The 72,089-nt window shown below is 38.7% G+C and overlaps 1 long non-coding RNA gene across 1 annotated transcript; it reads left to right on the plus strand.

Moving 5' to 3' along the window:
- The first annotated feature begins 22,627 nt into the window (after nucleotides 1-22,627).
- On the plus strand, nucleotides 22,628-45,401 carry LOC136297570 (uncharacterized). The gene is made up of 4 exons (XR_010723217.1): nucleotides 22,628-22,880; nucleotides 42,502-42,646; nucleotides 43,859-44,038; nucleotides 44,916-45,401. It is a non-coding gene; the product is annotated as an uncharacterized lncRNA (long non-coding RNA).
- Nucleotides 45,402-72,089: the final 26,688 nt, after the last annotated feature.

The following is a 72,089-nucleotide window of genomic DNA, read 5'->3' on the forward strand; positions in this document are numbered from 1 at the left end:
TCCCAGCTGAACTACATTTTAGCAAACTTCATGGTCGTCTTGCCTTGTGCCCCTACCAGCATCTGATTAAACCTGAACTGGCTGCATCTGTGACAAGGCATGTAAAAATGTGACAACGCACTCAGCCCTGGTTGTGGTCAGCTCCACTCAGCTCTGACCTGGCAAAGACAGGCACAACCCAGTGCCCCCACTGGACTGTGCATGAAGCCCCAGCTGAACTGTTACCTCCATTTCAAGTAGTCTCAAACAGCACAGTCTCCTTAAAAAAAATCCAGTCACCACCCCTGGAAGTGTTCAAAAGACAGATGAATGTGGCACTTGGGGTCATCAAAATTGCAGATGACACCAAGCTGAGTGGTGAGGTTGATATATACCTGATGGATGTGATGCCATTCTGGACAAACTCGAGGTGCATGCAGCACCTCTTCTCTAAGGAAAGGCTAAGAGAATTGGGATTTTTCAGCCCACAAAAGGCTTCAGGGTAGCCTAATTGCAACTGTCAGAACCTGAAGAGAGCCTATAACAAAGATGAAAAGAAACTTTTACAAGGGCATGTAGCGATAGGACAAGGAGAATGACTTCAAACTGAAAGAGAGTAGATTTAGATGAGATGTTAGGAAGAAATTCTCTGCTGGGAGAGTGGTGAGACACTGGAACAGAGTGGATGTACCATCATTGAAAGTGTTCAAGGTCAGGTTGGATGGGCTCTGAGAAATCTGATCTAATAAAAGGTGTCCCTGTCTCCACAGCTGTGGGGCTGGAACTGGATGGTTTGTAAGGTCCCTTCCAACCCAAACCATTCTATAATTCTTTAATTTTGTGACATGGTTTAGTGGTGAGCATGGTAGTTCTGGGTCAACAGTTGGACTCAGAGGTCTTTCACAACCATAATGATTCTATGACCCTGTGATTTAATGACTGTACAATATGGCTGTGAGGGCTGAGCTCTGTAACCAAGCTCATGTATACTGGCATAGCTTTTTAAGGCACTATTTTTGTTGGTTTCTTTCGGATACTTTGTTCTGTGTCAGAGATCTGGAGTAGAGAAATTAATGTTGCTGGCAGATAGGTGAAAGAAGTCAGCTGTCTACAGTCTGTATCTTGATTTACTAATACTTAGAAATTAAATGGCATTTTTTTCAAAATAGCCTAAAATGCTATGCTAACACTATTATTGAGAGATGCTGTTTGGAGCTTTTATTGTAGAATGATCTTTTAATTTATTTTTTATTTTTATGAGGGAACTCTGTGAAGCAAGCATTTACACATAAGAGGTGGGACAAAGGAAAACTCTCCTTGTCTGTAATCTGCCCCTATTTGACTATAGGAAAGGTGTTTATTATAGTTACACACCTTAGTCCTTTAGACTGGGTTGATTTTGTTTGCTCACATTTCCATGATTAGTAATGTGTGTTTCAACAACATCTACTGACCTGTAATTACTGTGGGGGAGTTTGGTCTGTTGGAGATCCTGCACAAAAAACCCCAGATATGTCTTCTGAAAACGGTGAAAAGTGGCAAGGATAGAATGATAAACCCAGGAGCCTATCTTATGTGACCAGTCTTTTATCATGACTATTGCACTGAATTACCTATGCCTTATAACGATAACAAAAGGGAAATAAATATATCTGAAAGGGAAAAGAAGTATAAAGATGTTGCAACTGAAAATATTTGTAAATAGACAAATGCTACTGTCTCAGTAATCTTTCCTGTCCTAGCATGGTAGGGTATTTTTTCGTCTGCACATCTGTGGAAATGCAAGCCAATATTTAAAATAAATACTCACAAGAATGTTGGCAAGGAGAATAAACAAATAATATAATCTTTTGATTTAAATCAGGCTTTAATTTTGCACATTTATATAATGATTTGCTATATTTTCCTTTTATACTTAGAACTGGAAATAAACCTAAAAGCCATAGGTTTCTAATAACTACGTGGGATTTCAGACTTGCTAGAATCTAGTCATTCATGAACCTTTCCCTTGCAGGTTTGCTTGTCCCTGTGCCGTGCTACCTCCTCTACTCCAGAGGTGCCTTTCCTCTGATGCAGAGAGTGCTGTTGGAATGGACCTGAACTCATGCCATTTTATTGGAGGATAGAGAGAGCTCCTTCCCAGGCAGCTGGCAGGAGGAGCTCTGTGGCTGTGCCATCTGTTCCAGCACTGCCTGCTAGAATTCTCCCCTCGCTTCATGTGCCATTGCCATCTAATCAAGACAAGGAAGTGGTTAATGTTAAAGGGGATGCCATGGAAAACACTCTCTCCAGTCTGAAGAGCTGTCAGAAGCTGTAGCCATGACTATTCTTCAGCTGCTGGTCTTGGTGTTTTTTTCCACACCTCCTTTTTGAAAGACTTTGCTGTCTGGCTGATCTATGAACCACTGTGTCTAACTACAGATCCATATGCTCAGAGAAACTGTTGTGCAACACTTTAGACAGACACTGAAAGCATAAGATAATCTCCTCTTAATTTTTTTTAAGCCTTGTAACAGCTTCCTGAGGTATACACAGGAACTGATTACCTCATGCAAAGGAAAATGTGAACTCCCTCCCCCATCTCCCATAAATAATCTTCCACACAACTGTAGACACTGACATATTTATCTCTTGGCCCCAAAGGCTGAGGTCTTTGGCAGCAGCTAGGAGTGAAAAAATTGAAAGATGCAGAGTTCCTTTCCACCTCTTCCCCAGTTTACAAGGACTCATTTGGCTGCAGGCCACTGAGTGATGCTGAGCACGCCCTGCTGGCAATTAATTCTTTCATATGAGTGAGCTACAATTATATGGGCACACAGTAAAGTCATTATTTTACTGTCTTCTCCAGGCTGTAGGGGCCCCAGTTTGTGTTTAGTGTAAGTGACAGGATTAGCATTACAGTTACTGTATAATTATTGTTAGTTAGTTTGGTATAGAAATGTACTACCAAAAAGTCAGCTTGTCTGAGACAGTAGAAATATCTCAAACAGGAGACTCCCTTGGTCTCTGCAGTAGGGAAAAGATTACATGGCAAAATAGGGATGCTTGTCTAGACATCCTTATAATAACCTGGATGTGAGGCTGAAAGTCAGCCTTTCCAACAGATCAATTCCTTCAATGTGTGGAGGTGGTACCACCTGCAAAATCATCTACACTGATCAATGCTTTTTTTGCAGCACTGCATGCTAAAGAAATCAGAATATAACCACTACTGGGAGCACAGTGTATGTGAATTATTAAGATGTTAATCACTTGAAGTAAATATGTCTCCAGTTGCACTTTTTGCCAAACAACTTAAGGAAGGTCTGTGTGATGATGCAGCATAACCTGATACAATGATGGCAGTGTGGCTGTCCTTGCCTAGTTACTGTTTTATGATAACCAGGAACAATCAGGCAAAAAATGGAAATTTTAAAAATGTGGCTTCCTTTCTAAGAATTAAAATGAGGGATCTGTCACTGATTAGACTTGCTCTATTTAAGTTTTGAACTATTTTTAAATGTAAGGTACCAGGACTTATCAGAGACTCATCATACCCTTGTCACAACATTAAGCCTTTTCCCAAGATGCCAAATGGGAGAGTGTCTGAGGCAAAATTCACTAGTTTGCTATAGTGAATCTGATTTTCTAGAAAAGTCCCAACAATAAACCAAACAAGCCAAACTCTTTTTTTACTGTCTTGGTGACCTGCCTGCAACTCTTGTTTTCAGCTTTTTGCTGTTGGAACCATAAATGTAGGCTTCCTGCATCCTTTCATGGATCTGGGCAGCAGGTGGACAGGAAGTCATCAGTGAGGAACAGGAAACAGAAGGATTAGGAAACAGCCAAGGTCTATTCAGGGGCAATGTTAGGTGCAGCTAGAAGTGCTCCCCAAAGTGAGAGAAACTTGCCTCTCAGTGGGATGACATGGGCAACGCCATGGCAGTTAATGAGCTCTGAAACTGCTCTGCAATTAGGCCAAGTCTCCAGAAAATTATATGCTGAAACCAGTGAAATTTTCTATAATCATCACATTGTCAATGATTATCTGACAGTGAACCACATACATGTGTGACAGATACATGGCATGTAAGGCAGATTAGATTGGAATGAATGGTACTTTATGGTGGTAGAGAAATCTGAGGATGCAGGATAACAATTTTGAGAGTTGTTGTTACAGATTGCAGGACGTAACAGGGTCTTCCTTATGAAATACGGGAAACCAATGTTAATAATATTTTTATGTTGTGCTTAACATCGATCCACTTGCAGTAGAAACCCTCTACAGAAAAAGGTCTTGGTCCTTCTCTGCTTCTGTTTTTGTAAACAGAGTCACTTCTCTGTTAGTCTAAAGGTGCTGCATCAAATAGTGTGAGTACAGTTCAAAGTTGCTTGCCCGTTACATACTATTAAATGTCAGAGAGTTAAAAGCATTGTAGCATCATCTAGAGGCCAGACATAAATTACAGTGCATTGTTAGTCCTTAAGATGAGTAAAGCACATAGATGAATTTTAAAAAGCTAAGATTCCAAGCAGGATTTTCCAAAGAACATAAATACCAGAAAACAGCTTTTGCAATGAATTCCTTATGAGTAGAGTTACAGTGCATAAATATATGTACTATATATTAGTAATTTTGTGCAGATAAATTTGCTTTTTTCTCCTGCATGTGTAAATAAATAATCGCAAGTGGCATAATAATTTATAACCTAAGTTTCATCTATTTGCATATTTGATGGAGAGCTGACAAGATAAATGAAGAGACAAGTATATAAACCCTGTTGTGCAGCTGCAATATATGACAGATTCAATTTGGGTAACTACATGACCCAAGATTCTCATTTTATTTAATATGTGAAGAACAAACTTGGTTGTTTCCATTTGCCAGTTGTAAACTTTGTCTTTTTCTGAAGGTATTTATTAGCCAGAGCACGAATGGCTTGTTTGAGAGTTTTATAATGAATGTCTTGCCAGCAAAGAGCAGAGGTTTGAGAATTTTATAAGTGTGTGCATATGTGTGGGCAGGAAGAGTGACTTCAATAAATACAGGTAAAGGATTCAATTTCCACTGCTTTGCAGTGGGATTTGAAAGATTTTCCCAAGACTAATTAGAAATTGGTTTAAAAACAAGTTTCCAAAGCTAGCCTCTCTTCATTCAAGTAGCTAAGGGTGCCTTGAAAATGTCAGGAAGCTATGTCATTTTCACATTGTAGAATTGGAAATGGAGCAATTTGCTGATTTATTCAAACTGGTTTGCTCAAATTGATACGATTGAACAGGCAGAGTTGAAAATGAAGCTGGTTCCCGTGTCTTATTCCTGTGTAGGGAGTGAGGCCTTATGGCCTCTCTAAGAGGAAAGGTCATGTGGCTGACCAAATTAATTGTTCACAGATGTATATGAGTCTAGAAATACAGATGCAGGAGTACTGGACTGTTGTACAGATTTACTGCCCTTTAAATCCAGTGTTTCTTTCTGAGATACAACATCTTTCTCAAATCAGAAAAACTTCTGGGAAGTCAGCACTGCTGATTGTTTCACTGCACTGGCAAACTCCTGAGAAGATAGACTTTTCCTTTTACAGTCTGAACAAACAGAACAGGCCATTACTGAGATGGTAACCTATGGGCAGCCCCCAGATACGAGGAAGTAGAGAGAGCACAGCCAGACCAGCTGAAATGCTCTCCCGAGCACTTTTTGCTCTTTGTTCTGTGCAGTTTTGGTGAATATATCTGAAAAGATCAGTGGCAGAGGAGTTTCTTCCAGGCCATTCTCTGAAATATCCCCCTCTCTAAATGCACAGCTTCATCAAAACCAATCTCCTGCATCTCCCCAAAATGTAAGATTTTGGGTTCAGATTTCACATGCAAAAACTTCTGGTTTGGACTTCCTTCCCGCCAGGGATCTGTGATTGTGGCTGTATACATGTTTGTTGAGCAGCAGAAAGTTTGTTTATACCTTTAGTGATCTTAGTTTGCCTAAAACTATCCTGTCTCAAGTGTTCATATAAAGTCTGCAAAAACACTTGAATCTAGGAAACTGAGATAATGAAACAAATAGCTGCAGTTAAACTGTGGAGTTCAGGAGCCTGAGTTTGGGAAAGACAAAGAGCTTGTTACATTTAATTACATCTATTTATACTTTAAATGACACATAGAAGTTTTCAGATATTCATGTTTAATCAGGTGTATAAATACACTGAATTAAATAAAAACTGGCTTAGGGTTCTTCTTCAATGCATGATCTATTGTTTTTGTAAGTGGAATAGGAGAACATTAAAAGTATAGTTTATTTTAGAGATATTCCTCCATATATAGGGTTAATATGAGCACCTTATGAAGAAAAATTAGAAGTAGAAATTAGATTCTAAAATTAGCATTTCACTGATTTTATTCTGTATCTTTTTCTTTCCTTGGGACATTCCCTTGGAAAATTCCATAATTAACCCTTCGCCATTTCAAATTAGATTTTCAACTAAAAATAACAACATTAAATTAAAACAATTAAAATTATAAATCTCATCCAATAATACTTCCTAGACTAAGAATAATAAAAGATAATGCGGAGAAGCTAGGCAATTAAAAATATATGTTCATTGAAAGCAAAATGGTAAGAAGTACAAAGAGAACTGAAATGGCTCTTGCTGTTTCATATATATGTGCATTTAAATTATTGCTTTCAAACTTATGTGAGGTCTATTGGTTTAAATTCTTTAACACACTGTTATGAAACCTCTATGTGGAAAAAAAATATGATGGTTCCATTTAATAACTTATTTTGTACTTCCTCTATCACTTTTCCATTGGAGATGAACTGTGATTAGATCCTAGAGTAAAATTCTGGTATTTTCCTGTGAGGGCAGTTTGAGCCTATTTTTATGATGGCCTTAATCCCACTGTGGTGCAATCAGCTTGGCCTTTGTGGAAATTATTGATTTGTATCTTAAATTTATACTGTCACAGTTTTGAGAAGATGGATGCAAGGTTTTGGTCTCAGTGTTGAGATTTCTGTGAAGAAGGATACTGGAACCCCATTGGCAACTGGTTTTAACCACAAATTTAAAATTACAGCTGAGTATTATTTAGATGAGTTATAGTTTCAGAAGCCTGAAGCACTGCTCAAGGTTTCCTCTAGCTGGTTCCCTTTTGTGGGTTTCCTCATTTGCAGCTCCAAAAATGAGTCATTAGTGGTGTCTAAAACTTTGGTCTTAGCACCAGGCCATTTTGTGACTTTTTCTCAGTGTGCACAGTCCTTTTTGATGGGGCCTAATATGATTTTTTCCTGCCACCCCGATGTATCTTGTATCTAGCATAGTCAGTAACATCATCCTAGTGGGTGGTAGAAGGATTTCTGACTATTTGGATTAAAAGTTTGGACTAATAATGTGTTTATTTGAAAATATTTTCATTGTTTTAAAAATAAATGAGGAAAGGAAAGAAGCATGCACATGCACACAAAAACACATGCACATTCATGCCCACACATGTACAAAGGAAATCACGAGGTTATACATTCTGTACCTCAGAGTGCAGCTTTTTGGAGAGTACACTACTGGGGTACATTCTCAGAAAACAGTTGACTTCAAGTTCAGTGAAAGACAGGGGCACTGGAACTAAATTATCTTTAAGGTGTCTTCTAGCACAAACTATATTATGATTCTGTGAACGTGAAATCACTGGAAAAATGCTTTTCTCTTTTAGAAATGAAACTTCGGTCAGCTGATGACTTTCCTTAGACTTTTCTGATTTTATTTTAAATATAAATGCCAGACATTGTCACTGGGTGTGAGGTAACACACTGTTGATGAGACAAAAGCAAGTACAACCAGAAACAAGGACTGCAGTCTTCTAGAACAGAATTAGTGTAAACTCTCGTTCTCAGTTCCTGCTGGCTTAAATAACTATTACTTTTTTATTTACCTACTTTAATATTTTTGGCCATCTCATTTTTTACGACTATGAAATCTTTCTTTTCTACCATCCCCTAGGGTGTTTCTCTTTGCAGAAATCACATTCCTTGGTTTTACCACTTCAAATCCTACATGAGTATAGCTAGACTGTGACTTCCTGGAGATGTTAATAATACTGGGAGGTCCTCGAATAGGTATGTATTTTGGTGGGCTTTTTCTTTATATTAGTGTAAAAGGTAGTGCTGAAACCTTCTTTAGGACCTCATTACCCAACAGGCTAGAACTTTAGAGCATGTAAATATATATGTTAGTTCAGAACAAACTTTCCAATGTTGTTAAAACAATTAGATTAATGTAGAACAACTGTAACATTGATGTGTAGAATGGCATTGATTCAAAAATGCTGTGCCAGACCTTAGATGGTTATAAATAATATTCCCTTCTATATACACACACACACAAAAAAAAAAAAAAAAAAAAAAAAAAAAAAAAAAAAAAGGAAGAAATATTTGCAATCATTGGAGTATTTGGTTAAACAGCACAGACATATGCTACTGTACTCAGGGTGTTCTGAACTCAAAAGACACATAAAGCATTTTGAGTCTTGGGAAGATTTTTGGGGAAAAAAAATGAATTACTTCATACTGAGAGCCTAGCATTTCTATGTTTTTATCCTATTTTCTAGATATTTTATTTTTAGAAGTCCCTGTTTTCCTCTTAGTATAAATCTGCTGTCTCTATCCAAAAGTACTTATGCAAGAAATGACTGTCCTGCTATCTGAAGTCCCTATGTGACAAGTTCAGTATAAATATTTCTCTTGCTGTGCTTTAAGAGCAGTAAAACTTGGCTGATGAGGTTATAAGCCAACCTTTAACTAGAATACATTTTCCCTTTGGGCATGATTGCTTACTGGTAGCTGCTAACAAATGGCCGAAAGAATACATGCAGCTAAGTCTAAGTGAATCTGAAATTGGAAATATTTTAAATTTTTCCTGGTTCTTCCTGTCTTCTTTTTCCTCCTAGACTTTAAGTCCTTTGAACAACACATGGGATATATATAACACACTTCAGCATTTGTAACACTCCACACTCTGCACCCTTCATGGTGGGAGGGTGGGAGCAAATAGAGAGAAGCAAATACAAAAGAGTGTGTGTATTTGTTGTGGTTTAACCTCAGTCATCAGCGAAGTACCACCACTTGTTCACTCCCCCACCAGGTGGATTGTAGAGAGACTTGGAAGGGTAAAGCTGGAAAACTCATGGGTTGAAATGAAGACAGTTTAACAGGAAAAGCAAAAGCCATGCACACAAGCAAACAAAACAAGGAATTGATTCACTGCTTCCCATGGGCAGGCAGGTATTCAGCCATCCCCAGGAGAGCAGGGCCCCATATCATGAAACAAGTTGGGAATACAAACACCATCACTCCAAATGTGCCCTCCTTCCTCCCACCACTTTATTTACTGATCATGATGTCATGTGATCTGGAATATCCCTCTGGTCAGTTGGGGTCACCTGTCCTGGCTGCGTCTCCTCCCAACTTTCTAAGCACCCCCAAGTTCCCTGCCAGTGTGGCAGTAAGGGAAGCAGAAAAGGCCTTGGTTTGGCATAAGCCCTGCTGAGAAATAACAAAAAAAATCTCTATTAACAAAAACTACTCTATTGTCATCAGTGTGTTCACCACAGATCCAAAACATTTCCCCATACCAGCCACTCTGAAGAAAATTAACTTTGATCCAGCCAAAACCAGCACAGGAGATTACTTGAATGAATGTGATTTTGAATGTAGCCTTGTGCCTGATGGAGGTGTTACTTGTTCTAAAATGTGATTTTTGGTTGTGATCCATATTTGTAGGTATTGCCTTAAATAATGCTGCTTTCATGCTTTAGCAGAACCTGTGTTTGGGACTCTGAAGAAAAAAAAAATTAGGTATTTCAAAGAAAGTTTTAGATATGGGCATGTGTCTTCCATTCCTTAATACCTGTCCTTGTGACTAAAGTAAACAGCTCTCTTATCCATGATAGTAGAAGCAGAAAGTTTTATCATAGTATCACAGTACCATAGAGTAAGACTAATGCTGTGAAGGACCCATCATATTACTCCTAAACAGTACCTGTGAACAGGTGGTCTAACTTTTTAAATGGTACTTATAATTGAGATAAATGGATTAACTCATACCATCTATTAAATATTAGTAGGGTATAACAAAGTAAAAATAATTAAAATCGCAGAATACATCCATTCCTTTATGACCAATGCTGAGTTAATAGAAAGTGAAACAGCACAGGAAAACTAGATTTTGTCATATGGTAGAATAACCTGAAGAATTATACTTAAACTGTGATTTTTATAAGTTGTTAAACCTGACAAATACTATGTCTTGCAATACCTAGAGGCTGAAGTAGAGGGTTGCTAACATTTAAGATAAAATACATCTATTAGAATAACTCTTCAGCTGAAGATCCTAGGAAAAAAATAAAAGTAAAAGAGAATGGAACCAAAACTGTTAAATACATGAGTTGGCTCATGCAGTGGAAAACTACATAAAAACAGGGTCCTATTCTTATTGCTATGTATCATTCCAAACATATGCTTTTTCCATTTCTGAATTTTGAGTAATAAAAAATTAATGGGGCAATGAAGTGACTCCTTGGAAAGGGAGGACATTCCATATGAGAATTATCTTTAAAATGCTGTGAGACCTTGGGGGCAGTTTTGCCCTTGACTTCACATGAGTAGTAGGTCATAGACAAAGTCTTTCCAATAGCTGCTGAGTTCAGGAATCTGTTTCGTGTGTAACAATTTACAAGACCATGAATTTCCTCTAGAAAAATGAGGAACAAGGTCTGCTAAAGCTTATATGTATCAAGAGAGGTGTAAGCTCTTATGCTTCTGGATATTGTGACAATGTACATTATTGTAATTTTCGTCTTAGTACTACTCTTCACCTGGTTTATTCCAGCCATGGATTTGGAAGTAGCTTCCAAATATTGGTGTTCTCCACGTAATTGCTAGAGTTTAATGGAGGTTCACCCTGCAGAATGCCTGCAAGTTTCGGGCTGTATCAGCATTCTTTGACCAAAGCCTGCAGCTCCACATGAATGTGATTTCTGATAAAATAAAAATAGCCTATTCCTCTGGAATGTCATACTTCTACCTGGGGATTAAAGACCTCTCTTTTTGTTTTAGAGTAATTTAAATATCTTTATTGAGATCTGCCTAATCAAAAGACGGTATGAGATGCTCACATTTACTGGTTGCATGCTGCTCTGCCTTGTCTCTACTGCGGAAGAAAAAAAAAAGTCAAATAGTTCCCATGGGAAATAAGATACAAATTAACAGGAGTGAACCATTAGAGCAGATTATATAAATTTACCATCTTTTGGAATTCCTAATATGTTCCTAAAAGATTAAAAGTCTACAGAGATGGCTCTAGTTCTAGTCAGTTGATCATAATTGCCTCGTTATCATAATACTCCCGATAGGGCCCCTACAGTAGTCATAACCTGCACTTTCTCTAACACAAAACCTGCATCCCTACAAGGGTGCTGTCTATGCAGAGCTGTCACTGTATTAATCCTTCATCTCAGTGCATTATGGTGTAGGAGAATGCTCCCAGACCTGCCATATAATGTAAAAAACTTTGGAGTCTGAAAATGCCATTATCAAACTTTTAAATAGGAGAAGACATTCAGTATTCTTAAATACTTGAATTATGTGTTTTCATTATAGAAAGTAGGTATAGGAATTGTACTTAACTGAGTGATTATTGTTTTAAAGAGATTATTCCTTCAGTAATGGCACCTTAAAAGTAATTTCTTAGGCTGGTTTTAACAACACTAGGTATAAATAGTAATCTAATTATACTTAGGAGAGATTTATAGCTCTGATTACTTTCGCTTTAAAATTTCAAAGGGACTGACATGAGTAATCAACATATCCCATACTGTGAATTCATCTTGCTATTGTAAAAAACACCTGCCAATTGCTTGTCAGCAGAATGATATGCGATGCTGTGCATATTATTTCAGGAATTAGTGATACATGTGGATAAGGTATGTGGTTTTTTTTCAATGCAAGGCATAAAATGGAGTGCTCCCTGATAGAAGAGCTTAGATTTCCTGTCCCATGGTTTTTTCTTTAATATTGTTTCTTCTGATATTTATTTTTGTTTCTCTCTGAATTTTCCAGCCAACTTATTATGCAGGACATGGTGTCCCTATATGAATTATGCACCACACAGAAAAATAACACTAAAAGCACATTATTAAAGTTTCAAAGAAAAGTATATTTATTTGGAAGCACCAGATCTAAAGATGCTTCCCTATGTCCATGATGATGGTCTTCATTTATATGGTCCTTATTTACATCTTGCATAGAATTCTAGTCTTACTGGCTACAGTTCTACTAAATAAAACAGGTCAAGTATATGAGTTTAAGTGTGGGATTACAGTTCCCTGTACATGATGGTCTTGGTATGCTTCTTTTATTCAAGCCTGAGAACATCTGCACAGTCAATGCATGAACACAAGCTGGGAACTCAGGTCATTTCCTAATGGATTTTTTTGATGCAGCCAGACTGTTTGTTGGGTGAGAAGCTGAATTTATCTATGCATATCTGGACTGTGCTGTCACTTGCTCTCAGCCAAAGAACAGTCTTATTCGTTCAGTAGCATAGGCACAGGTGTGCACATTGTTTTGGGGGATTAAAGAAGATTGCTATAGGAAAATGTATTTGTTCATGGAATTCTACTCCTCCTCCTCTCAATTTGCTGCAAGAGTAGAAAGTAAATGGGTAAAAATAAACTAAAATAAAGGACAGAACAGTCAACTGCAGGAAATGACAAATCCAGGAACAAAACCCCAACAAAATATTAAAGTGTGTTAGTTCAGAACTGATGTATCCTGTTTCTTGATTAAGGCAATCTGCAAAATTTGTATGCTTATGTCTTAATGCATCTGCATGCAAGGCTTATATTAGACAACTGTAGGCTTGATTCTAGCCTTTCCTTCTTCCTAGGTGTTTGACTTCGCAAATTTAGCAAAAGAATGTATAATGTTTCCTTGTTTTGAATATTGGACCAATTGTCTTCTTAGAGAGGTTAATCACAATGGTTTAGGCAAACTGCTCAGCTTTCTGCTGCTTGAGTTTCAGATTAATTGATTGAAAGTTGTTGTCCTATGTGAATGATCATCACAAGGTGACCATAAGATGGGTCGATAATATCATTTGTAATATTCACACAAACTGGGATGCTGCACCTTACTTCAGGCTCTGCATACGCACATTCTCTGCTGGGCACAAACCTTTCTACCACTCCTTTTGCAGCTTGCTGTCTTTTTCTCTGCTAAACTGTTTCTGTCATGTCTCCATTTCCCCACCAGGCATCTTTCCAATCTCAATCTCTGTTGCCCCATAAGAGTAATTTCCCCCCTGTTTTGATTCCCAGCATTCTCCCAGTTCGTAATATCCTTGCCTAGACATATCTTTATGCCTCTTTTTCTTGTGCCCCACTCCCCTGGTTTTGCTATTCAGTTTTTCCTTTTATCCTTCCCGCATTGAAATGAGATGATTTCCTGCTGCTAGCAGGGGGATTACTGGGAAGGGTGGAGAGACAGGTTCTTGGTCACAGTTTCAGCCATTACAGCAAAATTCTGGCTCTGCCAGGCACAGCAGCCTTCGGCTGGAGCGTATCCGTTCTGGTTGCACACGTGCAGCCCAGCGAGCCTGGGGAGCTCTGAGGGAATGGAATATTCTCACTCATCCTCACGGGCAGCTACATGAGCAGCCCAGGAAGCTACTCAGAACAGTGAGACCCTCAAGTACATTTAATGCAGAGGAGATCTTCGGGGACTTTTAGCTGAGAGATTTTAAATCTTTTCATGACCCTGTGTAAGCTGTATTCTTTTTCTTCTCTCCAGCCCCAGGCTTGTATCTTTGTTGAGGCAACAAAAGTGAGTGCAGACCTTTAAAAAAAAAAGAAACAAAAAACCCACCCCAACACAAATGTACCCCAGGGTTTTTTTAATATTGCAAATACTTTTTTCATTGCTGGAAGCAGCTTAATATTTTTAGGGTAAGTTGCCATTCCCTCCTTCCTGCGAGTAATGCAGGCTAGTATTTGCTGTGTTCCATTTGGGGAAAACTTTCTTTCCTGGCCTCCTCAGACCATCTCATAAACTTTTAAAGGGATTTAATTAAGTAACTTTGTTCTCGTAATAAAATTACCTAACTTCCTTCATGTCTTCCCATCTAATTTCAGTGTGCTCTCAGGTTTCTTGTGTGCTGCCACTCTCTGGGCTGTGTGGTCATGAGTAGAGGTGATATATTGGTATGATTAAGTGAAATGTGCATAGTTGATTAGCTTTTCATTGGGCAGCCACCCAGAGCACTGTAACTGTAGAGTGGGAATGCGATACTGAGGAAAACTTTGTCTAGATATTCCAAAATGGAGAAAAGGAGCTGCCAAGTGTAAATTAAAACCATTTGGTCTGAATACTGAGGATAATTGTCTCCTTCATTCACCAGGTTTAGATATAGTCTGCTTTGCTTGGATGTTTGTTTTGTATCATATTCTGGTTCCACCATTAAGCTACTATGTGCAAGTCTCATCAGACACTCTTGTTGAATCATCTTACTCTTGTGGAACAAATCTTCAGATCAATAGCTCTTCATATATAACTATAGTCATATAAAGATCTGTTTTTCTCTTCAAGTCAGTTTTATACTGCTGTCACTTTGCGGCTTTCAGTGCTACATGAGGATATAAGTAAGACACAAACTTTGCCAACTGCTCTTTCAGATAGAAAACCCTCTTCACATCTACCTTTTCACCTCTCCAAACCTGCTCTGTTTTGGGAAAAAAAGAGTGGGCAAGAACACCAGCATCCCTAGATAGCAGCCATCCTACACTCTTCAACCATTTATCTTGCTGAGGTTCAGTGGAGGAAAATCTTTGTTCAGTGTTTTCAAAACAAAACTTCAGATGTCAAAGACGCTGTGTTCACACAAGAGTGTGCATGAACACAGGCTTGTACATGTACAGACACACATGTAGGAAGGTACATATATGCTCACACAGAACGTTATGTGAGTGCACACACACACATAGTCAAAGACTCAGAGAGACTGCCCGTCTGCCAGTTTTAATCTTAGTGTCTTCTAAAATTAGCAGAGAAGCTCTTCTACAGCTCTGCTGACAAAAGATGCAGAGGGCAGCTCCGTTCTTCTACACTTTGAGACAAAACATCAAAAAGAGACCATAAGATCTTTTTTATCCCAAATTTTAAGGAAGAATCTTATACTGTTCTCACCCTTATATCTCTAACCTTTTTTTTTTCCTGGTTTTGGCACCTTGTTGTTGGAAACATTTTCCTAATACTTATTCTGTATCTTCACAACTGGAATTTTAACCTATCATTTTTGTCCTAGCCATGGTGGATAAAGAGAACAGATGGTTCTTTGTGGCAATCTTTTCCATATTTTAAGACAATCATGTTCTTCATGAGGTCCTCTTCTCTAGACTGAAGAATCCTATTCTTTCTTTACAGTGCTTGTTTTCCTGTGTACACCCAGGGGCTGCTACCCTCATAGAAGACTGCTCCAATCACTGACACAACCCAGGAAAAGGAAAAGTGAGAGGATTCTTTATAAAAAAAAATTTGCTTCTTAGAAAGCTCCTAATTTTACCTCTTTAATGGTGTATGCTTTTTTTTCAAGCAACCTGACTTAATTGACTCATATGCAGTTTGAAACACCTCAGTTTCTTTTCTGAAAAGCTTCTGATCAGATGGATTTTCCCCCTCTTAAATTTATAGTGTTACTAATTCTGACTTAAGCGCAGGAATCTGCATTACTCTTTTCTGACCATGTCTGTTTATCAGAGTATTGCTCCAGTGGACAAAGAGCTTTTCCATTCTAGTCTTACACTGTCAGAAGTGTGTGCTACCCACCCTATCTGATGCTGTTTTCAAAGGTCCCAAAGGTTTTCTTGACTCTGTTTGCTAATGAAACTATAACATATCAAGGAATTTGGGAGGTCATGTTAAAAAATATGTGCTGTTTAATTGTGAATGTTTATACCAACATTTTAAAAGCAATTTTCAGCCAACTGTACACCCATTTCAGACTCATTTAATTGGGCTGTGTTTCCTAGCACACTTTCAAGAGCCTCCCTCACTGGAGATATTTAAGAACTGTCTGGATGCAATCCTGTACTGTGTGCTCTAGGACGACCCTCCTTGAGCAGAGAGGTTGAACCACATGACCCACTGCGGTCCCTTCCATCCTTGCAAGTTCTGTGATTTTGTGATTCTGTGTGTGCTAAAGAGTCAAAAATTCACATCAGTAGAGAGGGAGAGAATGAATATTCTGCTCAGGTTTAATGTCAATTTTATTCTCTTTGAATTAACAACTGAAGAACTTAAGAAACTTACAGGGGCCTATGAAAGTACAAAATGTAAGAAAAGTGTTGTAGAAGATTGTCATTTGTTTTACCTGAGTCTTGGGTTTTACTAGTTTTTTCACACTGAAGTTCATTGCTAAATTATGTTTTTTGTAATGAACATTCTTCTGTGCTTATATTCATGGTTGCAAATCAGGTGACAATGAAACTTCTTTGAGTTCAATTTCTTGTGCAGGTATAAATGAGAAAAGTTCATGACAGATTCCTTTTCTTTTTTAAAACACTCACATTTGCTTCTTGAGTTATGAAATGCAGACCTTTTCCACTTACATATACAAATATCACCTGAAATTTCATGCTCAGATTACAGAAACCTCTTGTTTGTACTTCAGCCTCATTTACTGCCAATTGGAAAGCCTGGTTCAGCAAACTGAGACTGTGATTTGGTGAAGTGCCTTAATTTGTGCATCATTTGATTTCTGTGTATAAGCCAATCTTCTCCACTGTGGTTATTTGTATTTTTAAAGGATGTTATGTATGTGTTCCTTCATGTGCTTTGCTGGGGTCAACTTTTGTTCTTTTCAAGTGAGGAAAGATGGGATTGAAATAAGCCATCTTGTTTATAAAGTGGACATTTGACTGTAGAAGTATTCTCATATTTTTATGACTTAAGTTTATTGGTATCTCCATGGACAAAAGGCTAGTAACATTCGATGAAATGAGCTCTGGATGCTAATGATGGGATAGTTTTAATTCTTTTGTTTTCTGATCCTCAAATTCTTTGAGTTGGTGCATAGTCCTTCCTTGGTTAGTCCTGTGGAGGTGTAATCTCTAGTGGGGAGGGTTAGTTTTCACATACTTTACTGTGTGTCCTCACTTTGTAAGTTACTGTACTCTGAGCCCATCACATGGCTGGGAGAATGGTATGTTTACATTTGTTGGTTTCTGGGACTGAATTTCAGTGTGACTCAGAAATGCTTTGTCTGCAGACTTTGAGTCATGGATAAGGGTATTTTTTATGTCTGGCATGATGTTAAATTCCATTTTTGACTGGTGGCTCAGTGATTTTGGAGAGATAGAGATCCAGTACTGAACAGAAATTTTAAATGAGCTAAAGATTTGGGATGCAAGGCCTAAGAGTTTACTTCCTGCTATTTGTAAGATTAATGAGCTGATGTCATTATTTTAAATCTCGTTGGCTCTATTCTCTCATTCCATAGAAGCACTACTAAACTGGTGGGACTTTCAGATGCTGAGTTTTCCTTCTCCTCAGAGCTCTGAATTTATAGAATAGTTTGGGTTAAAAGGGACATTTAAAGGCCACCTAGTCCAAACCCCCTGCAATGAACTGGGATGTCTTCAGCTGGATCAGGTTACTCAGAGCCCCATCCAACCTGGCCTTGAATGTTCCCAGGGGTGGACACCTACTGCCTCTCTGGGCAACCTTTCCAGTGTTTCACCACCCTCATCATAAAAAAAATTTCTTCTTTTTATCCAGTCTAAATCAACCCTCTTTTGATTTAAAACCATTTTCCTTTGTCCTGTCGCAGCAAGCCCTGAAGACAAACTGAGAGGTTTGCTCAGGGCGCATATCAGATGCAGTACAACCCCAAGTGAAATCCAGCCAGGGAACAGTCCTTTTGGAAGTGTTGGACAATGTATATGGAAGAGTCATTTGTTTCATGAGATCTGTTCAAGTCTGAAATAAAAGCTGTGAACTGCACATGGGGTGGAGGTGTCTTCAGTGACTGCCTCCATTATCTACTCTGTCACACCATTTGCTAACATAGATATAACTGATGACTGAAACTTTCTTGTTCTTAGAAGCTTTTCTTTTGTTGATTTAATCATGACCTTGACGTGATATCTCTAAGAACCAATAAGCTTCTAGTAGCCACCATGTTTTCTTAACTAATAGCCATGGGCAACATTAGAAAGTTCAGGTGATTTGAGACTGCTCACACGTATCTAAAATGCTTCCAGCTAGGATCATGCAAGCCATAATATGTGAGTTATCTTCAGCCGCTCTCTGTTAAATCTATTAAACTTTTAGGTGCTCAACTTTGTCAAGATTATTTCACAGGCTCTTCTTTAATCTTGTATTCCTGTCATTCTCTTTGGTCTCACTTGATTGATCTCTTTGAGGATTCTTCTTGAAGTTCTTTAATAGTTCATTATTCATGGGGTCAGACTGGCTTCTTCAAATGTGGGAGATCCCACTTTCAGAACTGGGAATGCATGCAAGCATTTTTAAGTCCTGCAGTGGTGGTCTTTTTTGTGCTGGAAATTAAACACCATTTTATAAGAAACTGCAACAGAAGCTTTTCTCCGTTTTAGTCATGAAAGATGACAATGGTATGTTTTCTACATTTGAGCTGTAATTAAGAAGATGTTAGATGTCTGGACTAGCTAGTATAAAGGACAGAACTGGAGCTTATAAATTTGTGATAAGCCTCACACTGTGCTGGGGCTTAGGCAGGAGGATGTGTATCTAAAGTGAACACTCATACAGCTTTCAAAGAAGAGGGAACTGGCTGCCCTACTTATGACCCTTCCCTGTTGGCTGGGTGAGAAGAAAAAGTAACTTATAAAGTCTACCTTTCTTACTTCAAAGGAGAAAGGAACTAGGAAAAGGACAGAGGAACGAAAAAGAAACACAGGGATTAAAGGAAGCACCCAAATATATTCAAAGTGCTGCTCCTTGCCTCCAGAAACTTGTTTTACTGCCTTGGTTAGCTGAATCATGAGGTTGTTTTTATATATTCCCCCAAGATATTCAAGCTCTTAAAAATTCTTGGCAAAATTCCAGTTATTCTCCAGAAATATTTTCCACTCTGCCTCTACGATTTCAGCATAGGATTTTCTCTCAGATTTTTAGGGCCTGATTCGTCATAAATTTTCACGTCTCCTTTGTGGGACACTTTGAGAATTTGCCCAGAGAGAGAGAGGGGGAGAGAAAGAGAATAATGTAGGGTAGCGGTAGGAGACAGAAATTTCTCCACTTTGACTAGAGAAGAGATGGAGAGAGGGGAATTTTTGTAAGGAATCATTTCTTTAATGACTTCATGTATTGACTTCTGTACTGTTCAATACCTGTACAAGTCTTCACTGCAAAGTGAGTGTGCAGTGCTCTGATTGCCTTGTTAAAGAAGAGAGGAATGTCTCCACAGCAGAGAGCCACAAAGTCTTGCAGGTATCTCATACTGTACTAAAAGTATTGGATACCTTAGTACTGTAATTATTTGCCTTTCCTACTTGAAGGCTTATTAATGCCTTTGTCTTGGATAACTCAATCACTCTGCACTCTAAGCCTCATATAAAGTTCTGACATGAATGGTCTGAACCTGCAGTCAAATATCTGCCCTGGAAAGCCACCAGTCTCATTCTCAAGAGTCTTAGCTGTAACTCTAGCTGTCCTGTCACAGTTCAAAGGAAGATCACATGGGTTTTTTGCCCTCTTACTCTTGCCTCACTTAAAGCTCATTCCTTATAATGCTATTTGAATTCTTGATTCTCTGACAGAGGCACCTGATATTTTCAGCACTGTCTTTCTCTCTACTGTGTTTCCCAAAATAGATGAGACCCCTCCTCCCACAAAATATTAATTAAAATAAAAATAAAACCAAAGTAGCTGTCTATATGACTCCAGTCTATTGAATTTTTAAAAATTGTGACAGAAATATATAATAAAACTTAACTCAATGTTTGCACCTATGATTCTGTGTTGAATGCTGATTTGGTGGAGTTTTTTTTGTTTTGCTTTGGGGGTTTTAGTTTTGTTTTCTTTTTTTTTTTTCTGTTTAACTCTGTTTGGTTCTTTTCTTTCCCAGCTACTGCTTTTTGGAGGAGCAATACCCTGTATGTGAAGCACACAGACAAACACGGGGAACAGGGATTGAAAGGGGTGTGATAGCTCAAGGAATCCATGTGCCCAAGCAAATTAATTATTCTTTCCTAGGTGAAAATGTGTCTCTGCATGTAAAACTGGAGTAACAATGGAAAATTGAAGAAGGGGTGTCTGGGATTTTACATTATAATGTAGCCTCATTCTCTGAGGACATTAAAAATGCCTCAGCTTGAGGAAAAACATTCATATATCTTCATTGTTTCTTCTGTTTCTCGGGTCTTGCATACCTGGTGAAGTACCCTAGAGTTTACTTTGGTGTACACAGAAAAAAAATATAAGAAGTAATGTCACACATTTAATCATCACTGTCGTTAATAGACAGGGATGGTGTGTTTATTTTACAGGCAGAAAAGTTATACACATCTCTCTCCATACACTGTTCCCATGTCCACACCTACACAAAATCTGCTGTCTTGCTTTGACTGGGAAATGTCAATTATCCAGTGGTTTAGGGCTGGCAGCTCATCTGAGTTGTCAGTAAATGACAGTCCTCTAGGATGACACCAGCAGAAAGCCTTGCCAAACCCCATCACAAAACACACACCCCATCACACTGAGCACACAGAAATTAGGGGATAGGTGAGGGGTCCCTCTGGAAGTTAACCAACATGCATCCCATTTCTACAGTGAAAAAACCCAAGAAATTGCTCAGTCTTACTATGGTTTGAGTTACCTGATTTTTTCCCACTTGGCACATAGTCAGGTTGTTACAGATACATTTCAGGTCCTGTGTAATATCTGATACTGCAAACAGGATGTCTCAGACACCTTAGGATGTCCTAAACATCCTAGGGAGTATATGCCATGTGTGGACAACTGAGGTCCTCAGAGTTCACATTACTGAAAAGACGAGAAATTATTTCTTTAATGCATGTATGATATTGGATGTATGATATATATTAGTAAATGAGCTCTATAGATAGTCAAAGTCTTCTGGGAGTCAGCACATTTTGTAGACAGCTCCAGATGGAAGCATGCAGACACATCAGGTGCCACCTGGGGCATCCTAGAGTCTGAAACTTTCCCAGGGGGCTGAATGTCCTCAAAACACTCTCTCCCACTCCCCAACACACATGTTTTGTGAATTCACAGTGGGATGCCCTTGGGCATCTAAAATGACACCACGTTGAGGTGGCTGGATCTGAGTGCAAAGCTTAACCCCAGGAGAGCTCAGGTCCCTGAACCGGGAATTGCCCAGAGGATCCTGATTATGGCCGTGTAGTTCAAAGGATGACACAGTGGCAGTATTACATCATGCCCCTGAGATGCCCTCCACCTCTACACCCTCAAGGAATTGCTCTGTCTTCCTGGATTTCTAAACAACTGTTCTGATAAGGACACAGGGACAAGCTTGTCTCTGGTCCCCTACTCGCCACAGAGATCAATGTCATGGAATCCTTTTCCAAAGTTGTGCAGTCCTTCTCATGGACCAGAGAAGCATTCCTCTGTCTCTCTCCCCACTGCCCTGTTCAACTTCAGACCACTCTTTATCTTCCCACTCCATTCAGCTTCCTGGACTCCTGCCCCAAAACATTTCCCCCTGCACTCTTTACCAGTTGAAGTCAGAAGAAGGTCAGCTCAGTGTAAATGTTTACACAATAAACTTTGCTCTTTCTATACTTGAAGATAACTCTCCATGTTTTTAACCTCCCAGTGAACCTCATGATAGTGGTAGGAAGTCTGTTTTCTCAGTGAGCCCTAGAAAAAAAGAAGAGGAATATGTAGGTCAGGCTGTTTTAGAGAGCCTGTGAGATGAGGTAAACCACTACCTCAGGCATCACTGTCAGACAGACAATTTTCCAATTCTCCTGTCCTAGGGTATCTGATTATTTGTGTCTTGAGGTTTGTGGTGTTTGATGCCTTTGTTTAAATTCTTCCTCCTGGAGTCCTGTGATGTTGTTTTTCATTGAAAAAATAAATTAACTTCTTAGTCTTTACTATAGTATAGAAAAACTGGAAGACATGAAACTCAGATGCTCAAGGTTTCAAAAGGAGATTGAAGATACAAGTTAATTGTTAAGATTTTGTGAAGGGCAGAGAAAAGATGGAGAAGACTGAGTCAAAATTTTTGAAATTGGCAAGGTATGTATTTTCCCCATACTTTTTTTTCTGCTAAGTACATGCATCTCTCTTTTATGTTTTGTTGTTTTTGGGTTTTTTTAATAGAAATACTCATTAAATATTGTAAATATTTTAATGTTCAATTTTCTGGATTTTTGTTTTCCTGCCTCTGAAACCGTCTTGCTTTTTTTTTTTCTCCTTTTTTTTTTTTTTTTTTTTTTTTTTGCCTTGAAAGAATATATTCAAGGTGAGATTTGAAAACAGATAATGTGTAAGTGCTGTTGGTGTTGACAGGAAGTCTCTTATATGTGAAGGGCAGCATAAGGTAAAACTTGTTTTTTCAGTTTCCAAACAAGTCGCTGATAGAGCTGGTATCTCATACTTAAGGGAAGTAGAAGTTGGCACAATTTTAAAAAAGAGATGAGGGTTTTGGGGCTCAGGATGGAAGGTTACATTTAAGAACACTGAGATTCAGTACAGCTGTTTACTGACTACGTAATGTGAGAAGGAAAGTTTGAGAAGCTAAAAAGGAGGAGTCAGGCTCTCCCCAGAAGACTAATCTAAGTTAACAGCAATGAAAAATTACTATAAGGAGGAAAGAGCATCTGGAGGCACACTTGTGAACAGCTTCCCTAGCAAGGTACTCTGAGTGGTTGGGAGTGGGCTCAGGGAAAACGGGGCGTGCACGAGGGACTCCTTGCTTGTGCACTGAGCTCGTTCTGCAGAGGTACACTCATGGAAGTCTCTGTTCTGTTGACTGTGTAGATAAAATCAGGATTTGTGCTTCCAAGTCTGCCCTTCCAGCACTTCCCTTGAACATTATATTCATGCCGACACAGGTAAAACAAAGACAAAAAAGCCCATGCATGTGTGCATTTGTTTATGGGTAAATCTATTTTGAGTTATCATGTGTAAGCAGGATGTCCAAGTTAGTTTTCTGTGATTTATAGTGGGATTTTTGCATAAAAAGGAACACTATTTCTGTAAAGTATTATACATTTCCTTTAGGGAAGGCTAAATCAGCCCTATTAATTCAGCTAAATTCAGATTTTTGTGATAAATGATGGAAATGTGTTTTAGATAGTCATAGAAAATCTATCCAACAGTCCTGTGATAGTCAAATGGACAAATAGAAAGAGCTTTACTAGAAGCTGGAAAAAAGTCAGTCCATCATTACAGCATAATATAGTGGCAAACAAGGAAAACAAATGTGCTTATTTTCAGAAGTTACTATAAATCACCAGTAGAGCTAGAAATATTTTTCTTAAGAGGGTACTGAAAGGAGTTAGGTTGAATGGAAACATATGCCTAACAGGTTGAAGCAAATCAAAGGCTTTAAATAAAAAAGGAACTGTAGTAAAGCCACAGGGGATTGCTGCCCTTCTCTACTCTCAATAGTTTCTAAGACCCAATTGTTTTATACTGAATCATCTCTTCTCTATGTGGTAATGTAAAATCTAAAGGAAAATGTGATGTTTCTGATTGTGAGAACGTGACAGCTCAGCAGTGTGAATATGAAAGCTCAGGACAGTAAGAAACATCAGTGTAAAACTACAACATACTTGTTAACTACTAATAAAAAAAAAGTCTATTTTTGTTGTTATCCAATTTCAGTTTGTCTCATTATGTGTAAAAACATGTCCAGTTGTCAGAAAGTTGATTCCTTGGCATGAATGAAATTTTCCTGAAGGTAACTTTCCTCCCCTCTCCCCCCTATCGCCCAGATAAACACCTCAATGAGATGGAAACAGAGCTTGTTTACTGGAGCTTTTGCTGTTTGCACTGATCTCCAAAATACAGTTTTACCACAGTTATATTTTTAGTATCCTCTGTGTTGCAACAGCAGTCAGCAATGACATGCTTATGTTACTAATCTGCAGTGGTTTGTCATTTCTTCAGCTACAGACTTTGGCAAAAACCTATTTGTGGTGTTTACAAGAACTGCAACAGCACCAGGAATTTGGGCACACAGACCAGAGGCATATGGAGTTTCTTAGGCCAGCTGGAATTTAATTTCAAATAATGAACAAAAATGTTTGGTGTTTTTAATGGGTTGAATGAAGCAGAGTGTGTTTGGAAGAAGCTTGCATCAGCTTAAAAGAATCACTTCTACTGGCTTCTTGATACAGTTTGGCTATAGCATAGCAAAAATCCAGCACCCTTTACTGAGTTATACATGGAAAGCAGAGCTGGAACACTAAAAATAAACATGGTACCAAAATGCAATGCCAGACCCTGGCAGCACTGCAAGCTCCTCATGCTCTGTTCTCATTGGAATTTTCCTTTGCTTCCAGGTGACTCTGTGCTGGAATCCTGCGGTAGATATTATGAGTTCACTAGCAGAGACACTAGGGGAATACAGTTGTACAAAACAAGGGCAGTGGGTTAAAGTAATCCTGGGCTGCGCAAGTGCCCTAATACTGTTTTGTTCCAACTCTTTGTAGTTGTAACTGAAGTTGCAAGGCCCTAGTCTTGGAGTGTGCCAAAATCTATCAGAAAAGGAAGCTTGACTGTTCTTTCACCTGTGGATACGAGGTGTCTTTCCTAGAAGCACTCTAGAATAAGTTCTCTAGAAGCAATTTGGAATAAACTGACCTTGGAAGTACAAATAAGATCCAATTCTCCTGCTTTTATGCCTTAGTCTCTCTAAGAAAAAGTTATAAAGGAACGTTGACAGATCTCTATGGCTTTCCTGGCAGTATTCAGATGCAATATAGAAAGATTTATCATTTGGCTGTCCCATTGCTGGACACATGACCAGATGAAATGTGTTGGTTTATACAGTGGAATGGTTCATGCACGTGAAAGTGTGCAGACGGGCTCCTCAAATCTATTATCAAAACAAACCATGGGAGATGAGTGAAATTAATACCTTTTCCAAGACATGACATGCCTTTATACTCCCGCTACCCATCTGTCCACAGCCTTGACACAAAACAGCAAATGCCTGCCTTTTTGTCACTGTGACAGACTGTGGACACAGTGGTAGAGTGGACACAGGGCCACTGGGAGATGGAGTGCCAGGCCGTGTGTCAAAGACTGCTTGCATAATTTTGGCATACAGGATTTGGCCTTTAGGTTAAGTGCTCCCACTGTAAAATGTAGTGGGGAACTGCAAAATTTAGAAGCAGGAGGTTTCTATGTGAAGCTTGAAATCGGTCTTTAAATGGATGCAAAAGAGCAAGTTCTAGAACTCAGGAGCTAGAACAACATGAGAGGAACAGTTCCTTAATGTTGTTTCTGGAGTAAATATTTATTCCAAATTGCAACCCAGTCTCTTGGTACTGAATTTTTGTCAAGTAGGGATGGCTGACAGTTGTATAAATCCTAAAACTGGTAAATATCTTAAACTGGCAATCTGCAAGTTAATTGTTTATGAGAGTTGAAAAGGGAGATTTACCCTGCTAAGCTTTTCAAACCTCAGAAATTTCCTTGGTGCACTTTAAAATTATAAAGCTACTCTGCAGTCTAGGAAAAAAAGCAGTGTCTAGGATGCTGCCTCAGCTATAAGCTCCCTCTCTGAATGAGGCAGAACTGCCATTTTCAGTGGGATGCTCCAGATAGCTTCCCTGACCAGTGTGTGACTGTCTGGTCTTGCTACGTGCAATGATCTCCTTTACTTTAAGAAGATGCTTCATAGATAGTTGAAAAGATGTAGTCCTTTCCCACAGAAAGTTTGGGTTCTGATGAGTAGAAATTAACCTCACAGAAAGTAATAAAGGAAAAAAACACCAACCCCACTAGAAACTGTTTCCTAAGTCTTTTTCAGACTGCCTATGCGGAGCGGTTTTAATTCCAACATCCCCCAAAACTAATTTTTAAGTCTGCCACCCAAGAAGGAGCACAGGAAAATGAAAACAGGAATGGCTCTGTGTGATGCATGTTAATGGATAGAACTTCCTAGACTTAAATGTGGAGACTGAACAATCTGAGTATGGAGCAGCTAGACAAAAAGTTGGTTGTTATGTGCTCTGTATTGATGTAGTAAAAGTAGCCGTAAGAAAAAGTGTTGGGAACCTACAGGAGTTAGGGAAGGTTTATGTCTGTGGCATGAGAAGGTGGGAACTTCCCACACAAACTGAACATGATGCAATAACCTGCAATTTAACTCTACATATTTAGACTTTGACCTATTTAGTTTCCAGGGGTTGAGATTGTGTTTTCTTTTTGAATGCTCAAATATTTTGAGAAGAATGAAGCTTAACTGCAGAAAAATATTTTTTGGGGGAGACATTGTGGCTGAAATTCCTCTCCCTTTTCCTAGCAGTGTTTCTTTGCATCATTAGCAGTCAGCTGGTGGGGAGATGAGCTGTCCTGTGAGAGTCAGCATCTGTTCCAGCCACAGCTGTACTCAGTTGGTGGCAGGCTGCTCTGGTCACTTGGTTCTTATGTATCCTTTGGTTCCCCACAGACCTATTGCTGCTGTTGAGACTTTCTGTGCACTGACCATGTGCTGGGACCTTTGTTGTAGCTGTATCCTGGTAATCATTGAATTTGCCTTCACTGCCACTGACGAGGGGGAAGTGAAAGTCCCTCAAGGTTGATGTAGGTATGCACAATGTTTGAAAAGTGTTAGTGCTACCAAGTCTTATGGTTTCTTAGCTCAAATCAACTAGGAAAAAGAAATTGGATCTGCATCCTCGGTATTTGTGAAGAAAAGTTGCAAAAACATGACCTGAGCTCACCCTGTATTAAAAGAGAAATAAACCACACAAACGTATTTATTTATTTTTCAGTAACTCATATTACAGCTAATCTCATGATGTTTTGCAGCTTGACTCACGGTCTTCAAAAGCTTGTGGTTGGCAATAGTGAGTAACACATAGATTGTCACATACAAAGCAAAACTAGCTTAAAAAAATATATATTAAATTCAAGGGTTATATAATCTGACCAAAGTCAGATTCTGCTGTGGGCTCTCATCTGCTGTCATAAGAACTGTGACAGTCCAAGTCTCTTTGGAAAGAAGAGTAGAATCTCAACAACTGCATTCCATATTAAGTAAAAGTTCTGTAAACCATGAAACTAGTGAGTTCTGTTTCCTTATGAATTTTTGTTAATTACCTCTGAGGAGATTATCTTCATTGTCTTTCAGGCTTCTCTCCTTTCCAGATCTCACTAAAACTGGCTAATAATTTGAAAACACTTGTTTCTACTCTCTTGAGGCATATTTTAACTATGGTTTGAGTCTGCTTTCCCTTCAGCTGCCTTGGCATTGGGATTTTATAAGGGAAAATCAGTGAATGAATAAATTCTGAAAGTATCTATGAAGTATTCAGAAATTACTCATTTTCCAGATCACCTATTATGATCTCATTAAATCCATGGCTCCCTTTCTATAGCACAAATAAAAGTTTTCAGTGTGCAACAATGATGAGAGAGCAAAATAATTGTTATAAAACATTACGGTTTACTTAGTGCTACTCACTTTGATTTTCTGCAGAAGGATGCTTTAACAGTCTGCTGTGATCACTGCTAGAGGATTCTCAATCTGGACACACAGAGGTGTAGAACACTATTGCATTGCTACTGGTTATTGCAGTGTGTTGCCACTCATAATTTCAAAATTATTTATTCCGTGGGAGCAGAGCACCATTGTGAATCCCCATCTGTGCAGCCAGAGAAGGGCTGGTTATCTTGTGCTGCATGGAGGGAGCATAATTGCCTCTTCATCTATTTGCAGGGATTAATCCCAAGCCTGCATCCATAACTGGTGAGATAATTAACTCTTCAATTATTGATTCACACTTTATGCCATGCATACATATAATAATTGCCTTCCTGTTTTCTTCTATTCCATTGTCTTCTAGCTTCTTTTAGTGTGCCACTGTCTTTCCCAACACTTCAGGAGAATGGACTCTGAAAACTGAGATGTCTGTCTCCTCTGTATCTTACAGATGTAAAAATCATCTCCTCTTTTGCCTCCACCAGTAAGAATGGAGCATTGCCTTGGTGAAAAGTGCTGGTTACGCAAAACTTCAGTACAGTTGCAAAGCAAAGCAAAAATAAAATAAATTACTGTACCATTCGGAAAGTCCTTCCTTCAACAGAAATATGACATTGAAAAAATGTGTTCACACTTTTGTTATTAAATATTTAGAAATCTCTTCATTTTTGCTACTAAGAATAAAATTCTAGTGCATTTTTTATTTTTAAAAAATCCAACTTAGCTCCATTGCTAATTAGTGTTATCAAAAGACATAGACAGATTATTCTGATGTCTTTTTATCTCTGCAAGATAAATACCTTCAAATATCCTCCTTTCTCCCATTAACAGTTGGATGTCATTTGAAAACTGAGTAATAACAGTAACTATTCTCAGCAGAAGCGTTGAAGTCCTACCTCTAGAGGCTACTGTACAATAAAATATGTATGCCATATTTCAGCCATAGAGGTATGGATGGTTAGATTTTTCCCCCCCCCCCAACAGTAATTTAAAAGCTAGGGATTTGCAGGCAAAGGTATCTTCAGGATGTCTTCTCAGGTTGAAAATGTTGTAGAGGTTCGTGGTCAGAAGTCAAGATCTTGTGGACGTTTCCATACTGGAAAGGTTTTTATTGTATCAATAAGAGGTTTACCTGGCATAATTTTTGCCCATTTCACAAAGCATTAGATCTTAATTTCTTTTTTTAGCATCTCTGATTAAACTCCCTTCCTTTTCCCCCTCATATACTTCTTTTTTTTTTCCCCTGACCCTGATAACGATATACTAAGCATATTTCATTTTTGCAGTGTAAACATAAGGTAAGAAATCTACTTGTATTTGCAACAAGCTGTGTCTGCTGTTTATTAGGTTGCTCTTCTGTCATTGTTGATATAGTCTGCATGTCAGTGGTTCACTTGACTGCAGATTTGCTCACACTCATAGGAGACATACGTTGCACATCATTATGCATTTAACCATAAGTCTCCATACTTCTAATAGAAGAAGATAATAACAGTTCCATGTGTTGCTTTGACTTTATAGTAGGATTTTAGTGGATAATCAGATACCATCTGCAGGCATTAAGACTTTGCTCTTAATTTTGCTAGAAACTTGGATAGAATATTTTATAAGGAGTTTGTGCACTATAGTACACTAATTTTCCTGTAACCCCTGGACTGAGATTTCTATTTCACCATCACTGTGGACACGTATGGTAAGTAGCTGATTCCCCACCACTGAATAGGCACAAGATCTCTTGTCCCTTTCAAAACAAGAAATATGATACATTTGTATTTTTACTGCTGTAGGAGGGTTTTAAAAATCCATCTTGACAATAATCATAGTAGTTTATAAAATTAGTGGAAAAACAGTTTCCAACAGTCAATTTGCCTGTTGTCTGAGCAAAAATTTTGGTTATTGCTGAATGCACAGTCCTTGTACTTGTTAGATAATTTACAGTAAACACACGTCCTCTTAACTACATCATAGTAGCTTAAACAGATTTGTAGAGCCATTAAAAAATCAATACTTAGCTTTTAGGTGATGAATTAATTAACGCAGTTTGAATGGTGAAAGTTTGCTTTGTCCAGTATGCACTATGTCTTCATAGCCTCATCATCTATAGGGGGAAGTGCAAAATTACATGAAGCTGATAGGATGAAAATATTTATGAAATACACTGCTTTCTTTTTTGGCCTGATGATGACTACTATAAACCTCTGTGATAGTCCAAAAAATGGCACAAAATGTTTTATGTATAAATATATGTATAATGTGCAAACATTATACCAAATATGTTGCCCCCTGCTTTAAGACCCGAGTCCTTAAATGTTAATTTTCTCTTTGTGCTAAACCCCAGTTGAATTCAAGGTGAGTTTTATGTAAAGGCTTTGTTTGTAGGGGTAACTTAATCAGCTTTGCAGCAAGAAAATGCAAACTCAAAGCAAGCTTAAATGGTGCATCTACTAGGAGTTCACATATGTAAGAACATACACAATGTAGTGGTTTTGGTTCTAAGAAAAAACAAACTATGTCACACCATGACAACAGTGATAAAAAAAGTAGGTTTTTTTCCAAATATTTCAGTTTTAGAGCTAGATCTAGGAGCAGAACAGTCAAATGTTAGGAAGCATAAATATATTCTCATATTTGTATGGCAACTCTGTATTGATTTCAAACAACTCTCTAAAAACTTCTCGCAGGATTATTTATAAATTTACAATTGATTATTTGTTTTAATTTAGAATGAGATAGACAATACTGAGACTGGTAATACCATTGAATTTTTTTCTAAAACCATTCAGCATTGGCTAAAATGCATAGGCTATAATATCATACTAAATGAAAATCATACTGCTGCCGTTTCACTGACAAGTTTGTAATTCTGAGAAGTATATATCTGCATTTTCAGTCCTGCGCATTAAGTAAGATTATTGCCTGCTCCTGACTTCTGTTACTGTCCTCTATTTATGCAATGAAGTTCCTTTATAAATATTTTCTTGGTAAATATAACATTAATTTCATGTCCTTGATTTCTGGTGACACAGGAGAAGAAAAAGAAATGAAATTGTTCATTGTAAGGGGAGTGTTCATTTGACCCAAGTGATGTGGCTATGCCTTGATCAAAAAGCTTAAATTACAGAAGAATTAAGTGTCTTTAAATTATGTCACTGAATTAGTTCAAAATTTAGTTTTTATTCTGTAACAAGAAGATTCCACACTATCCAAATACACAGAACTGCTGAGAACGAAGTAGCAACTGACAGTAGTATTTACTTCAGCATAGTCACTAAGTTGCTTTCATTTGATGTGTATTATTTGGGATTTATGAACTGTCTAGTTATTTAAATGCATTGACCTTCATAAGCAGTATATATGCCCTTCAAAATAGTTTCATTGTTTAATTATTAACTTCAATCTTCATTCTGCATGTGCATCATTAACAGGAACGTAGTTAATTTTAAATATTATTTAAAAGAGTGTTCTGTTGTACCAATTGTTTATATTTTGCTAATACATTTAACATATTCATACCCGCATCAGAATTTCAGCTTGGAATTTAAAAGAATGCCAACAGATGTGTCTTTCATGACTGGTTTCTTAGGAACTTAAAGTTCCTTTCATGATTGGCATGCTTAGGACCTTAAAGTTCCTTGAGCAGAAGTGGGTCAGCTGTGGTGTAAAAGGGAATTTTTCAATTAGCTTCCAGGTGTGAGAAAAATACATGCCAGCTTTAAAGTGTCCAGGTTTTCATTTGTCTCTTGGAAGGCAGACAATGCTTTCCTCATTTGTTTGAAATTCATGCTTCTATGGTATGTCCAAATAAAATAGAAAAAATCTCAACTGATTTTTTTTTTAATGAGAAGTATTGACAGAATGGGGGATGCAGCAGCTTTACTTAATTTTAAAGCTGTGATTGGCACTACAATGCATTTGAAATCTCTTCTCTCTACTACTGGCTGTGGTGCATGTATCCTTCCCATTGTTTTATTCCTAGTTTTTATCTTCTGTTTTGTGTTTAGAGATATTCTTCAGAAATAGGCAAGCCTGTTCTGATAGAATATGAACTGCCACATCCTGGCAATAGCATTCTCTGAGATTCAAACTTACCATTAAATAAATACATTCAAGTTTTTTATTTCATATTTTGGATCAAACAGGAAGAGAGAACAGAAGCAAAATATACTTTGAGATATTTAGTTCTGCATATAAATGAGGAAAGGATAAAAACCATGCTTTTATTTTTTCTGTCTGGATGTTCCATGCAAATTTTGACACTTACAGATTCAGTTAAGAATTTGTTAAAAACTGGGCTTTAGAAGAAAGATTCAGTATGGGAGCAGTGTTTTATTTTCCAAAGGACTGTAACTTATTTTATCTTTTCTTACTTCTCATTGACCAAAGACAGTGCTTCTTCCATCAATTTCTTCTCTCTTTGCATTCTTTTTACACCAGTTTTGAATGTTTTGTCTTATTTAAGGTCTTGTACAAATCAGCCACAGCCTTCATCACCAGCATATCTTTTATACAAGCATCCAAATAGAGAAGACAATATGATTAAGTTTTCATATAGGTATCCATAATTAGGTGTCACCTGACAGCTAACATTTTGAGTAGGAAACTTTCTAATATTTTTAATTTGTGGTGTTTGCTTGCCATCTACATGTTAATCCTCTTTTCATTGCATTGGTGTTACTCACAGAATACGCTGAGTTGGAAGGGATGCATCTGGTTCATTGAGTTTAACTCCTAGCACTGTGCAGGGCACTTGTCACACCACATGCCTGAGAGCATTGTCCAAATGATTCTCCAACTCAGGCAGGCTTGGTGCTGGGAACACTTCCCTGGGTGGAAAACCTTTTCCTAATATCCAACCTAAACCTCACCTGACTCAGTTTTGTGCCATTCGCTCAAGTCCTGTCCCTGGTCACCACAGAGAAGAGATAGTTGCCTTGACCCTGCTGCTCCCCTCACGAGGAAGCAGTTGCAGTGAGGTCTCCCCTCAGTCTCCTCCTGGCTGAACAGACCAAGTGACCTCAGCTGCTCCTCCTGTGGCTTCCCCTCCAGGCCCTTCACCATCCTCATGGCCCTCCTTTGGACACTCTCTAACAGTTTAATTCCTTTTTTTTATATGGTGGCACTCAAAGCTGGCCCCAGCACTCAAGGTGAGGCTGCCCCATTACAGAGCAGAGCAGGACAATCCCCTCCCTTGCCTGGCTGGTGGCGCTGTGCCTGATGTACCCAGGACACGGGTGGCACACCTGGCTGCCTGGACACTGCTGCCTCACATCCACCTTGACATCTACCAGAACCTCCTCATCCCTTTCCACAGCACTGCTCTCCAGCCTCTCATTCCCCAGTCTTTACATGCAAGCTTCTTTCTTTCCATCTGCAAATTTTTTTTTGACCCGCAGCTGTACTGTCCTGCCTTCTTTTGTAGTGTCCTCTCTTTTCAGTGACCCATCAGCCCTCCCACTGTACAGCTTTCCAGTAACTTCTCTGCAGGCTCAAGCCTTTACAAACCCCATTTCAAACCCCCACTTTCACTACAGGGTTTTATAGGAGGAAGATAAGAGGATTTATCAGTTTTCAGTTTTTCTCACTAACAGCTCTGAAACAATAAGCAATATATAGTGTCTTTTACATCAAATCTCACATCACTCCTGAATACAAAAGTATTGGTCTCAGTAGAAATAATAATAGCAGTGAACTGTCTAACTTCTGATTTTGGAGAGTATCTTTCCACATTCTGTGAAGCATTTTTCTTCTTAATAATGTAATAACATTTCTAGTATGTAGAATTTTTTTTCAGCTCCCTTAATTCTGCTGTGAGTGGGGAAATAGTGAGAATCCCATTGCCATGTAGGGAGTTGCAGGTTCATGAGACTCTCCAAAGCAGCAAAGTGTTATGCACACACCATCTCAGTAAAAGATCAATTCCTTCAGTTGAGAGTCTATTGTTGTAGGTCCACATTTTTCCAAGACAGGATTTTTTTTTTGATAACTGGTTCATCCTTTCTCAGAAATCTGCAGCATACATGGGTTTTTAAAAAGTATTAGTAGAACTGATGATAATAAAAACCAAATTCCCATATTTCTGTAGCAAAGTATTTAAGGTCATTTAATTAAGTTAAAAATAATAAAACAATTAAACAGTGACACTTTTAGGTCACTTCTATGTTATTTTTAAGCAGTTATATTGGTTTATCACTGAAGTATCCATCCCTTTTGCAGGTAGCTTCCAAGACACATTGTCCACCTTTGATGTGAAAATTGGAAGGTGTTTTGACACTGTTCTGTTCTCATGGTACTGAAAGGATGAAGAAAAAGATTAAGCTGTATTCAGCTCTCCAAATATAGTTTGGAATTCACTGTCTGACATGTGAAAAAAATATTTGGTAATAGTTTTCAGAACTCTTGCTGAGTATACTTCTGCATTCTTTCAAAATGAAGGAACCATTTAATCCTCAATATGGAAATTAATGAGAAATGTTTTTGCATCTTTCACATTCGGGACAGGAACCTCCAGATTTCTGGTTGCTTGGTTTTTGTTTTATTTGTCTTTTTTCTTCTTTTCCTCCCTGGTCATGATGCAGACGGAAGAATTTCACTGTAAACTTCTTTTAAAAAGCCCTATAAATTTCATTCTGTATCTCTTTTTCAGAACATAGATTTTAGCAAGAACATAGATTTCTATTTATTTTTCAGCTTCAGACTTACTAGCAAATGCTTCCTCAAAACCCCTGTAAAACTGGAGTCTTAAAAATACTAGTGAGGTTGGGATCGATGTCCCTTAATTCACTGAAGTCAATGTCAACAGAAGCCAGGTTCTCAGCAGATTGACTATGTGCTTTAATGGAATTTTTTTTTCCACTGAATGTCTGGCAAATTTATCCGTTGAATCACATCTCATGATTGAAACTGCAGCCTCACAGCAGGCTGAGCAGGACTTGAGAATAATTTGAGATTCTGAACACACATTTATTTTTATGCTCTGTGTGATTAAGTTGCTCCTAAATAAAACACATGGCAATTAATCTGACAGAAAGGAAACAATTTACAGTACCTTTTTCTAATAGCCACCCATGTACACAGCTACCCACTACAGATTTTCCCCTGGGAAGGCCAGGTCACAGGGAAGAACCCTGACCCTGACATCCACGGCTTGAAGTTTTCCTGACATGGCACTACAGACTTCAGCAGAGAGCTATTTCCCATCCATCTTGTTTGCTCTTCTGCTGTCACCTCTTTGCTGTTTCAGCTGCAGAGAAGGCAGGGCAGGCAGCTGATGCTGCTTCTGACAGGTGTTGGGAGAGGTGAGTGACACTGTGGCTTTTATGTTAGTGAAGAGTTGCTAGAAGTTTCTGTAAATTTAAGCAAGAGATGCAGTAAAAGAAGGCTGGAGAATTTATTGCTTGAAGAAAATAAACCAAGAGAAAGGAGTAGAATGTTTCCCCTGTTTTTTCCTTCAAGCATCAACCTCCAATTTATCCATGAAAGCTTGAGCTAGTTTATTGCCATAAGAAAGGCCTCTTCTCTCTTTGATGATTTTTTTTTCATTGACATGTGACCATGTGCACTTGGATAAGAAAATGATTTTGTTTAGAAAATGAGAATTGTGATTGTTCTAGCTGGACTTTGTTTGTTTAGAAAATAGGAGAACCCCTTAAGAATTCCCTTCCAGGGAGTCATGGAAGTGTCACATCCACAGTGTTTTGTCTAGGCCTGATTTTGGTGGTCTGGAGAGAGTCCTTTGGCTTACCTGAGCCTCCCACTGATGGAGAGATTAGCATTGAGGAATACTCCAGTGAAGCTTTTTGCTTCTGGCTCTTTTGGCTCTCTGTAGGGTTGTTTGGGCTTGGATGAGTATGACTAGCATACAAGTAATAATTCAGACACTCTATCTGGATTACTAGGATGACAGCAGCCTGGAATGGGAAAAACAAGACTGGTCAAGGATTTCTGTTTCTACTATTTAATAACTGTTTCTAATAACTCTTTATAACAATTTCTGGAGTTTAATGTCATAAGTGATGGAAACAAAAAGGATATTCCAATTCTACTTCTGCCCCCTGTATATAATGGCAGGACTGCTTTTTATTGTACCAAAACCTGTTTCCTTGTGATGAATAATTTTTTAGCAAGTGTAAACACAGAAAGTGTCTTATCTCCCCTGGCAGGTGTTTGTAACTTTAATTGCGCAAGATGCTCTCGATGTTACATCTTTATTACATCTCTCTCTTTCATACCCCACCTTCATGTTTCCATTTCTTCTGTAGTTATGAAATAAACAATGTCTTTGGTACTGCTGGGTTCTACTGTTTCACAGCTTTGGTCAGTACCAATTTCATGTCCCTGCGCTAGTTAGCTTGTAGCTCTTTTCACATCTTTTCCTGCTTCAGTGGCTGTTGCTTTGTGATCCCCTCTGTACTCAGCTGTGATCTAACTCAGTTGCTGTCAGATATGTGCATAGCAGCTTTAAGGACAATGGCAAGCTCAGTTTTTCTACTTGCCTTTCATCACAGGTGGCCCATCTGCTGGTCTCTGTGCCTTGATTAAGAGCAGTTAAAAAAACCTCTCTAAAACTCTTGACTATTGCTAAACTACTGCCCCTCATTATCTATTTCATGCTGCAATCTCCTCTGGCCACAGAATCCCCTGATTGTTTGGCATAATATCAAAATAAAACACATATATTTTTCAGGTGAGCCATAAAAACATGCTTCCTCAGAAAACATTCAGTATTTTTATTTGAAATGGAAACTAAAAACTTCTGTTTTTTCTTTTTTTTGTTGGGTTTCTGTGTTGTTCTTTCCTTTTTTTTTTTTTTTTTTTTTTTCCTTTTCCTTAGAATCTCCTTCTTCTTCCTCTTCTCTTCCTGTCTTTTGAATTTGTTTATTCTTTTGCATACCACCTGAGCCAGAGTGAGTATTGCTAGGCTGGAGCTCCAGTTGATACGGAAAAACCTGTGTCAGGACACAGAGCAGGAAAGTCTCCTTTTGTAGGGTTTAATAGTTTGTAATTGCCAAGAAGGCTATAGTAGCAGAAAAATGACAAAAATTGGTCTGCTCATCCTGCTAATTCCCCAGCTCTCTGTGCTTTCTTTCTACACAGGACACCTGTAAAACTAGATCTGAACTGTGCTGTCATTCGCAGCCCAATCTATATCTGCCCATCTACCCTCCTTCTCTCCTTTGAGATTACCTTGCATTTTAAATCAATGCCAATTGATTAAATGGGGTTGTGATGCTCAAGATAAACAAGCAGTTAAGGGTAGGCTGTCTATGTTTGAGCTTTCTGTATGGATTTCACTGTCACAACCACTTGAAACAAGGACCATTGGATTCTTACCTGAATAATAACACTCTGGAAGCTGACTTGAAAAGAACTGTGGTCAGAAATGAATAATCGCTGAATTAAAAATCCAGCGGCTTGATGAATTAAAACCACACTGCACCAGGTAACAAATGGAATGGAGAGAGCTCTAACTATCAGTTGGTCATCTGTGTTTGAAAACAAAGGACTAAATCATATGGTCATAACCTTCTTCAGTAGTTTTACGTCACAGCATGGATTTCTGTGCCTAGCTGTTGTGTAACAGCTTATATGTACATCTTTTCCCTTGGTGATATCCTTTATATAATATAACTTACAGGCCATGAAACTTTAAAATTTTAAATTGAAACTTTTTTATTAAGTCTTAAGTTTGATGTGATGTGGGTTGTCATAATGGTATCTCAAACTCTGCTTAAAAGAAAATTTTACCTTATGTATTTATGCAGCCCTTTCTTCAAATTTTGTGGTGGTGTTTGGTGACATTCCCAGAATTTGTAGCCATCTTGATTTCCATGTCAGGAAAAAAATGACAAGTCTGAAACCCTATTACTTCTCTTCATGTTTTCTTACAAGCAGCTAGAGTCAGCTACTGTTGTACTGACTCTAATAGCACATTCATTCCATAAAATACAAGTTATATTTTGTAATACATTTTCGTCATGGGTTCTTCAGTTTATGTTGTCTGTGATTGTGGTGCAAATAAAACTTCAGTTTGTAATAGTAGCTTCTATGTAATTTTACATTTGCCAGAAAAACCATGGGGAACTTGTATAAGATCTCTTTTAGTTGTCTTCCGTGTGAATAGGGGCCTATGTCTTTTCCCCCTCTTTTATACTGCATCCTGACCTTCTACATAAACTGTTGATGAGGTGTCTTTCATCTCTGCTGCACCTTGGAGTTTATATTTAGCATCTCTGCACATAAACATATCCTGTTCCTCGCCATCCTTGAACACCCACCACAAACTTCCTCTGCCTTTATCACTGTCATGTTCCTTCAAACAACTGCTAGCTATTTTAGTCTTTTCTTTTTGGTACACCCTAACAATTCTGCAGCTTGCTCTTTTTCTCATGAAAATGTTCCCACAGAGGTGATTTCCTTTTATTTTTGGGGTTTTTTTTTTCCGATTCTGATACTCAGTGAAGGAAGTCCTGCTTGTTCTTTTTGCTCTTCTTCTCGACTCCATTCACATGGTGCTATAAGGTGGTACTGCCTTCTTCATGGTGCCCCAGTTTTCCAGAGGGACACTACACTTATGGACATAGAGTGGAACAGTAATGCGTAGGAAGGAAAAAGCTGCACTTTCATAGGTTTTCTCTAGGAGTGAGGGAGTTTCTATAGATTTTTTTCTCTTTAAATTTGTGCTTGCTTAAAAAAAAATGTGTTGCCTTAACAAGATGACAAGTCCTTGCAATCCTAGCATCACTAGAAGTTCTCTGAGTGGCAGAAGTACTTCACCTTTTTTTCTCAGAAGCTATGTCATGTTTCAGTGCTCTCCTAAGTCTCCCAAATGTCATGTTATTTGGTTTTTTTCACACTCCTGGCCAACTCATCAGCACGGTCATTATCCAACCTCTAGAGCTGATCTACTTAACTCCTCATTAAAAAAAAAATGTTCAGCTCATCTCCTCTCACTGCTCTTCACTTGTCAACATGTTCTGCTTTTCCCCCTTTTATATGCATCCTTTTAGTTCTCAGTATTTGTCAATCATTATTTTTTACCCTGTGGTGCAGATTTCTTATGCTGCTCTTATTAACCATCTCAAGGTTGTTACGTACCACAGCATTTTTAGCTTACAGTATATATCTATATATGGAAATTTTGTTCTTGTTTATCCTTGAGCTTGAATGCTAAAGCCAAGGCATAATAGCATATTCAAATATATCTCATTGTTTGGTTGGGTTTTTTGTTTTGTTTTGTTTCTGAATATATTGTAATAAACATACTGCTATCATTTTGGAATAGTTCTCAAAAAGTTTTTCGTTGCACTTTTTCTGTAGAAATTGTTTTCTTGCTCGTCTACATGATTTAGTATTTCTTTAGAGAATCTATAATCCTACTTAAATGAAAAATTGTTAAAATTAAGCTTTCAAATAAAGAGACAGAATGTTTTTGGGTTTGTTTGGTTGGTTTTTTTTTTTACTTGGTTTACTTTCATGCTGTGAAGCAGTTAAAATAAAAAAAAAAGGAGACAATTTTCCTAATTTTTTCCTCAACAAAAAATGATGTAAGTTCAGTATGGAACATGCCATCCTTGTAATTTATTTCAAATACACAAGTAGCATTTTTAGCTGTATTTGTGTCCTTTACTGCATTTCACTATGCCTTTATTATACTCTGCAAAGAGATGTGTGACCAGAATGATTCTTGAAACTGATGATAAGCTAGCCTGATGATAGGAGTAGATGCTTGATGATGATTTGGACCATTGGGGAACAATGGGCAAGTGAATGAAAAGTGATTTTAAAAATAATTAGCAGTTTCTGATTTCTTATGTAGCACAATTGCTTGGCTTTTTTTCCCTATGCATAAAACATGTGGTTGTAGTTTGGGGGAACATCAGTGCCAACTATTAAATGCTGTCTATGAGAAGTTGGCTGCTGTGTGTTTGACTAGCCAGAAAATAAGTGGTAATGTTTGTGGCTGTCACCTGAACACAAGACCAACAAAGTTTCTAAGAAGTTGGAGTTTCTTGGTACCTGACAAAGATCAATTATTTTTGATAAAAATTTGTCTTATTACTAGAAGTTGGAAACCTACTTTTCATCCCCTAAAAATTGATGATAGATTTTGAAGACTGCAAATGCATTAAGAACAAAGCTAAGCATCCCAGGACTAGATAAGAAAAATTACAAAACCCCCAAAATATTCCAAAGCACTTTCAAAGGGATCCAGAACTTCTGTGATCTCTGTGTTCTGGTGGCTTTGGTTTCTCCAATACAGTGAGGTACTTTTATGCAGGAATCTTTTTTTACAAGGAGGTACCTCAAACATTTCTGCACTTAGCACACTGAAATGTTAAAGTCGTGAGATTCTAGATACAGACTACCGTACTGGATCAAACTACTGACTAATTAGGAAAATTTTCCTGTGAAACCAATTTAGCTGAGCTCAGTTATAACTAGAGTGCAGTGGTTCTCATACTGATGTATCTGTGAACCTCATTTTTAAGTTTGTATTATCCGCTTTAGCCTAAGCAAGACAGAGCTGCTTTTGACCCTACAGAAGAATGAGAAATTAGGGGGAAGAAATATTATGATACACTTTATGCCCCTTCTACAGCCTTCTAATTTTCTGTTTGGATATTGGCTAAAACTTAAAATCTGGTCTTCATTTTTAACAATCTGGAAAAAAAAGACACCAGAGACAATCTCACCCAGAGTAATTTGTTCTTTCATAATTTTCTATCTCACAGACTGTTGTCTGTACAGGTGCTGAGCAGGAAAATGTGCTCAGAGAAAAGTTCTTGAAGGAAAGACACACTTATCCCAGTCAAGCCAACATTCTTGAAACCCCCTATGAAATCTCCACAGCAGAATATGATAATTTGATTATAACAGGAGTCTGCCTTAAAATAATTCCTGTCACAGTTAAAAAGTGAAGAATAATGAAAAAGGGGAGTGGAAATGATGGAGGACTATATTCTGACTACATCCATCACCTCTTAACTATACCTGTGTATTTAGGAATGCAATCAATGTCATAACAGCAACGGTCTTCATAGAGGCTGTGCATAATGAATCATTTAGGTCGACAATTTATTGAAGGCAACTGTTGGTTTCACTTCCTCATTTTTTTTCCTTAATATTCTAAATACTGCTGATGACGCGAGTTTTATGTTTAAGGGACAGCTAGCTGCACCAGAATAAGTAGTTCATTACTATAACTACACTGGGGCTGTGAAAAAGAAGAAAAAAAAAAATACTAGCCCAGAAAATGTCATGGGGGCTGAATTATTTTCTTCCTTCCCTGCCTTGCTCCAGAGTGGGAGCTACAAAGTGCTATATTGCTGTTTGCTATCACCTCACTGCAGGAACTCCCATTATTCATAGGAGAGCAGCTGAGGTCAATTCCGTGTGCTTTGTGGAAGGTACCCTACTATTCATCCCTTACAGTCTTCTAGACTGTGAGCTGCAGCAAATGGTTTAGGGAAACAGTCTATTCCATCTCCATGAGATATAGCTTGGACTTTGAGTTGACCTTGTGTTTCTTAGTGCAATCTCATGTATACTATAAGTAATATTTTTGAGCAGTCTTAAAAGTACAGGGTGAAACAGCAGCACTTTTTTAATCAAATAAAATTTAATCAAAATAGGAGAACAAAATATCAACTGCATTCTATAAAACTTCAAATACATTTGTATATGACAAAAGCCTGAGGGCTTTCACTGAAATTGCAACATAGTATATTCTTAGAAATTAGAGGGAAACTGGCCATACTTCAAAAGTCAACATAAAAGTGGAATGTCCTCCACATCAAACTGACATCCTAGTCTTGGAATACCTAGTGTGTTGCATGCAATGTTGTTTTCTAGTCTCTGTCTTTTCAGCCTCAATACTCTGATCAATAAATGCACACCTAGGCAGCCGTGGTGACAAAGGACAACCAACACCTTCCCTTCAGGTGTTTCATGTTGCATAGAGAGCATGAAATATCAGCTATATTTGTGCATCTTCCATTCAGTGGTGGGTACTTGTGAGCTCTGCTTTACCTTAGCATCAACTTAATAAAGGATTTTCAGGGCAGATGCAGGGAATTCTTTGCCAAACAGAGAAAATGTCCTGCAATTAATTTGATTAGTTATGAAAAAATTATGAAATATCTTTAGCCCCTTAATTGAAAATCTGTAATAATTTTATCCTGTATAGAATTGAGTGTTCTCCCTGTTCTTTTTTGATGGGATGATCCAGAATCCTTAATGAATTCCTTTTAATGGGATGATCCTTAATCCTGCAGTGAAACTACAGACAAAGAGTGTTAGGGTTTTCTTTTCTATTTTATTCAAGACTGCAAAACATCTCATTCAGTCAACAAAGTGAAATGGCTGACTGAGGACATGAAAACATATTTCAACATTAACAGCTCAGGAGAGAATTTCACAGTACTTAGTAAAGCTTGCTGAACTGTTAATTTTCCTGGAGCAGTTTAAGCTCCACAGGAGCACTGTTTCTTCCCTTTGGCCATATCTACTTTGCTTTTCATCAGTAATGCACAATCCTAAATCCATTATACCTACCTACATTAAGCTTTGCTCTTGCATTGCATTAAAACCCATATGAAATATTCATTAGAAGGTGGAAAATGGACACACAGTCCCTTCTTAAAGCAAATGGAATTTTACTACCTCATCTGGAATTATATGGTCATATTAATCCTTCAGGTATGTCTCTGCATCTCACAGAACTTAAAGGTATAGGAGGATTACCCTTTATTTTTAAAATGTTATAAATCATCTGCCTTTGAAAAAATTAATTGCTAAATTTATTCTTAACATGCAGTTTTTGTAGGAAAAAAGAAGAAAAAGTCTCAGGCTGAAAATCCAGACCTTTTGGAGAGTGAATGTACAAAATATGGATTAGCACTCTGACGCTGTAAATATTTTCGAAAGGTGGAAGAGGGAACTATCAGAAGTTAATACCCCAGGTATGTCTGATCCTGTGTGATTTTATTCATGTGAGAAGCGGAAATGTATTACCTTTCAAATGTAAGTCCTATTTCCACTCTCTGCCTTGGTGGTTGAAATGGGTTCTTTTAAAAGTAAATATTGTTTGCTCTTGAGTTAAGCCCCCTCCACCTGGGTGAACTGCGTAGGCAATTTGCCTTGTAGTGGCTACATCACATTTCACTGAGCTCAAGGTAAAGATCTTTCATTTACTTCAGATCCGGGCCATCATATTTTTTAGTATTACACAGTAGTTGTACAGGTTGATCAGCTCTCACATGTGTCTATTTTATTCCTGTGTCATGTCTAAACAGCACCAGTGTCCCTGCAGTGACTCCTCAAGGAGTTCAGGCTCTGGATTTAATGTGGCTGGAAGTGACTTGGTGTTGACTGGTTCTATGCCATGTGTATATTTTCTACTTTCCTTGATCTATAGAACAATTCAGATCAAATACTTCACCAGACCAGGTGTGTGGTGTTGTATTAAGTGGTAGAGTAGGTCACTTTCCCTTAGCAGAAATTGCTGTATACTTTGCCTTTCAGATTTTTGTGACTGAAGTCTAAGACTTTCCAGTGGAGTGCTGGATGTGTTTCAAGTCCATCAGTAGCTGACTTGTGTATATGGCAAATTTGCTTTTGGTATCACAGTGTGGAAAGCCATGTTGGTAACTTTCTCATAAAACCACGGGCAAGTCCATTTAGCATATTTCTTTTTGTCAGTTATTTAAATATGTAATTTAAATGATTCCTTTTGCATTTGAGATAATGCAGTAAGTGCTGCTCATACCAGGAGTATTTGGTCTTGTGAGAAACTTTCTGATGGGGGAAGAAAGATAACATATACCCTTGCTATGAAGAAGCATTATTATGTTAAAAGAAGTGTGAGTACCCCCTGAAGTGTCCTTTAACGATAATGATAATGACCCAATAATGGAATATTTTTATCATAATCTTGTTATTAGTTCACAGAACTGAAGTTTAATGATACATTACTTTTTATTTGGATGCACTCATAGACCTTATTCTTGTAAACGTTCAACATCATGCTGTGTCTCATTAACCTGTGATCACTGATGCAAGAACTTGTCCATATGTGGGAGTATTGGGGTTTGAGTGACAAGGTTTGGGTAACTAGAGGGCTACAGGGGTGGGTTCTGTGAGAATCTGCCAGAAGGTTTGCCCTTGTCTGACAGAGCCAATGACAGCCTTGTCCAAGACAGACCCACTGCTGGCCAAGTCCAAGTCTCTCAGTGACAGCAGCAACACCTCTGTGATGACATATTTTTGAAGGGGAAAGAATTACTGTGCAGAAGTAATTTCCAGAGAAGGGAGGAGTGAGAACATGCGAGAGGAACAGCTTTGCAGACCTCCAGGTCAGTGCAGAAGGAGAGGGAGGAGTTTCTCCTACCAGAGCTGAGATTCCCCTGCAGCCCCTGGTGCAGACCATGGTGAGGCTGCTGTGCCCTGCAGACAGCCCACTGAGGTCCACGGGGGAGCAGAGATCCATCTGTAGCCCATGGAGAGAAGATCCCATGCTGGAGCAGGTTTCCTGGTAGGACTTGTGACCCTGTGGGGGACCCATGCTGGAGCAGCCTGTTCCTGGGTTACCGTGCCCTGTGGAAAGGGACCCAAATTAGAGAAGTTCATTAAGTGCAGTCTGTGGGAAGGACTCACATTGGAGCATGGAGGACTCTCTCCCATGGGAGGGTCCCCACATGCTAGGCCAGTGGAAGGACTTCTCTCTCTGAGGAGGAAATAGAGGCAGAAGCACCTGGGATGAGCTGACCCTAACCCCTATTCCCCTTCTTCCTGCACCACTTGGAGACAGGACATAGAGAATACGATTTAAGTTAAGCCCCAAAAGGAGGGAGGGATGGTGAAAGGTTGTTACAATTTGCTTTACTTCTTATTATTGTACTCTGATTTTGATTGGTAATAAACTAAATTAATTTCCCCAAATTAGTCTGTTTTGCCCATGATGGTAACTGTTGAGTGATGTCTCCCCATTCTTTATCTCAGCTCATGAGCCTTTCATGATATTCTCTCTCTCCTGTCTCTCCAGCTGAGGAGGGGAGTGACAAAGCAGGTTTTGTGGGCTCCTGGCTTCCAGCAAGGGTCAAGCCACTACAGTGGGAATCTACAAAATAGCTGCTGTGAAATAAATGCCTCAAAGTAGTATTAGGATTTTGTTTTCCCAGGGTGAGAGTGTGGGTTGTAGTAACCCTCTGTGCCAATGTTCTTATTCCACAGAAAAAGTGTCCACACAGGGACTTGTCCTGGAAGAAGACAGTAGCAACCAGCTACTCTAAGAGGAGTCATGAGTCAGGTTGTTGCTTGCTTCTGACAGCTGAAAAAGGGTTCATTTATCGTTCTTAAAGTCTTCCTTACCATGAATGGTCACATATCAACTAATTGCTTTGTTACAGAGCCTGGAAATTTATGTCATCTGTTAATGTCAAACTTGATTCAGAAAACAGGAAATCTGAGGGTAGTGCAAATGTTTTCTCTAGTGGTTCTCAACAACTATGTTAAATATAGTCACATTAATGAATAGCTTTTGTACTATGCAAATAATAAAGTACATACACACACAGACCTGCATGAATTGTGTAGCATTCACCTGCACCTAGCAATGAGTTACAAAGTGTCCTGTCCAAGTGGTGATGCTGCAGGATGGTTTTGGATGTTAAAATAAAATCCTGTTATTTTCTATTGACTTATAATTCCATAATTCATGTTATTCTTTTTGTTTTATGACCTGGTCCCTATTTATATCTAATTAAATACTGTAAAATAAATTAACTTTTCTCCTAAAAATGGACAGTTTTTGTCTCCCTCTGTGTCATAGCTTGGGCTTACCACTGAAAATTGTGCTGGATGTTTGGTGTTCAACACTTAATTGAAATTTATAAAACATTAATAGCTTCAGCATGCACTGTTCTCATGTTTGCCACCTGCTCTTCTGCCTCTGAGTCTTAACTCAGAGCCAATACTTGCTCCTTTTTTCCTTCATAGACTTATGTCTAATAGATCCCAGGTGCAAATTTGTTTCAACGATTGAAATCTTACCTGAGTGGGTTTATCAGATTCAGCTTTAAAAGGGTGAGTGGTACTTTTGTACATAAACCCTCTGCTTACAGAATCTCTGAGTAAAGCCAGAAGAGAATCCGAGATTTCATGCTTTACTGACTGAGAAGTACTTTGCTCAGTCTCTAATTTTGGAAGGGAATACAATAACAGTAGTAATGTCCATTCTTGTTCCTCACATTGTACAGCATTGTACATTTTAATGATTTGCTTGTTTCAGAACATGTTTTCTCCCAGTATAAGATGGATAAAGCAATTTAGGAAGCAAAGTGTTAGACTAGGAATGGTCCCATTGGTCAGAGGAGAAGTCTGACTCCTTCAGATCCCTCTGAAGGCTCTAGAAATAGCTCATGTGACATCCCAATTTACTTTTATGTGACACAGAGACCATGACACACTTCTGGCTTGGAACATGAAATCATCTGAAACAGATCTACAGTAGTGTAATTGCAAGATATTTTTGTCAGACCTTTTCTTGGTCTCCTGAGCAGCAGGACTTTGTAATTTTTCTTTTTAAAAAGGAAATTTCATTTTTCTGGTTAAAATAATAAATTCAGCTTTGATACTTCTTTATCTACCCTACTGGTTTTAATGAGTAGGCAGGTAATTATCTTGGGGTACAGACCCTAAAAAATCTTTAAATGCTATCCTGTTTAATATAATGAACATTTCTGCAGAGGAAGCAGTAATATCTTCATGCTGAACATTAAGGGATGATAAATATTAGGTGGCCTGTAGAGCTGAATACTCTAAATACTCTACTGAGTTCCATAGCTACCTATAGAACTCAGTATCCTGTAGCTATCATTCTTCCATCCCTCAAAAAAAACCAAAAACAAAACAAAAACAAACGAACAAAACCCCAAAAAACCCCAACCAAACAAAACTAAAGAAAGCAAAACCCAAAAAAATCCCAAAACAAAATACAAAACAAACAAAAAAGACCCCACTTAAAACCCCACCAAAAACTCCAAACCCATCAACCAAAAAACTCAAACCTCTGGAGAGAAAGTCTGATGAATACAGCAGATGCCATACATACTTTGATAGTATTTGTATTTCTTTCTGAGCTTGGTGAGAGCCTGTCCAAGAAGGTAGAAGTGTAGAGGTTTGGGAAATCCAATACCTGGAAGAAGCAGGAATCTATTATTGTAAATGGAGAACCTGTCCTGCTGTAAGTTCTTACTTCAGCTAACTCCTTGTACCCTGGTTTTGATGGGTTAGAGATGTGGGTAATGAAAGGCACAGGAATGATAACAGTAATAATTCTTATTACTACTATCCTGAGCCTGGCATTCTAATTTCAAAAAGCTAGAAGTTCTTGTTCAAAATAACACACATAGCAAAGTAAACAACAGATTGTAGCAAAGGCAGGCTTTCTTTTAACTACAGAACCTCCTAGTTTCAAAGGTACAGGACTGGATATTGTAGGTTATGCTGAAGGACAGGAAATAATTTGTAAGCCAATGTATACTGCTTGTGCTATCTGTAGGATGTCTGAAAGCATTAAAAATTCATGATCTTATAACAAGGAGCTACAGCAGTAACAACATCAAGCTCCAGCAATAGTTTTCAGGTTAGTGCTCTGAAATATTTATTTTGTCTGATTTTAAAATGTTTAGTCTGGAACATTTTAAATTATACTTTCCCACTGTATATATTTGGCTTGTGGAGCCTGTCTCTCAGACTCTGGACAAGTATGGACTGCAAGTTATTCGATTTTATTGTTTAGAAAACCAGTCTATGGTAGAAGCCTAATGTAAAAAACAAAGTGTCCTTTTGAGAATGCCAGGGTCAAAGTATAAGGCTGAAAAAAAAAAAAGGGGGAAAATGAGATAATAGGAATCTTGTGAGAATTCTTTGGTGGGAATAGAGACCTCTGAAATCCAAGAACAGTGGAAATTTATGAAACAGTATCTGAATGCATGTGCTAACAGAACAAAATCTTCTGCAAAGAATCAGGATTGAGTTCTAAAATTAATGAAATGCAATAAAAATAACAATATTTTAATTACTTAACTGACTTGTCCTTTTTATGATCAGTGGGAGCATAAAAGTCAGGGTTTTACTATTTTATTGAGGATTTGCTGTTTCAAAAAATTTGTCCTAATTTGCAAGGAAACTGAGGCAACAGAATTGTTCAGAACCAAGTTAAAAGGAACATTGAAATATCACAGTTAAATACATGGAAATTGAGCAATTAGAGCTGCCTGTTTTGGTTAGAACTGGATATTTAAATGAGGTATAAATATGTGCATTGATATATAAACCTGGCAACTGGCTAGTACATTATATGAGAATGGAATTAATTATTTCAATATACGGGGACGGGTTCTCAATTCAACCACAGTCAAGTCAGTAGGAATGGGAAAAAGTCCCTGATTAGGCATTGTCAACTGGAGAACAAGTAAGACAAGTTTTTCTGTGGACCATTTTTCCCTTTTATGCTGTCCTTAGCTGCTTGCTTTTCTCTGATTCTTTTTTGCCTTGCCTTTTTTCCTGTTAAGGGCCAACACTGTTTTCAGTTATAAAAGAAAGGTACAGCTGTTGGAGTGAGAGCAGAGGTTGGTTCCTGTTCTCAGGAGATATGTTTATGTCCCTATTTTCACTTCTGACAATAACAAGTGATGTGGCTAGTCTTCCACAGAGAGGGATGGTTTTAGCCAAAGGAACATTAAAAATCTTTTCGTAAAAACTTTAAAATATTTTTGTCTTTATTTTTTTTCCTGAAGAACTTCATACAAACTCTCCTGGGTACATGACAATAAAACTTACTCTAGTGACAGACCTGCTCTAATCCAAAACTTTGTCCAGCTACGACCAGTTCTCATGCATATTTGTTTTTAAAAATTAAGACGACTTTCACCAGTATTTTTGGTACTCTTGAGATATGATGACATTTAATCATTAAAAAAGCTTTAGACACAGCATGGGAAAGTGCTCTATTTTCTATCACCATTTCCCTTCAATTATCATATAAATGAAACCAGATAGACTGCAAAATAAAATCCACTCAACTGAAATATTTGCAGCCTTCATATACACATATTCTCCCACATTCTGCTAAAGGTCTCAGTCTCTTTCTATTCTTTCCCAACTTTAACATGACCTTTAGAGCTAACCATATCTCTGTAAGCTTTTATTATTTTTTTTGCAAAATAGATAAGTAGCTGCATTACTGAAAACAACTTAAAATGTTCAATAGACAGAAACTACTGCAAAAAAGAAGGGAATGAGTAGATACTGTGTAGGAGCTGGAATAAGAGTCCATGTTAAAAGCTTTCACGGTTTAACAGCATATCTATGGTTTGGTGATCAGCTTCTGAAAATCTGTTTAATGAGGAGATAGAGAAAAAATTTGAGCTGTGCTCCTACATCAGTGCTATTGTAGTTCCCAGCGAAGTGAACCTTCCATATTTTCTGTTGTTTCCATGAAGTCTGTCCCAGGTGACACCAGCAGTGTTTATCCAGAAGACCAGGATGTCCCTCCCATTTATAGCTGTGAGAAAAGAAGAAATAAAGTGGATCCATGGGAATGGTTCAGGATCCCTCCCCAAAGAGAACAAGGCCCTGACTAAAGAAACCATTCAGGGATGTGTATTTACAAAATCCATTAACCACGGAAGTAAATAGAGCTTATTTATGGGTTTAAAGATGGGTTATTCTCTCTAAAGATTAATGTCCCAAATCAGAGTCTCCTGAATCATAGTTGGAGTACTTGCTAGCTGTAGTCACAAAAATTTATGAGTGCAGCTGTGGTCAAGACTCAGCACGTTGTTGAGGTGTACAAATAAATTTTTAGTTATAAGAAAGTTAGGGTATTGTAACAAATGTGGCTGTAAACTGCATTGCGAAAAATCCAAGTGTCTGATACATGTGTTCTATTCCTCCATGTCTGAAATACCTTAGGAAGTCTTAAAACAGATTGGGAAACCTGGGTCCCCATTTTATGGCCTACAAAGTATACGGATAGGAGCAGTGTGGGATTTTTTATTACTCAGCAATGCATTATGTATTTATGTATTTTATTAGTGAAAGAACAAGATGAAAGGAAGTATATTTGTGACCAGAGGACTGTATTTCTTTTATAATAGGTGTGTTTGACTTCTCTCATCAAGTATTGTTCAGCCTTTTTGATGTATATATTTACCCACTACCCTTTTTTTTGTGTTGCTTTCTTGCTTTGTCTGATGTGCTCCTTGCCTTTTCCCATAACAAAACATTTTTAGTTGCATCAGATTTGGGATTGTTTTTAATGGAAGAACATCAGACAAATGGGTATATCTGTGGGGATAAAGTTATCATGTCAACAGGACTCTTTGCAGCCATAAAAGGAGTAATGAGACCTCTCCATAAATTATGTGAGCAATGCAGGACCTATGAACCTTGGGCAACATGGTCCAGTGGAAGGTGTCCCTGCCACCCATGGGTGGGATTGGAACTAGGTGATCTTTAGGGTCCCTTCCAGCCCAAAGCATTCTGTGATTCCACAATTCTGTGAACCTGTGGAGAAGAAAATTGAATTTTGGGGAAGACATCTGGAAGGCACCAAGATGCTCAAGAGTCATAAATGGATCAGGGTATATTTGGTGGTGGGGCTGATGTGGGGAGCTGAGGCCAACCTAAACTCATTGCACCCAGAATACGACTCTCTTAGGGACTCTGAGAGGCAGAGAGCTGAAGAGCCAACTGGGAAAAGCAGGAGAAGTAGCATCAGAAACAGACCTGTCAGATAGCCTTTGGTCCCCAGCATTTTGGTGAGTCACTGGAGAGAAGTAACTAGTGGTAGCTGTGCTTTACTTACTGACTTTAGTTACTGTGTGGAAACTGCCACTTGTTTCTATTAAGAACATGTTTCTTAAGTGGGATTAAGAATTTAAAAGAAAGCTGCCTGGGCACCCAGCCAAACAGAAGATATCCATTTATAGTTTAGCAATGATGAGCCAACACTGGGAATTACTAGGCCAAGTTCCTCCACGATGTAAGCTAATATAAGCAAGCCTGAGGCCCTGATGTATGAAATGAGGCTGTGTGTCCCCAAAATGTAACCGATACAAGAAAAGCTCCTTGTTGTCTGCTTGTAGAGGTTCAGTCTTAGCATAAGAAATCAGGGAATTCTGTCTGGATGGTTATTTCCTGCTGGAAATAAGGTTCATACAAGGAAGGAAAGCTGCCAAAGAGGCTGGGTTTTGTAGCTTAGAAAATGAGAACTTGCTAAAAACATGAAGATTTGCAGTGTGAGAAAAGGCAAGGAGGTATCCCCTACTCCCTTGCATTACTGAGCTCATCAGGGAAGGGACTTGATTTTAAAGATGTGCTATTTCTTTTTAAAATGGTGAAACAGCTGGACGTCACTAGATGAAGCTGTGCAATACAAAAAATACCTACAGCAAAAAAAGTTTTAATATAGAAAAATTTAGATTTTTTTTTCTCCCCATTCTTATCACAGTTGATTTTCAGGCTTAAATATTTAAATAGTTGCACTAGCTAATTTTATATAGACATTTGCTTTACATTTTTCCTCTTCCAAAATTAGCTTTAGTTTCTTGCCCACTGATTTCCTAGCATCCTGGGAAATCATAACACACTCAAAAAATACGGTGTTTTCTTTCTCAGCACTAAGCTGATGATATTATCCTGAATTAATTAATTCTCTGAAAGCTTGAGAGGTGTGCAGTGGCTTGCCTAAAATTATATAAATGGTCCCAGACGCTGTCTGGCAACTGTCTGTTGTCCCTACCAATCAGAAGATGACTTATGTCTATAAAGTTCTGGATTGCTCTCGGTTTAAAGGAACTTCAAAGACCTCTGTGGTCTCTGGGGACGCAGTTGCATCCTTGTGACTTGATACACCAGCAGAAGAAAAATTGATATAGCATGGAAATATATTGTCAAAGACCTATCCATTATTTACTGTTGATCGATGCTGAAAGTTGAAGTTTAAAAGTTGAGGTCAACAGTTCTTTGTCTCAGATATTTAATGGAAAACAATCAGAAGAGTTGGAGCTGGGAGGACAAGAGGTCCATTTGATGAAGCACCAATTGATCACTCCATGACTTCTCCCTTTGGGAGTGGTTGTGTGACAGAGGCTTGATTCATCATTTGTTCTGTGCAGATGGGGAGTAGTGAACGCTTTGTTGTGTTCACTTTTATTTGATTGAGCACTGGGGACTACTAGGTCACATGGAAGGAGCAGACAGGAGTGTAAATAATTGGAGAAGATGCATGGGATTGTGGCTGCACTCTCAAATGGGCCTGAATACTTAGCTCTAATTCTGATTACATGGGATTTAATGCAATGTCACAAATAGAGAAATCTGTGTGTGTGAAAGAGATGGTACACTGTACTATGGGGAGTGCACTGGCAGGAAAAGCAACAGGTCAGTTACCATCCTCTGAATGAGTACCAGCCTCCACAAAAACCTCATGAACTGGGAATGTTTAGTTTGCTGATATACTTTCGAAAAAATACTTAATTTCCTCAAAAAGTAAAGTGGCTCTGTCAGGACAGGTGGAAGAAGAACTGGGTACAAAATGTCTAATGCTGTGCCAAAAACCCTCAAACAACCAGCGTCTGTGATTACACTGTGCTTGTAATGGAAGTCTTTGGGAAACATGTAGAGAATATGAGCTAAATAATGGAGAACCTCTACAAACTGACAAGAAGAATATCAAGAGCAGATAGGAGTGATGAGGATGCTTGGCAGCATTTGGAGAGAGTGAGGGAAGGGTATTGCTGACCCACGTGCAGTGGGGTAGCTGCTGGGTGCCTGAGTGATATGCTGGGTTGCTCGAGGGCTTTCCTGCTCCTGGGCACAGCATGCACTTCGTTTGCCAGCTGCTGCAGTGATAACGAGAGAGATGCAATGGAGCAGTGAAGGAAAAACCTGGCAAAAGAGCTGGAACAGTGTAGTTCTCTGGTTTCCAGGCTCTTGATGGCATTTTAAGTATAAAGGCTAATTAAATGGCTGAAATTTTAGGAATGAAAGGAAACATTTAATGGCGTTTTTAAAAACTGCTTTCTGAACAAAAAGGGCTGTGTACTTCATACACCTTTGTAGAAGAGATTTCAGCATCATTGACTTTTGCAGCATTTGAAGGCACACTGTTATGTTTGAAAAAGGTCCATCCAAGGTGAGATAATTATCTTTCAGGTAACATACCTTAGAATATAGGGATTTTGGCTAAAAATGTGGTACTTTAAACCATTTACCATTAGATTTCTTTCATCAGTTCCACAAGGATATCGGTGTTAAATGCATGAGATTGCAGGTGCTTTTTAGGCTGGTCTAGACCTGCACATGAAATCATAAACAAAATGACACTTTTAATACTATACTAGCTGATACTCTTGTGCTTTCTAATTTTTGCAGAATTATGCCCTTGAGGATGAGTGAAGTTAATCATATTTGGTTTAAGAGACAACAGAAATTCGTGTCTGATATTGGAGTTATTAATGATGTCTAATTAATATACCCATTAAAAGTTTGCAAGATTATTCTAGCAAGTAAATTGTAATCAAGTTTTAATCGAAATTTTTTTCAAAAATTGGTTTTCCAGACTTCAAGAAAGGATTTTAAATAGAGTGCAGTTAATAAAAAATCCCAATCAGTATTATTTGTATGAAGTAGCAGGCTGAGGGTTTGGTAGCAGGATCCTAAATCTTTTTTCTTTACCTTTCCAGTGTGACTGTAATCCTTCATGGTTTTAATGACTAATCCTTACAATATGTTGTCTGAATGCTAAGATACATTAAATTTCTGAGTCCTGGATTGGTTCAGCTGAGCATCTACCCGTGCTGTAGAAAGAGTGGGTATTATGTGACATGCATCAATCATAGAAGGAATGCCAGACTCCCCAGAAGGTCATGGGGGAGAGAGCAAGGATTGAAGGGAAGGAGAATGGGAAAGATCACTGAGATTGTGGCCAGGCTCCTCAATAAAAACCAGAGCCAGGTGGCATGGACTGAGTCATGTGCACCCTGTCTGGGGAGAGCTCCCTGCAGGGCTACACAGCATTTTGTTTTCTCTTTCAGGCATCACAGGGTCTCACTCCATCATTGTTATTTTTGTTGCTGCCAGTTACTGAAATATTTTATATCATGAAATGGAAGGTATTTGCTACATGTATGACTGTAGCTTGTGGGCATGCTGGAGTGTTTCAGAGAACAACATCCAAAGTTGTTAAAGACTTAGGATAACCTGTTCACAAAAAGATATGGCAATTCAGACACTGAGATTCTTTGTATAGTGAAGAGTCCAGTACATTTTACATCTGGACATGGCAGAACAGAGAAGCTGCTTAAGCCAGAAAGAAACTCTCAGGATAGATGCGTTTGTTTTTTTTTTTTCAGATTTAGGCATTTTCTTGTGGGTGAGGCAAAGATGTATGCATTGATGAAGCCAGGATTTTATGATTGAAACACAATTTTGGACTGAATTACTCAAATTGTTTCTGTGAATATGAACTCCTGACTTATTTTTTTAGCTCTAACAATGACCGAGCAGTCAGTTTTACCTCCTTGACAAAAGAAAGAATTACAAATTGAAATACTTACTTGCACACAAACACAGACATGGCATGAGACTAATTTGTGAAGTCTCAGGCATGTGGAGGAGATGGACTATAACGTTTGCAGCTTGGCTAGACTGGCCTATGGGCACACACAAAGTGCTTTGATTTACTTTGGTGGCTATGGTGCAAAAGTCTGCAGCCTCTAAAGTGTTCAGCAGCCTTTCCAAAGAAAATCTTGCTTGTGTTTAAGTACCAGATTTGCTTTCTGTTTATTTTTGGTTTCTTTTTTTTTTTGTTGTTGTTGTTGTTTTTTTTCACAAATACACGCTTTGTATATGTAGCTCCATGTGTTGTGCTTATGGTTGCACAGAGAGTCTGTCACAGAGACCTGAATCCCTCACTAGAGGCATAATTACTGGGCTGTAACTTACTCATCTCCAAGCCCACTGAAATCACAGGGGTTTGTGATTTCACATCAAAATCGAAAATGATTTTCACAAAAAAATTGTCTTTTTGTCAGACAATTGAGTAGCTGAGGTGAATGACTCCAGTATCAATGGGATTCTTAGTGGGCTGCTCTCGGTGCACAGGATGGATTGCCAAACTGGGGAAACAGAAGGATATGAACAGACTGGATCAATGGACAAAGGCCAATAGGATGATGTTCAACAAGGCCAAGTGCTGGGTGCTGCACTTGGGTTGCAACAATGCCATGCTTTGCCACAGGCTGGGTGCAGAGTGGCTGCAAAACTGCCCAGCAGAAAAGGACCTGGGGGTGCTGGTTGGCAGTTGTTGAGCATGAGCCAGCAGTGCCCAGGTGGCCAAGAAGGCCATTGGCATACTGGCCTGTGTCAGCAATAGTGTGGCCAGCAGGATCAGGACAGTGATTGTCCCCTGTACTTTGCAATGGTGAGGCCACATCTCCAATCTAGTTTTGGGTCCCTCACTTGAAGAAAGACGCTGAGGTGCTGGAGTGTTTCCAGAGAAGGATGGTGGAGCTGGGGAAGGGTCTGGAGCACAAGTCCTATGAGGAGAAACTGAGAGAGCTGGGGGTGTTTAGTCCGGAAAAAAGGGAGGCTCAGGGGGGAGCTTATCACTCTACAACAACCTGAAAGGACGATGTGGTGAGGTGGAGGTCAGCCTCTTCTGTCAAGTGACAAGTGATAGGACAAGAGGTAATGGACACAAGTTGTCCCAGGGAAGGTTTAGGCTGGATTTTAGGAAAGAAAATTCTTCACCAGCAGAGCTGTCAAGTATTGGAACAAGCTGCCCAGGAAAGAGGTTAAGTGACCAACCATGGAGGTATTTTTAAAGATATGTGGATGAGGAACATGGTTTAATGTTGGATAGTGCTGGGTTAATGGTTGGACTTGATGACCTTAAAGGTCTTTTCCAAGCTAAACATGTTATGCTTCTATGAATTTTGTGTTATACAGTTGCAAGTAGCTGAAACTTGTGGTTTAAGCAGTTGTTGCACCTTCTGCTGCATCTTAGTAATTGAGTGAAAAAGGTCATACAATGGGCACACTCAGAGACTAACTAAAGGAGCTGGCAATGTCATTACAGCAATTTTATTTATCATTGCTTTGGAGACTGTCAGTGCAGGCCCACATCACAGCTGAAATAGTGGAAACACACAGTTTTCAGGAGAAACAATTTCTTAACCTGCTGTAGCCCAGCTACTTGAAATGGTCTTTACAATGCATTTGGGTAAGGGTTAGGAGCTTCTAATGATATCTTGCCAAAATTACCACATTACAAAATTTCAGAAGCTTCTCAATTTGTAGGTATACAAGTAAGTTAAATGAAATATGAGGAAATCCTATGAAGATATTAATATATTTAATAAGACAATTATATTAGCTAGGGGCTGCCAAGGTGTAAAAGGCTAGAAGGGAGCCTTTTTTAAAATGCAGCATTCCCCAGGCACTTGGGGAAGATTGGGAAGATTACCATGATTTCTAGCAACCTATATTTTGTCTTGCCCAGGTCCCTACTAACACATGTATTTTGTTTCAATCAGTGCACCTTTCATGTCACATATTGATAAAATTATATCAATAATGTAGGACTGCATTTATGAAATTCCAGATTTTCAGCTATTATGTTATACTATAACAGTACCTGCAAGGTACTGCAAGGGATTCATACTTATGGAAATAGTATTTGGGTTTTTTTTTATTCCCAGCTGCATGTCTCCAAACTTCTCTGAAAAATCTGAAAAGACTTTGTTTTGACCATCCAAAATTTTCCTTCAAAAGTCTGTATATTCATATCTCTGTGTACTTGGAGAGATCGGCTATATTTTCATTATTAATTATGATACTACCAAACCCGTTGTTTAGAATTAGTTAAAACAAAAGAGGAAATAGAAAGGAAAATCCTTGCACAGAGCCATTCTTTAGTATAGTACTTTAGTATAGTATAATTCTGTAGTTTAAAAATATCAGCCAAATTTAGCTTTACAGTGACTGAAAACTGGAATTTATCCACACATTTTGGAAATAATTTATTTGTAGAATTTTAAGCCAATTATGATTAATATCAATCTAAAGTCTTCAGTATGAATTATCTGTAGGAAGTCCAAAAGCTGATGAGTTGCATCTGCTTTTCTTTCTATTGTCTTAGTATAATTTATTTAATACTAATTTGAAGGTGGGCAATGTAAGGTAGGAAGTAGGTGGTCTTAGAGAGTTTCAGAAATCATTTGGGTTTTTTTTTAGCAGCATCTGTCTTAGAGAACATAAAACACCCTGTGATCTATATTGTACCTGAACATTGATTACATCATGTTAAACTGAGTTTACTTAATTAAAGAAGATGAGAAAATAAGTAACTATGTTCATCTTATATATAACCAAATTAAAGATTTCCTTATAGTTTCAATGTGTCTGACACCAGTCTAAGTGGAAGGAAAGACAATAATTTGCAAATTTTAATCTGGAGGTTAGGGACCCCTGTCAGAGTAACAGCCTGGCCTGGGTCAGCCAGAAGAAATAGAGAGGAGAAAAACAATTAAAAAAGCAGTTGACTACAAAATGAAATTTGTCTCATTGTCACTTAAGGTTGTCTTCATGCCTGTCTGTAGGCAAGAGGTCAGCCTGGAAGTGAAGGAGGTTAGGGAGCAAATATGTCTCACTAAGGATCAAGACAGTTTTCTTTCCTTAGTAACAGGAGCAATTGTAATATATATTTATGAAGATCCCACATGGCATATCCCCATTACAAAATTCCAGGTGTCCTTTTGCTAGAAGCACTGCAGGCAGTGCTATCTAAAGGTTGTCCTCAAAGACGAGCTGTGTACAGAGCATGAGGAGCACTTAATGAAATAACTCACTACAACATATTGATTTTGAAGGCAATGGGGCAGGAAAGGATTTTCAGCAAAACTAAGACTTCTCAGTAGAAACAGCTGCAGTGGTGGGGCTTATGTAAGCTCTTTGTCAGGATCAAGGGTAAGCTGTAAGTGTTTCCTTTTCTGAGCTTACTGAAATGTCAAATGTAAAACAGCAATGTGAACGAACTTTTGTGCTTGCACCAGCTATAAATTCCACTGTCTCACAATATTGCTGAGGTGACAGTAACCTTGGAAAGACCTCTGCATGAACTGTGGTTACTGTGCTTACATGTATATGTTTAAAACCAACTCAATATCATGTGTTTTCAGTTGAGTTTTGCGTTAACCAGACCACGGCAACAGTAAGAGACGAGAGCAGGGCAATATTAGTTTAAACTGGGTGGGTTTTAGGGAAGATTTTCATCTTGGCCCAACATCTTCCGCAAGAAACAGGAAAGCTCCTGTTTTCTGCATGAATAGGCTGTGGATGCACCCTCTGAGTGTTGCAGGATCCTGCCTATGTAAAAGACTGGAGTGATATGCCTCTCTTCAGGAGGTAATTGCCTCCCTTTTTGATTCCTCTGCTGAATGGGAGCTGAGTGTGTTTGTTTATGAACAATGAGGCAGATCAAAGATTAGCAAACGTATCAGTGTATGGTTTCTTAATCATGAAGGCTCTTGAATTATTATAAAATTCACTGTTTTCAGTTTTTAGAGTCTCTGCTGTTTTGGTCCTCAGAAAAAAAAGACATTCTGATCATATTTTACCACAGATTGGTTTGAAAAGATGAAGTGGTTCCTCAAAAGATGTGTGATTGAGCAGTGCTATTAGAAGGACAAGCAGTTTCAGCCTTCCTTTACACATGAACTAATAAAATCACTTTACATCAGCACAGAAGATGGAAAGAGTAACTCCTGAATGAACAGGGTGAACTAGGAAAATCTTGGGGAAAGAAGGCAGGAAGGCTTCTAATTCCACAGAAGAGGAAAGTGGAAGTATTGTTATTTTGGACACGTAATTGCAGAAAAATTTCTGTTGAAAAAGAGAGCATTTCAGCTGAGTATCCAGTTCCCCTGTGAGATTTAATTCATTTTGGTTGTGAGGTGCTTCTGGGAAGCAGAATTCTAGTCGCCTCAGAAAACGTGTGTTGTTATAGTAAAAGCAATGATAATACATTCTGTGGCGGAATGAGACAAGTGCGATCAGAGTGACATTGTGTCAACCATGCCAGAAGTGCAGAGTATTGGGTCTGGCCCCATATGTCAATGACTGAAATATGATTGATTACACACTAAGTTGGCAATGTGTCTTTAACAGTTTAACCTATCTGCATGTATGAGCAGCTGACAACTTTTCCTTTCCTTGACTTGGTAGAGGGAGAGACATTTTGTTCCCCGTGTTCACCCACATCCTGGTAATGAGTGAGTTCTGAATTCAGTGGCAAAGCAAGAAATGTAGTCCTGGTCTCTGAAAAACAGTGCCTTTAATGTTGGGCCAGTCTTCCTCAGTCTGTGCATATGTGCCCATTGGCAGCTTAGGAATGAAGCACAGTTGGTAGGATTCCACTCTGGACAATGTGAACTGATCAAATAAGCTGGAAAACAGGATCCTGGTCAGATAGAACAGCAGTATCATGAGGGTACACACAATGTGCTCTGGTTGCCTCTTGCAGTATCATAAATTAGGATCAAAAAGAGAATTGCATTGCTGATGCAGTTATCATCTTCCCTTACCTCCCTCCCCCAAAATCCTTGTTCCATTTTGCCATGCTACGAATAAATGCTGGGCTGGCTCACAGGATTGGCACTGGGACACTCAGCCCAGCCTAGGCAGGCTGCTCTGCTTTAGTTTTACTTGGTAGTGTGGCAACTGTTGCTCTCATCTGCCTTGTTCTTCAGCCTGTTGCAAAATGAGTTTGCATCATTTTCCGTGTTGCAAAGATTGTCCCTGGTAAGTGCTGTGGCAGATTATGTGCACTCATGAATCACCAAATGTCTTCTGTATGTGTCTTACATCTTCCTGCCTTGCTAAGCTGCACTGGTGTTCAGCTCCATTTCAGGACAAATCTGTACTAAGTCTGAATAGTTATACCAGTATGTTATGATGGCACATGCCTTCATGATTGCAGTGCTTTTACACAGGCAAAGTTGCAGCACTGCCAAGACTTATTCAAGTTTCCCCAGCACTCCCCTGAGTATATGTAGCTGTGCTAGCCAAAGCATGATTTTAATAGCATATCTTATAAACTTTTTTTTTGGTACAGTTTTGTTTTGTTGGTATGAAGTCAAGAAACCTTTGACCAGCTGATCTTTGCCAGCAAAATATGTACTGTAATTCTGTCTTCATCTGCAGGAACCATAAGTTAAACAAAAACTTTTTACTGTACAGTGTAAATAATGGCTTCTGTAGTTTTTAAACAGTGGCAAGATGTGTATTCATAAAACTGTTACTGTGGTGCACAAAGCATACTTCTGTCTTTCTATGAAGTTTCAAAATATATATTGTAGACCTTTATTTTTGTTTCATTGCTTTACCACCCTTCTCCAGCAAAACACATACTAAACCTCTCACTTCCAAAGAAGCAAACACAAATCCAGAGGATGAACTCCAACTATCTTTACAGATCTTTGTCTAAGGCAGAGGCTACAGGTTTTCAGTGATGGCAACCTTCACTGTAGAAGATGAACTAAGCAAATGTGTGAATTCTGCCACATTAATCATAATGCCACAAATCCACTGGAAGCACAGAGTGGTTTCATTTACCCTAAGCTGCCATGGGCAGCAGGCAACATTCTAAGACATTTATGCCTTATTTATTTACCAATCAAATGTTTATATTGCACAACTTTCTTCAGCTAGTAATGTGGCTAATGATGCTCAGCTTCTGAGTATTTATGTCCAGTGAATGTGACAATAGAGCATCTCCTGGCATTTCACCACTTCAGATGATGTATTTATAAATGGGGCTGACATGATTCAAAGGGAATGTGTTGCAGAAGAGCAAGATCTGACATATGTTCTAAAATGGAAATTTAAAAAATGCCTGCATGAACAGAGTAGCAAGAGGTTTGCTGTTTATAGCAGAACATTGCTTCAGGGTTAAAATTTCCACATTACATGTTGGCTATACTTCTTCTGGTAGGAGCTCCTAGTACAGCTGCAAATTCCTGCCCACCTCCCCAGCAGTCTCTGCCAGTACTGTTTGTGCCATTTGAGTAAAATACCTGACTCATTTGTTTTCATGCTAATCTGTCACAATATCCCATCTATAAGGACCCTCCCATGACAGGCTTTACAGTAGGCATGCATTCATCTGAGGTTTGCAGGATTTGATGTTAGTTCTTGGAATGGAAGACCAGAACCAGACCACTGTGCATGTTTGGTAGGAGCTCACCCTGTGGGCACTGATTATCTAGCAGGTAAGGGGGGAAACCAGTTTATGCTGAAGGCATGAACTGAAGGCTGAAGAGACTGGTTGGGTGATAACTGATGACGTTCAAGCCCTTTCATTACTCTGATTTTTATGTATTTCAATAAGCAGAGCTCTTCAGAAAATATCAGTGCATTGAGTAAACATACCATAACAGATCAGCACATTCAGATGATGCCTTGCTCAGTATCACCTGAACTAAGGCTACAGAAAGATAAACTACAGGGAAAAACAGAAATTCTTTGTGACAGAATGGTTTTCATTAGAAAAGACCAGCTAGTCACAAAACTGTACCTCTCTGTTTTCCCCTGGTAACCCCTGAGTTTTAATATAAGCTTTCACTGGAGGAATGCTTGGCTACAGGATAAGCTTTTGGCCCAAATAATGAATCAGGGAAGAAAAACCGTGTGGTTGGTATATTTACTGCTTTCATGCCACATGGACTGGTCTTGAAACTGTTGGTTCTGCTTCAAGTCCACAATAAATGAGTGGGAGCTGTTTCTATAAGAGAGGAAGTAGTAAACAGGTTCTTGTATTCAGACACCCCAACTGGAATGCAAACTCATGGCAGCATATGGCATTCCAATGCAAAGGAAAATTAACCCTGTGGGTTGAAAAAGCAAAGAACTCTCCTTGTAATGTACTTTATAGAGGCAGATCTCTAGGAGAGCCGTGTGATACCACTTATATTTGTGGTGAAAACAGTATCTAAGGAGATGGGATGGACAGAACATTTAAAGATGCAGATGAGAGCAATAAGCTCTCCATATTTTTTTTCATTTCATTTCCTCTGCAACACTCCATAGTGCTTCCCCTTGCATCTTCACAGAAAATGAAGGAAATATGGATTATGAAATAAAGAAAATGAAGGATGTGGACTCTGAGGTAGGTTAAAAATTGGTCGAATTGATTGGCTCAGTGTTTTGTGATCAGTGACACAATCAGTTCAGCTAGAGCCCAGTCACTATATTGTATCCCAGAAATCAGTCCTGCAGCTACTATTTTGTATCTTTGTTAATCACCTGGATGATGAGACACTACATGCTTTCAGCAAGATTGCAGACGGCAAAAAATTGAAGGAGTAGCTGATATGCCTGATGGTTGCACTGCCTTCCACAGGGACATAAACAGGATAGAGAAATGAGTGACAGGAATCTCCTGAAGCTCAAGTAAGGAAAATGTCAGGTCCTGCCCACGCACCATGCCAGGCTGGGGCCAAACTATTGTAAAATAGCCTGGCAAAAAAGGCCGCAGACATCTTGGAAGGCATTAGGTTGGCATCAGTTGGCAATGTGCTCCTGAAGCAAAGAAGGCCAACAGTGTCCTGGAGTGCATTGGGAAGAGCACTGTCAGCACATTGAGTGAGGTGACCCTTTCCCTCCAGACTGCCCTGATGAGATGTGGCTGGAGTGCTGGGTCCAAATCTTGGTTCCCTTGTGCAAATGGGCACACTGCAGGAGGGCCAGCAAAATCCCACTAAGATGATTAAGAATTTGGAGCATCTGAGGTAGGAGGAAAGGCTGAGACAGCTGGGACCATTCAGCCCAGAGGTGGGAAGGCTCTGGGAGGTCTTTGTGCGTAAATACCTGACAGGGATGAATTTTCATAGTGATGCATAGTGGCAGGAAAAGGGGCAATCAGCACAAACTGATGTAAAAAAAAATCCATTTAAATGTAAAAAAGCACACTTATTTTTTAACAGTGAGGATGTTCAAACATTTGCCCAGAAAGGTTGTGCAGTCATCATCCAAGAGGATATTCAAAACCAGACAAAATCTTGAGCAACCTGCTCTTGCTGACAACCATCAGGCATACCAACCACTCTGTTTTGTGTCACCTGTGATATGGATCAAAGCAGGGGCTTGGACTAGACAGTCTCCAGAGGTCTCTTCTCACCTCAGCCATTCTGTCACGCTATGCCAAAACTCTTCCCTTGACATTTCCAGCCATTAATTTCCTAACTGTAATTAGGAGATAAGTGAGGGACTGTGGCATAGACAGTTTTTGAGAAGAGAAGAAATCTTGTCATTCACAGAAATCATTTGCACATACTCTTCTTTTATTAGGTACCCTTTCCCCTCCTACCCTGCACACCCCTTCCCTCTTCCCCTTACACAGAGAAATACACAGTGGAAGAGATGTGTGTGTGTGAGAGTGTGTGTGTGTTTTTTCAGTGTGGTCTAAGTATACATCCAGGTTTTAGGTTTTGGCTTTTCTTTACTGAAAGTAAAATAAATGGTGAGTGTGGTGGTTTTTTTCCCTCTCATCTCCAATTCAATGGCACTCTACACTGTTGGCAGTTTAATCTGACAGTGGAGCAGACAATAGTTGTAAGGAGAAATGGAATTACATTTTGCTCCCCTTTAGTTTAGGCAAATTTTTAAAATTAAGCATTAAAATGCAAAAACACTGTAAGAATGAATTAAAATGCAGAAATTGCCACTCACAGGAAGCATGCACAATTCTAATTCTAAACATCATTACAAAAAAAAAAAAAACCATTCTGTGTCTAACGATCTTTTTTTTTTTTTTTTTCCGAGAGGGGGGTGGAATGGTTAATTTGAATTACAAAAAAGCCTTGATAACCCCCCACACATCAATTTACCTGTGAACAAAAAGATTCACACAGAGAAAATGGGACTTGGGACTATTTGATAAATTACTGCAGACTGCTTGAATATTCCATTAGCAAAATAATAGCTCGTTATGGAACCCAGAAGAATGTGGTATAATTATGATAGTACCATCCCCCCCACACACTATGGGGTAAGAGGAATGCAAATGTTAGAAATGATAGCTACTTAACCACAATTTGGAGATAGGCCTGAAAACAAATCGAAGGGTTATATGATCTCAGGCATTCATAAGGATTTCTCCAACGTCAATGCCTTAAATTGCTGAATACATTCCGGCTAACTGAAGGTCATATTATTAGTAGTCATCTTTATTGTGGTAGAGTACAAGAGCCAGTGAAGAAGGAGGAGGCCTCTTGCAGATGAGATGTAAACAAAGAGCAATTGAGAGCCTCTGCCCCAAAGTTCTTGCAAACTAGAGCTAAACAAATGAGGCAAAACAAAGGGCTGATGCAGTGACACAAAATAGCATTTTAGTCTCACATCTGGTTTTGTTTGTTCGGGCTTGGGGAGTCACTTTGGAAGTAAATGGAATGGGAAACCAAGCAGAGTGAGATACCAGAGTGGGGGAGTGGGGTGAGGGGATAATCCATGACGAACAAAAATCATTGCAGGTTTAGACATTTTTCTGTCTTTATTGCTTCTGCACTTGTGGCAATGGCCACAGCTGCTGGCACATGTATTTAAACATGGTGTGCTGCTATTGCCCTGTGCCCAGTGTGCAGGATGCTTGGCATTTGGTGCAAAGAATAGGGTTCTCTGTCTCATTTACTCAGTGTGACCTGGCTGCTTCCAGCTTTGTAGTTTGAACTCCTCCAGCCGGCAAGCTCCATGCAGCGCCCTCACCCCTGTGCTCTGTTGTGATGCAGATATAGCCCCTCCTCCATGGGCATTTATATGTGGATGTGAATGCAAATTAGAAGAAATAAAAGATCTGCTTTTTAAGATCAGGTGCCTCAGAATTCAAAGAAATGATTATAAAAATTGGCCAAACTGAGCTCACATTGGCTCCATTTCCACAGAACAGCTTTCAGTGGTTATGTAGGACCTGTGTCCAGCCATAGGCTGAAATCTGTGTTCAGCCTTTACTTCTTACTGTATTCTGCTATTAACAGCCAGTCTACAAAGTCTGTTATCTCTTCAGAGTAAGTAGCTGATTGATCAGCACTATGCTTTCTTAGAAGTAGAAAACACATGAGAATAAATGTTAAAACATTTTCTAAAGAGTCCTTAAAGTGTTAGAATCTGAAAAGATGTTGAAGAACATGGGTTCAATTGATCAAAATGATGTTTTTTTGGAAGGACTTTCAGCTAGCTAGGCAGTTACCCTGGACTTTAAGGGTGGGAGGTAGGAGAAAGCTGTTTGCAAGCACTTTAACTCACAGCCTGTGAAATTAAAAGGCAGCTTTCTATTTCACAGCAATCTCACACCAGCCTTCTGGCTTAGATGCTAGTCCAATGCAAACATTGGGATGGCCATCATCTGATGGCTGGCTCAAGGTTCAGTTGAGTGGAGAGTTTTAGGATTTGAGTCTTGGCCAATTTGAAAGAACAAATCTCGGCATTATCTTAACCAGTCACTAATGGAACCGCATCAAAGGTGTCTCATGGTGAATTATTGATTGTCTCTCAGAAGCACAGGTGCAGCCATATAAGCGGCAGCAGGATGAAGAATTGAATGTTCTTTATCTTCTAAAGGATTGTTTACTTGCATTCTTTTCTATAGGCTTCCAAGCAGGTAGAAGAGTTAGAAAAATCATGTGAAGATATTTTGTTGATTCCAAGGTTTCTACAAATCTCTGTAAGCCTCCCAGTCACTATTTTATGAAAAATTTTTCCAAGAGGCATTTCCAAAAGTATTAAGTGTCAACATTTATAAATAATATACAGCCTAGGACAGGCTGTGTGTTTGTGAGAGCGTGTTAAAGAATAAATAGAAATGTCCAATGTGATGTGTTCATAAATATGTAAAAAATGCCCTTCTCTTGCTCTCTGGTTAAAAAAAAAAAAAAAAAAGTCATATTTCTTCAAGGCTGCAAGAATTTAGTTTCATCTGTGAGGTGCCAGAATGTTATATGTGACATTCAATAAACCACCTAGGAAAAGCTAAACAGTGCTAATCAAGCCATTTAATCTTTTGGAGTTAAGAGCTGCAGTAGGAGACTAAAAGGTATAATTAATAACTCCAGCTGAGAAAGTAAGGCAGAGCAAAAACAGGAGCTAAGACAAACATCTGGTCTTTGTTTTATGAAACATTTACTATGAAATCAAAACTTTTTTCCACCCTTGTGAAATGTGCAAAATTTCCTGAGCTGCAAGCTTCAACCCTGGAAAAAGTTTGCACCTGCATATAAAAATGAGCTCTTCACATGCACCTGAACCTGCATGTGCAAATAAATGCATGAATGTGTGTATATGTTGGTGTTTGCCTGCCTTTCTGCCTTTATGAGTTTGTTCTAAGGTAAACTCAAAAATCATATCAAATTTTTAAATTCTTATGAGATTGTCACCTTTTTTTTTTTTAATTCGTAGTACATCTGCCTTCATGAACAATTAAAATTTAATCTGCAACAAAACATTTATCAACCTTGTTTAGTTGCCTTACGCTTAGCTGCTTTTTCTGCCTGATTTGTTCAGATGTTAGCATGGTGACTTCTGAGTGCTTTGCTCTGTCTTGGGTATGACCTTCACAGAACTTAAAAAATAAGATTATGTTCACCATTTTTGTAGATGGGGATCTGCAGTGGGGCTAAAATGAAATATCTTGTCAAAGGTCACAGAGGAAATCTTAGTTGAGAGAAGGATGAAGCAGCCTTTAGGATTCTGGCACATGATTTATGAGTCATTAAAGCCCTAATGAAAGACTATAAGGTGAGTTACATAGTATTACAGCTGGAAAAGGCTGAGCTGACTCTGCTGCAGTTGCCAGTGGTTACCGGCATAGTTTGAGCAGTCAGGACCTGGCGAGTGGTGTGAGTTCCCATCTGAACAGTTTATGCATTGGATTATCCCAACCTCTCCTCACTGTTACCAAATGAAATTTACTCATTAAATAGCTCACTGGTATTAAGTCCTACCCATCATTAGTATTTCTAACATTTGTAGTTCTCCGCACTGAAATTTTTGCTGGTAATGTAATAGAGGGATGGAATTCTGTGCCCACCCCAGTGTACAATGCAGTCTTTCTCGTGAAGTTCTGTGGTCAACAGGGCCCTGCAATTTATGTAAATTCTGAACATGCTTTTCTTAGTCTCTCAGTTTGTTGAGAAAGCTGTCTATATATTTGTCACACTTGCACAGCAGGGAATGATACTTTGGCACTCCCTCTATGGGCTCTGCATATTCTTAAGTGAAGAAGAAAGTAGCATTCTCACTGTAGTCCAGGCTTTGCCTGTCTGTGAAACTGTGGGGTGTGACAGCAAAAACAACATGCATGACAATGGCTGTGGAAAGATGAAAGTCCAAGGGCATCTGTGTTTTTGCAGCCAAATGTACATCTGATGGACAGTGCTGAACTGATTTTTCTAATTACATCTCTAGGAAGAAGATGAAACTGAGAGTCTGGACAAATTAACGAAAAAAATTACTTCTGCATTTTAATGGAGGGGAACTGGAATGTGTTTCTGGGATGTGTTAATAATTAAGTCATTTCAGAACCCTAAAAATGGCCATGGTTTGTGTTCCCATCCTAGAAATCCAACTACACACCTAACAGGGAGAAGATGCTGCAGAAGGAATGAATATTCAGAATGAAAAAGCACTCTGGTCATAGCTAAGACCTGTGTGGAGTAATGTCTTGAAATGGCTCTTTATTAAATTCTTGAAAAGATGCAAAAATCAGAAATGTATCAACAATAGTGTGGTCAGTAGGACCAAGGTGGAGATTTCCCCACTATCCTGACCAATAGTGAGGCTGCAATTGGACCTTGAATCCTGGGTCCAGTTTTATGTCCCTCACTACAAGAAGGAAATTGAGATGCAGGAGGGTGTCCAGAGAAGGGCAATGAAGCTAGTGAAGAGTCTGGAGCACAGGTCTGATGAGGAGCAGCTAAGGGAGTTGGGGGTGTTCAGCCTGGAGAAAAGGAGGCTCAAGGATGACCTTATCATCCTCTACAGCTGTCTGAAAGGAGGGTGTTGGGAGCTGGGGGTCAGTCTCTTCTGCCAAGTGACAACTGACAGGACAAGAGAAAATGGCCACAAGCTGGCAGGGGGTGGTTAGGTTGAATCCTAGGAAGAATTTCTTCTTCAACCAGCAGGGTTGTCAAGCACTAGACTAGTCAGCTCAAAGTAGTGGTTGAGACCCCATCCCCGGGGTCATTATAAAGTTGCATAGATGTGGCACATGATTTAGTGCTGAACTTGGCAGTGCTGGGTTAATGGTTGGACTCAATGGTCACTCTTTTCCAACCTAAATGGTTCTACGATTCTATGAAAAGCATAATGAGTTGATCAGAGAAATCAAGACAAATCAGTGGCAGCTAGGTTTTTCAATTTGTTGTGTTTCTCAAGTTTATTTAATACTATAACAGGTTAAACCCCCCAAAAAATCAACATTTTAAAAATTCAAAATTCTTAATTAATTTGGAGTTTCCTGGCACATTACAATATATTAAAATAAGTCCTTACTAATAACAATATTACTTTTCCGGGTTTCTTGTTTGTCTGTTTTTGTTGGTTTTAATGTAGAAAATGCTAAAATAAATTAATTTCAAGAGAAAAGAAAGAAAATTGCCATTCTGAATCAGCAGTGTTTGAACATTTTGCCTTTATCTGAAGCTTTAAAAACACTATTCTCCTTTTGACAGGATCTTTCCCAAAGACAAAATATGCCTTTTTAGATGACCCTGCTCTGGAAAGGATGAGAGCTGGGGGTGGGTGGAATATAGCCATTATCATGCACTGGTCAGATCTCTGATGCCATGTCACTGTCATGTCCAACTGCCATAGACAAACAGATTGTGTGAAGTCCTGCAGGTTTAGGAAAGGAGAATATGAAATTCCCCAACAAAATACAGTACAGGTTTCCATATCTCTTCATTACTCTTCTAGTTCATCCTATTCTCTCCTCAGTCCCATGGAATTCAAATCCAGCTTCACAGCCCAACTTTCCCACCATAACTCCCAAACTTCCATTTGCCCCCCAAGTAAAAGATTTGATGGTGTCCCAGAAGTGAGTTTTCTCCTCACATAGTTAAATTTTCCTTACAGTGATGAGAAGCCTAAAATTGTCTCTGTACCTTTTTTGCAGTCATCCTTGGGTTGCTTGACTGTCTTGTTCTATTTTACCAGTCTCAGGTTTTATGAAACAGTCCAAACTTAATTTCTGCAGATATCCATTATCTGGCAAAAAAAGAGGCTATCTTCCCTAATTCTTCAGATCAGCGGCAGATATCAGTCACAAAACTGGTATTACCAGGCAATTAATGAATGACAGTAATCCACAAAGAGTTTTGTTTACAGTAAAAATGATTCAGGAGATCAAATCAGACAAAAGGTGATCCATAACCAAGCCATAAGTCCTTCACTCATCATTAATTGTACATCCTCCAGTGTTGCAGAAGAAAGGCAGAATGTGCCTGGATCCTGAAAGTCTCGATTTAGTTTTTGCAAGTTTTTGATTGGACCCAAATATTTAGCCTCAGATGAATTTGTCTGTGTGATTCTTTTACATTCAGTAAGTTATTCCTACTCTTGATGAAATAGGGTGATTCGATTTGTTTGTCATGGCTCCTAGCAAACACCCAGAAAATATGTATGACCTCCAATGATGCGAAGACTGATACAAATGGTTATAAACAGTTATTTTCAGCAATAGTTATTTTGAGAACCATTTGTGATAAACTAAGAGCAGATTCATTTGAGTAAATTGGTGAAACCTGATTCTGCCTTGACTCACACATGGAGTTTGTCAATCTGAACAGGACTGTGTACCTCCAGGTTTCTTTTGGATTGGCATGGACTGAAATACTGCAGGGAAGGTGTACCTCTCTATCCTTACTGTCAGGATATACTACTTCTTTTGATTTTCCTCCTCATCTATTCAAAATGATTCATCTTTTTCTTTGAGAGGTATGTACAAGAGCATTTTTTTCAGCTGAAGTGCACCCTCTAGAAGCCAATCTGCAGTTGTACCCTTGTATATCATGTGCTGGACTTTACACTGAACAGAGGTCTCAGGCTCAAGCAACTGGATCCTGTTCAAACTAAACTAAACCTAAAGACATATTCCATGAGTACACACAGCTTTCTTCCATCACTAATGGGGGTTCAGTCTACAAGAAGAGTAAGTATTCAAGATAAAACTCCTTGAAATGTGTATACTGCATGGTTCTCAGCACTGGCTGTTCTGTAGTCTCCTAGTGACCTCCATTACATCCTAATATAGACATAACTTGTAGACATGGCTGAGAAACAAGCACCCTACAAGCACTGACAATATCAAGATTACCATTTTCATTAGCAGTTTTGGGGAAATTCTAATTTCCCCTGTGATTGCTGGGTAGTCTCATAATTTTCAGTTATAAAACTCATGGGACACCAGCTTCCTTTAAGAGCTGCAAGTTTCAGGGTGTTTTCATTTATGGAAGATTGTATTACTTTTCATGCCTTTCAAATGAAAACTAGATCATGAAAGAAGAGGTGCTTTTTTTCTCCTGTCTCATAAGTAAAGTGAGCCCATGTATTGTGAACAGCACAGTCTGGAAATGTTGCTTTCTTACCTTAGGACACAAGAGCTTTAATAATTTTCTAATTTGCCTTAAATTGAGAATCTTTAAAGGGAAAGGTCAGGGTGTTTTACTTTGAGTCCTGATAGAATGTGCAGCACTGATCGAGCAGAAAGATTTTGTCACCATAGAAAATCTTTTTAGAGTTTATGTTTGAAGAACAGATCAAAAACTCCTGTGTTTTTCCACAATAAGTCTTGAGTGTGGTGTGTTGAGCAAGTATTACATGGACAAGACTCTTTCCTCAGCCTAGGATATGTCAGTTAAGTGTAGCTGAGGCATAGCCTCAGCCTGGGAGGTTGTCTCTCTTCTGTGTCCATTAAAGCCTCAGCTTTGTTGCCAACACAAATGCTGATTCTTTTTAATCATGATGAGAGAGGCCCCCCTTTCTTTATAGAGACACTTTGATGAATGGGTCACTGATCCTTTTCTAAGACTGCAAAAGATCCAGAGGGTCTGAATGCTTTAGTTCTTACCCACCTCAGGTCATCAGTTGAACCTTTCTATTGGCAGAGGGAGTACTCATTTCTTCCATGCATCTTTTCGTATTTTATTCATTGAATCTTCTCTCAGTAATGGGGCAGTTGTTAAATATTTGGATGTAAAAAAATATTTACAAAAATAACATCCTCTCTGATACTTAGAGACCTCTGTCTGAAAGCAATTCAAAAGGGAATACTCAGGATGCTCCTGTCTTCCCTGTCTTGTCTCTAAGGACATGTGAGGATGGTGCATCAACTTTTTAGTGACCCTAGGTTCCTCTGGAATGTCAGTGCCCCACATATTCACAAGGGAAGAGAAATACATTATGTTAATTTTCCTTCTAGGCAAAAAAATTCACAAATCTCTACCTGACTGCTTATTCTTTAAAACTGTGCTTACTTTGTGCTTTCTTCTAGAGCATGTGTCAGTAGTCCTGACTCAGAATAACTCCTACTAGCAGTGATATTGGGCTTTCACTCCAGGTTATAACTCTCAGAGCCTTTTGAGCTACAGGTCAAAGTCCACACAGAAAAAAATTTTGCACTTTTTGGGGGAATGGCAAAGGGAGAGACTTTTTGAAGTGTTTAGATCCTGCCGGAGCCTTGCAAGAAGGACTGGAATGGACTGAACTGCTGCCAGGCTGCAAGAGATCTCTCAAGGGCTGCCTCCCTTCCCATCTATCTTGGACTTACGATGAGTGAGGTGAACCACCTGCTCTGCACACTTGCCTGGTTGTGCCACGAGTCTGAGGTGCAAAGTCCTGCTGTGGAGGTTGGAAGAAACCTAGATTCCTTTAATCTTCTTGTCAGACCAAAGTAGCTCCTGCAAAGCAGCCTGCCACATAGTCCCCTAGCCAGCCTCTAAGGCATTTGACTCCCACCCTTCTCAGAGAATACTGTGTTCTGCATCAGACACAGTTTTGAGAATACTCTGTTTCTCTTACAATGGCAACGTTTTTGTGGCAGGAGTTCTTGTTCAGAAGCACATATCTCCCAGCAAGGAGAATGATTAAATGTTCACTCGGTGAGTTGTTCTTGTACTTACCGTTCATTTGTGCAAAGTACAAAGTGATTTTTTCTTCCAGCTTTACGTCCCTTTCATGTATGGCATATGAGTTTTCCTGAATATTTGCACCTCTTCTGGGCTTTTATGTCATCCAAAAAAAAAAAAGTAAGTTGCAATTATATTTGGAGGTGGGGGGAACCATAGAAAA

This window comes from Chamaea fasciata, unplaced genomic scaffold (genome assembly GCF_029207755.1).
Source record: "Chamaea fasciata isolate MVZ Bird 193981 ecotype frontalis unplaced genomic scaffold, bChaFas1.0.hap1 SCAF_1, whole genome shotgun sequence".
Taxonomy (NCBI): domain Eukaryota; kingdom Metazoa; phylum Chordata; class Aves; order Passeriformes; family Sylviidae; genus Chamaea; species Chamaea fasciata.